This window comes from Populus alba, chromosome 7 (assembly GCF_005239225.2).
Source record: "Populus alba chromosome 7, ASM523922v2, whole genome shotgun sequence".
NCBI classification, from domain to species: Eukaryota; Viridiplantae; Streptophyta; class Magnoliopsida; order Malpighiales; family Salicaceae; genus Populus; species Populus alba.
The window spans coordinates 11,682,527-11,754,615 of NC_133290.1; the positions used below are offsets into that span (position 1 = coordinate 11,682,527).

Consider the following 72,089-nt stretch of genomic DNA (forward strand, 5'->3'; position numbering starts at 1 on the left):
TGAAAATAAAAATAAAAATAAAACAAATTAAGAAATAAATATAACTCAAAATATTTAATTTTTCAAGACAGGATATTTATAAAAATAATAAATTTCACACTTTATTTTAACAATTAAAACTATATAAATGCTTTAAAACATATAAACAAATAAAAAATAAAAAATGCATCAAAATTTAACAATTTATTAACTTAGAACCTTGATTTTTAAAAAAGTTTTTTTTTTGGATATCCTTGATTATTTTCTTACATTATTTTTTCACTCTTTTTACAGAAAATGAATTTCTAAAATTTCTGTTATTTCTTTTTACCATTGTCACTAATATAAAAAAAATCATTTAAAAAAAATGATTCAGAATTTTTTTTGTTAATGCCAATGTTTTTAATTTTTACTCATACAACATATAATTAAAATATATAAAAAATAAAATTATATCAAAATAAAAAATATATATTAAATTGAAACTTGTTTATTTTTTTATAGAGGCACTTTGTTATTTTTTTTTATGTTATCTTTCAATAGGAAATAATTTATATATTTTGATAAATTTTACTATTATTAAAAGGTACTCCATAGTCAAACGGTAGAATATAATTTTTTTATACCTATATCTTTAATATTTGGCTAGTTTATAATAAAAAGTAGCCTTTTAAATAAAGGTATTTTAAAAACTATAATGAAAATATAATTATAAAAAATTATTAATACACATATAACGTATTTGCTAAAAATAATAGTTTTAAAATGAAAATATATAGTCAGCATCAAAGGTTTACTTATTTTATTTATGTTCGCATTTTTTTTATTTAATTTGGTATTCAATCTATTAATGGTCTTAAAAAACTAACTTTTTGTACTTTGATTAATCTTATTTGTAAAACTATAAGTTTAATGGATATTTATTTTTAAAAAATTTTAAATCAAAATAGGCTGGACCTCAATTACTTTCAATGGATCCCCTTGAATCTTAAATCTCGGGATATATGTCGTTTTTATATAGTTGTTAAAAAATATATTTGTAAGAAATCTAAAAAATAATAGCAGTCAGAAGAGGATGTTGGAGCACCTAGAAAATGGTTAAAAATTAGTTGAGGAAGTTAAAAAAACAAAAATTAAAATTTAATAGTATAGTTTTGATTGATTAGAGCCCTATTGAGAATGGAAATTTAATTTGAAGAAGAAAAGTTCAAAATAAGATGTTTATGGACTCAATTAAATTATATATATTGAAGGTTTAATTGAGTTTATGAAGGGTTTAATTGCATGAAAAATTGATTTTTAAGTCAATTTGGACTTTAATTAGAAAAAAAATAAAGTACAAAGGTCAAATTATAATTTTTAAGAGTTGATTTAGTCAATCAAGGACTTAATTGCATAAATATTAAAGTTTGATGGCCAATTAGGGACTTGATTGAAGAAATCTAAAAGCAAGGACAAACTGGAAAAAGTGCATAAATAGAGGAACTGAAATTGTCTGGATTAGGGGGCTAAATTAAAGAAATTATAAGTTTATTGATCAATTGAGGGTCAAATTGCATAAATTAAAGACTAAGGATTAAAATAAAAATAAAAAAGACGGACAACTTTAGGGTTGACATCTAATTTTAGTAAAGACACAATTGAACTAATTCTTAAAATCAAAATTGCAATTGAGGACTTAATTGAACAAATCAAAAATTAAAGACTGATTTGTAAATTAATACTTTTTGGCGCCATTTTTCTTTTGAGTGAAACAACGTGTTTTGTTCAAAACGATGTCATTTCGTGCCCTATTCATTAAAAAAAGATAGCGCAAAGCCCAAGACGGTGCCTCTTTTATAGCGTGCAAAGGCACCTTCTTCCCCTCTTTTATAGCGTTTGTTCCCCCCTCTTCCCCCCCCTTCCCACTTGCTCAAAAACCCTGACACAACCCACACCTCCTCATAGCCTACCACCATGATGAAAACCAAACAAAGAAAGAAAAATAGAGAAATAGAAAAAGGAACAAAAGAGAAGGACTTAAAAAGAGGGGAAAAACAGAGAAAGAAATAGGGAGAGTGAAAGAAAAAGAGACGAAAAACCAAAACAAAAAAGAGAGAAACAAAGAAGGGGAGAACATAAACAGAAAAAAAAAGAAATACAAAAGAGTATAAGCGAAAACAAAAGGAACCACCGTAACGCCACCATCTTTAGCCACATTTTACCACCACCATCACTAGCAGCACCCCACGATACATTGCTTAGTCAATTTTCCCCTGCCCTTCTTCTTCTTCTTCTTCTCCATCATCTGCCTTCTCCACCATTTTGCAAGTAAATAGTGGAGAGTCAATTAATTCACTCTCCATTGTTTCACATGGATAGTGGAAAGCTGCTACATTATTTGCTAGGCCGGACAGCCAACCCAAACCAAAATAGATGTGCCGAGTCCGACTCAATAAAAAAAAAAAACATCTTTAGGTCAAAACTGACCCAACACTATTATAGGCTAATGTGGGCCCAACATCGTTAGGCTGCCCTCGACCTAACACCTTTGGGATGAACTCGACCCAATTTCTTCTAGGCCGATTTCGGCCCTCCCAACCAGGATGGGCCCAGCCTAATATAATTGGGCCAGGCTCATCCTAATATATTAATATAATAATATTATATAATATATTGATAAAAAAAAATTCCAAAGCATTCCAAAAAATCCTTTCAAAAGAATTGTGATTTTCCTGTGTATTTTTTAATTTATTTTTAATATCTTTTTGTATTTTTATAGTATAAAGATACAAAACCGGTATTAAAATATCTAGTTTTCACCGAAATGTTGTAAAAAAATATCTTGTTTTCTTGCATACATCCAAGTCTCTCAAAGATTTAAAAAAATTCATAATGTATGTTTTTACAACAAAGAAAATTTCAAAAATATGTATTAGCATGTATTTTTTTTTTTTTGCTTTAACAATTAGTTTATTAAAATCACAAGCACTAGGCCAATATTTCAAAAATTCCAAAAAATATATTTTTATCTTCTTTTAATATTTAGGATTACGAACTTATACATAAGATATATTCCTCATATTAAAAAGGTAGTTCTCTTTTATTGATGTTAGAATGGTTAAGTTTTACCCAATAAAATAAGAACCTCCTTAATAAGAGGACTTTTCTTAAACTTTAAACAAACCGATAACTAGAAAACATGACCATACCTTAGCTTTTATCAGACAATCAAACAATGCAACTTACCTTAGATAAGGCATATTTAGGGTGCTAATACCTTCCATTTACCCAACTAATCCCCATGTTTGAGCTCTAAGACCATTTAGGGTTTCTAGTGACCAAAATACTAGATGACGACTCTCATTCCCTCTAATAAAAGACAAGAATTCCTTGTTTTTCCTATTTTACCGATTATCCATATCATCAAGAGTAGATGAATTTCGCAGCGACGCCACACACGTACAATAGAGTTAACTTGTCAATCCCGCAACCCATGTTATAAGATGGGAAAAATCTAATAAAAATCAAATTCAAAGTTGGACTCATGACTCAAGTCATGAGACTGAGATAACCTCTTACAAAAAATTGGAAAAACAATATGATTTAACCTAGGTTGAAATATCAAAAACCATAAACTTGATCATGAGTTCAATATATTCTCATATAAATCAAATCAAAATAGATTATAAAGCTCAATTCTCAGCCGACTCAATGTTGAATGATGAAATTGAAAAAAAAATCAATTAAAAAAATGACACAAAAACAACTCGAGCCAACTCGACTTAACCCATTAAGCATTACTTTTAGATATTAATGCCATAATAACCTAATAAAAAGCAAACAAAACAAATCATAAAGCCTAATTCATAATAAACCCAATATTAAATGATGAAATCGGAGGGTGTGAAGTTATTTATAAAAAAGAAAAAGTTGAGTCAACTATGTTAGCCCGCTAAACCCACATCCCGTAAAAAAAAAAGAATGAAATAATGTTTTGTGTGAAGGGGTAGATCAAAAAACCGTGCTCCTTTATTTATTTTTTAATTAATAAAATGTCACAGGATTATTATTGATTAGATTGTTAGAAATGCAGCTTGTATTCAACCAAAAAAAAAATCAACTCTTAGGTGCTTTTATTTGAATTGTCGTGTTAGGCTTGATGCTATAAATATCAGATTTGCAGGGGTAATCCTACAATTTCCATGTTTTCTTGGAATTTAATTTATAGGTCTTATATATATTCGACTAGTCTTTTAAATATTAACTTTCTTGAAGTTGGTTTTTCTACTATGAAAATGAAAATTGTAGCATATACTTTTTTAAGAGCCAAATCCTTTTTGAATTAAAAATTTAACTACCTAAAGCTTCGAGAGTGTGTTGAGTCTTCAAATATAAATGTTTGTAATGGTTTTTTCAAGATTGGAGTTTATGGATTGATTTTTCGGCAATCATGCTTGAAGATTATGTGTGTCAAATAACTATTTCAATCTAAAAACTTAAATTGTGAGGTGAAATTTTAAAATATAATTTATATTATTCTCTAACATACCTCATCAATTGAAAGCCATTTGGCCTTGAAACTTATACAAATTTAGATTATCTTGTACTTAATTTTTTTATCAAATAAATAGAGATAATGAGATTCGAACTTGTGACTGCTTAGTTATCAAAGACTCTAATACTATGTCAAAGAACTATCTTAACCCAATAACTTAAATGATGTTTCAGGATATAATTTATATTATTTTCTAATATGATAAGGACAATGTTCAAACTTCAAACCTTTTAAGTTTGGTATGAATATTAATATTTTCACAACAAAAATAATTTGACCTTCTAGTTTTCAGATCTTTGTCACACCATCTCCATCTCAATAGGACAATCTTCACCATTACAAGTTTGTCTTGTCCACCTGCTCTCCAAGCACGCTTTAAGGTTTGTTTGGTGAGCAGAAGGGACTGGATGCGCGTTAAGGTTGTCCTATTTGGGGGAGAAATAGAAATTTGGGTATGAGACGGGACAAAAACTTGTCCTAACCCATGTGTGTTCTCACTCCAGTCCATGCACGTTAAGTTTTCCTTTTTGAAGATTGTGTTTCAATAATATTTTTTTTAAAATTAAATATTTTATTTAAAATTAATATTTTTTATATTTTTAGATCATTTTAATATATTAAAATTAAAAAATTTTAAAAATAAAAAATATTATTTTAATATATTTTCAAGTAAAAAATATTTTAAAAGATAATCATTACCATACTATCATATACTATTTTATTTATGTTCAGTCCTATGTGAAAAATGCTCATAGGAAGGCATCCTGCTAGACATGTATAAAACAAATCTAGGGTTATTGTCCGTTCTTGTGAGAAATAAACCCTACGTATATAAATATATTTAGCTAGCAATAAAAATAATGTTTTTTTTTTTTTTTAAATCCTAGAACATTTCCTGTTGATACTTTGCCGCCAACTCTGAACTCTGTGAAACAAAAACTAACAAAAAGCATCCCATTTATTTTGCCTATTTTTACTCTTTTAGGTTATCATTCTTGCTAAGAGCATGAACAAATAAAAAACTGAGAATGAGATTTTACATTTCAATGGTTTTGATGCTTTTCTATGTGAGATGCAGCACAAATCTAATTAAGATTGCAGATTATATAACCTCTCTAGAAATAACTTAACTAGTTAGGTTATGAGTTTGTTTTTTAATAATTATGAATTTGAATTTTTTCAAGGTTATTGGAGATTTACATAGTTATTAATTTTAGAATATATAAAAATAAAAATATATATAAATTGATCCGAATATCCGTATTAATAAAAAAAAAAAGATTGCAGATTATATAATCTTGATCATCGTCGTCCCGGTGTGCTATTGGCTGAGTAATATATACGGGGAGACTGTGAAAAGTGGCTGAACCTTAGCATATGATAAGTCGACAAGATGGCACCAAAATTATATTTAGGTTGAAAATCGTGAGTAGTTTCATTGACGATAAGTCAACAAGAGGGCACCAAAACTTCTATGATTACTAAAATATTAATATCTTTTTCATGACTTCGATAAATTGAAATTATCAAATAACTAATATTAAGTTCATTTAAAGTTATTTCATGATAATGATTATATTTTTATAATTATAAACATTCAATGATTTAATACAATGCAAATATTCAATGTATTTTTTTTAATTATATTTGTGTGTTGAATTCACTGAAATAATGTTTTATATGATTTTTATAATTGCTTAAAAAATATGCAAGTTATATAAAAAAGAAATGGAGAAGAGGCTTTAAGTAAATAAATACTTTGAAAAAATATCTAAAGGATTTGAAATTATATTAAAAATAAAAATAAAAATAAAAATAAAAATAAGGGCGTGGGCCAACATTGCTCACCCACACAAAACAGTGAATTTTCCTCTTTTCTTGTATTCTGGTCTCTTTTTTTATTGTAACATTTTTTTTAATGTGATCCTTAAAAGTTTAGTTTTGATTGGGATTGCGATCAATGATTTGCTTCAATTGAGTTCACAAGGATTTCTTGTGATGTTAAATCAATGCTTGATTTTATAAAATCAATTCAATTTTTTTAATTAAACATAATTAAAAGTTTAAGGATAAAAAATTAACACCCATATAAATTCTAAGACTTTTTAAAAATAAAATACTATAGCATAAGCATGTTTTTAGTTTTTTTAGTCATTAAGTTTTTTTTAAAAAAATATTCATTTATAATTCCTATTTAATGAAGTTATACATTTTGGCCTCGTAATTCATTTCTTTGTATTTAAATTCTTGATAAAAAGAGAAGAGAAGGGGTCACTAGAAAAGACGTGAGAGAAAATGCCATTTTGCCCGATTTTGACCATGAAAAAAGTTGGTTTTTGTATCAATGAATCTTATTTAATTAGAGAAATTTTATTGAGGTGTTCATTGACCTTTATCATGCTTGGGCTCAGGAAGTATTTAAGCCTCGGGTTGATTTTTGAGCTTTTTAACTTTTTTTTGCTAATTTGAAGCCGTAAATGGGTTTAGTTAGGTCATTAGGGTGTTTTATTTTATTTGTTTTTTGGTTTTTGTGGGTTGAAAATAGTTGAGAATATGGTTTTTTGAGTTCAAAAAGTTGGTGACCTGACTTTTCCGGACACCTAAGATAGTTGAAGGTAAAATTAAAGGATAAGTGACATCTACTTACCTTTCCAGATGACATGTTGCCTGATTCATTAAAAAAAAGTTGGGCAAACCATATATTGCCCTCAGCCAAGCCAAAAAAATATAAAAAGAAGGGAATAAGTGAGTGAGGTTGGCATTGGAAACCCCCTCACTTATCTTACCTGAGCTCCGGAAATATTTGAGGTTCAAGTTGATTTTAAGTGTTTTAACTATTTTTTAGATTTTGAAGCCATAAGTGGGTTTAGTTAGGTTACTATTGTGTGTGTGTGTGTGTGTTTTTTTTTTAATGGGTTTAAAATGGTTGGGAATGGGGTTTTTTGGGTTCAAAAAGTCAGTGACTAGACTTTTTAGGGCTCCTAAGGTGGTTGATGGTATAACCAGAGGATAAGCGACATCGTCTGGTTGATTAAAAATAAAAAAAAATGAGCTGATCATACATTGCCCCCTCAACCAAGAGGGGAAAAAAAAAGAGGACTAAGTGAGTGAGTTTCGCCTTGAAACCCACACCTCTCTACCCTAGATTTTTGGCTCGAAGTTGTCAATGAGACCCAGTTTCTTGAAAAAAAATTTAAGAGCTTTGTTGTTGTTGTTAATAAATTTTATTTAAATATAATAAATATTTTTTTAAAAAACTTATTCCATTAAATACCCTTCGCTTCTCACACCTTGTTTATATTATCTAACATTCTTTTTATATGTCAATATGTGATTTTTTTTCTTTGATTTTAAGCTAAATTAATTATATCTAAATAAATAACATTATGTTTGAGATATTATTTCATTAGGTATCAATCACTTTAATTTTTATTTTCAAATGAGATTCTTGCTATTTTTTCCAATTTCTATTTTCAAAATAGTTGAGATAATTGCTTTTCTTACGGGACATAATTTTATTCATTTGTAATTAAATAAAACATTTGTTTAGCTCATTATGTGTCATGATCAGATATTTTAATATGCATCTTTATTTTATTTTACTGACTCAATATTTGGTTAGTTTTATAATTTTTCTTAACATTTATTAATACATGTTATTCTCAGTTTATTTTATTAAACACACATATTGTTTGCAATTTTTTTTTTTAATGGTGTTAAACAAGTTGTCAATGCTTATATTATTTTAGCATTGCTAAGGGAAATTGATCTCGACCCGCCCATGGGCAAGTGACTAGTTTTGATCTAAGAAATTTGTTGTCATTTATACTAGTTAGTTGCATGCTCATAGCCATGAGAAAAGTTTTGACAATTGATTAGTATTTAAAAGTGCATGTTTATCAAGGTTTTATATCATCATTTTGCACTTAAAGTATCAATAACTCCTTAACTAAAGCATGTTTTATAATAACAAGTTTGATGCTATAAGATACCTTAATTTATGGTAAATGCTCATCTTAAATGCAGGCTTATCACATAAATAAAAGGATTGATTGATGAGTTTAAGTATTGAAAGTGAAAGGACAAAGAGATGGCCAAACGTAGAAAAGAGATGCTGGTGCAGTCCAAACCGGAACATTGCTCGGTAATTGGATCATATCTGGAGCTCTAGATCTCGGATTTAGGTCCATTTTATATGGATGGAAAGGTAAGACATAGGCCTATAACTTTCATAGGAGCCCAAGATTTAAAAAGGCCGTTTTGAAGTCCAAATTGTAGGAACAACGAAGAAGTCCGAATCTATCCTGCAGCCCAGACACTGTTCAGTGTTCAGCCCATATCTTGAGTTCTAGAAGTCCAAATGACCTCATCTTTTTTTTGTTGGAAAGCTGAGACAATTTCCTAGAACTTTCCTGAGGATTCTATGCAAATTATGATGTTATCAATGACGTCTTGTTCAGACAAGAAGATAAGAATTATCACAAAGTCAAGATGTGGCCACCCACTCATCAATTAGTCAACAAATCAATAGTTTCAAATTTTGCCTATAAAAGGAGGCATTTACCATGTATTGAGGCATCTTGGTGTTCAAATCAAGATCATGCTCTTGCTTTCTCTCTTTGTATTGCTTATGTTTTGTTTTTATTAATATCAAGTTTATGCACTTCATTTCCTTTCTTTTATTTAGTTAACTTCTTTCTCATTTTATGTTCTATTCTTATTCATTTATGTTTCTTTCTTTCATTATGTTTAGCTAAGTGAATTATGTCAAGGTAAAAAGGGTACACTAATGGTGTAAGAATAAGTATAATATAAACTCAACATGGACCTTAGTGTTGGATACTAACATGTTTTATATTTGTTATCTTGTTCACTTTTAATACTTTGCCTGTTAAATGGTTAATCTAGATTTATATTGTATAACACTTGGTACAACAAATACTTGGCACTTTCATAGCCCATACTATATGGTATAACCGACACCTGAGCTATGAAAGGAACTTGATTTGTTGTTAACATAAGTTATAATCATGAATGCCTGACAACATTTACAGTATTAGCATTATTTGAATAAGATAATTAATGTAATCATGTTAACAATTTATAATCTGATTGGAACCTCCTTTATATGTGGTCTCTAATTGAGTAATAAGAGTTTATATTATACTTGTGTGAACTACCATTAGTGGATTCTCTAACCTTGACATTTGTTTTTATTATTGTTTAATCCTTACATCAATCTTACCTCTCAAAGCTCTCTTTATTATTACTACTACTACTATTATTATTTACATTCTTGTTATATTATATGTACGTTAAGTATGCTCTGTGTTTGATCAAGGATCCTGACATTGTTGGTCTTGCCTTGTTCATTCGCATCAGAAATCTGTTTATATTATACAATATATCTCTTTGATCTTTTTATAAACTCAGTATATAGGCTGAAAACCTGTGACCCAATCTTTTAGACCATTCTCAGGTATAACAATGCCACGTACTGAGTATTATTATTATTACTTTTAATATTACTATTATTATTGTTGTTGTTGTTGTAGTATTGTTATTTATAATTTATACAATTAATCTCTCTGTGGTTCGATCCCGGTCTTGTCGGGTTATTTATTACTTCGACACTCCTGCACTTGGGAGAAGACATCAAGCTTTTAATCGTGTCAATAATGTTATAAAACCCAACCTGATGGGTTAACATAGCATTTTGCAACCTAGGCTTTGGACCATGTCATGTTACAAAATAAATTAAGTGAGAGTTACTAGATTCGAATGTGTCGATTTAGGGAATAACCTACAACTCAGTCAACCTTGTAAAAATCTGATTTGATTAAAAAAGTAAAAAATAACGTTGATTTAACAATTTAATTTTTTAAAAATATTAAAACAATAATTATTTGGATTGATTCAAGTTAATCTACCTAACTTGTATTCCAAGTCATAAGCTTGATCGAGTTTAATAAATGAGCTTTTTAAAATTTATTTTTTATTTAATTATACTATAAAAAAGGAATTCACAGGAAAGAAACACAAATAAAAATATAGAAGATCTATTTTTTCTCATTGAAATTATATATTTTTTTCTTATCAATGTAATTTTATTTATTTATTTTGACAACATAAGAATTTTGTTTTTTTTAAGAAATTATAGCATAGTTCATTGAATAGAAACAAATTAAAGAAAGTCCGGAAAAAGTATAATGATTTGAATAAAAAAAGAAAAAAAGGTGTACACTTTTAATAAAAATATAATTTTTTATTACACGTTTTTTTTTTGTATTTTTGATGAAAACATGTTTTATTTATAAGAAACATTATTTTTTTAAGAAAACAATAGTAAAAGAAAGTTTCAATTAACAAATTATGAATAAATCATCTCTCCCCAATGAGATGAAAAAATATGAGTACAATAAATTTGAAAAAATTATATAAGAAAATATAATAAAAAAGATTAATACGAAAGAATAAAAATTTATTCATATTTAATTTTAATTAGCAAATTATTTTAAAAATTATACATATCATACTAATATATAATTATCCATAAAGCAATCAATAATGTTATCATAAAAAAAAAAACTAATTTTCTTATGAACAATTACATATTTTTTATTAGCAACATGTTTTTTTTGCATAAAAAACCACGGAAGACTAAAATAAAATTTTGTTAAGAATTCTAATAATGGAAAATGTATATCTTCAATTTAAACTACATTTCTTTATCAAAGCATATCTTTAATGTTTTAATGAAAGCATGTTTTTTTTAATATTAAACACCATTTTTTAAATAAAAACCTATCATAATCTCAAAATTAAGATTTGATAAAAAAAAAATATTAAAATAATTTTTTGATAATTTGTACTTAGTCACATGAAAAATAATAATAATTAAAGTGATAAAATCATGTCAAAAAGTATATTAAAAATAAAATTTGGATAAGATTGGTGATTTAAAAATATAAAAAAATTACACAATAAGAAAAATAAAATTATAATGATCCCAACTTTGTATCTAGTTTCTATAAAAGAAAGTCTTTTCACGATAACAATTATTTCTAGCCAGGAAAGGAAGAAAAAAAAAGATTCTTACTTAATTTTGTCAAGGTAATCTCAAGGTTAATTTTTATTTATTTTTATTTTTTTTATATAAATTTTCATTTATAGAACCGATAAATTAATTTCCTTCAAATTTTGATGAGAAATTGAATTGAACTTATGTAGTAGGTGGGGGAGGTGGTTAAAGCTAGGTCCAAAGCCCCCGTATTGCGCTCTAAACATGTATCGAGTAGAATTTTTTTTTTTTAATTAATAATATTTTCATATTTTTAAATTATTTTAATATATTTTTGATAAAAAAAACCATTTTAAATAACAACAACTACAACACTTTTAAATACCCCTTAAACCTATAACTAACATTCATCAAAGAGAAGCATATGCCCACCCACCTCTCCACTCAAATTCACATTTTTTTTAATTTTTTTACAGTCAACAACATTTCTCAATCAATTTTTATATATCAAGATAAAAATTACTCTTTTTTTTGGGTTCGAAGAAGAAGATTCACAGCAAATTTATTATAAACATATCCTGTTGACCAACATCTTGCATCTTTTTTTCCTATTCGCTCATGCTTCACCAAACCTCTCTTTTCCCACCCAATCAATCAACGAATCACAACCGTCTATTGTGGACCCATAAACAAAGAACGGCCGAGATGGTTTAATGATGTTCCAGATTGGAAACCCATTCAAGACCGCGCTCGTAACCAACCCCCGTCTCTCACCTACCCCGTTTAAGACAATGGACAAGGTTACTATAGTTTTTGAAATTATATTAAAATAATATATTTTTTTTTATTTTTTTAAAATTTATTTATTATAAATTATTTTTTTAATATTTTTATATCATTTTCATATATTAATATTAAAAAAAATTTAAAAATAAAAAATATTACTTCGAATACGTTTTCGAAAACAAAAATATTTTGAAAGAACAACAGCCGGCATGCTACTAAACGGGCCTCTATAAAAAGAATCATTCAGAATCCTCCACTACTAAACGCCTCCTTGAATATTCACTCATGGCTGCTACTTCAACTTCAACCAGTTATCGTCTTGGTTTCCGACTCCACCACCAACCCGCACCCTGTTCAGGTTCTCACCCTCAAACCTCCGGAGCCGTGTCCTTTCTTTCAGGGTCTCACAATTTCTCCTTCAAGTAAATTTCTTTCACTTTCCAATCAATTCTGCAACTATTTATCATTGTATTACTAATGGGTTTTCTCAAGATTTTCAACCTGAATGTTAACGATAATTGTGTTTTAGCAACTTGCTGATGAAGGGTTTGTTTTGTTTTCGTCATTGGTTGCTATTGATTATTAATAAAGCTAGCTTCTTTCTACAAGGCAATGTGTACTGTTCTGATATGAAATTTCAAAGCTTGCCATTTTTGTTTCTCTGTTTGTGTGTTTCTTATGTTGGCAATAGTATACCACAATTGTTTTCTGACCACTAATAATGTATTATACTTGATAGATCGCTGGAGACTACTAGACGATCACAGTTGTCTAGAATAAGTGTAGTTGTGAAGGCAGAAAGTAGGTCTGAAGAGATGCAACTCGATATTTCTTTGAGTCCAAGGGTGAATGCTGTAAAACCTTCGAAGACAGTGGCCATAACGGACCAGGCTACTGCGCTTGTACAAGCTGGGGTTCCTGTTATTCGTTTGGCTGCTGGAGAGCCTGATTTTGATACACCGGTTGTAATAGCAGAGGTGATTCCTTTTCTTTTCTATTTTCGTTTTCCAGTTGGAGTTCAGTGCATATCTTTTCTATGCCTTAAAGTGTATGCCTGTGCTTAAACCGATGTTAATTGTTTGGTTTTTTTTTTTGGCTGTGGAAACGTTAGGCTGGAATAAATGCAATTCGCGAAGGTTTCACAAGGTATACTCCAAATGCTGGTACACAGGAGCTTCGAGTTGCAATTTGTCATAAGCTGAAGGGTAAATATATATATTTTCAGTAATTTTGTGTTTGCAACCTAGTTGGTATGCTTGGGGCATTTCCAGCATGGAATTTATTACAGTTTTTTGAATAAATTATCTCTTAATTTTTGGCAGAGGAGAACGGTATCTCTTATACACCTGACCAAATTTTAGTTAGCAATGGTGCCAAGCAGAGTATATACCAAGCAATGCTTGCAGTTTGCTCTCCTGGCGATGAGGTAAAGTTTTTTATGTCAAAATAATTAGGATTATGGTGCTATCTGCATTTCTGCTGCCAACTAAATGGTACCAGAATTGTTGCATTCCTACATTTGAGTGTTGGCTTTGTGTAGCATTTAGGAACTGTTTTTGTAACTCTGGATTAAAGTAATGGTTAATTGAATATAGAGCTATGGTTCTCTGCATTTTATACGATTGAGGTAAAAAAACCATCCAGCCAAAGCTAGAGTGCGTATGCAGTGTAAATTCATAGCTAAAAAACACAGATGATAGAAAGCAAGAGAAGAGATCTTGATGTGTAGAAAGAAATAGCTATGTTTATATATTTTGCACAATTGTATATATTTTCATTCAGGCAATCAAAGTCGTGTTCTAATGGAATTCAGTAGGAGATCATTATCATTGAAGTTGTTTAATCTCTGAAGGTAGCTCGTGTTCATAAAAAATACCTTACCCTCAGGTTATTATTCCTGCACCATTTTGGGTGAGTTACCCAGAAATGGCGAGGCTGGCTGATGCAACCCCAGTGATTCTTCCAACATCAATCTCTGAAAATTTTCTCTTGGATCCAAAGCTACTTGAATCAAAACTGAGTGAAAAGTCAAGGCTGTTGATTCTTTGTTCTCCATCTAACCCAACAGGATCAGTTTATTCCAAGAAATTGCTTGAAGAGATTGCACGGATCGTAGCAAAACATCCTAGGCTTCTGGTATGATTAATCAAACCCTAATTTCAAGTTCTATGGTTTCCTGATATTTAAATGCTGAATTTCTTTGGTATTGCACTCAGGTCTTGTCTGATGAGATATACGAACACATAATATATGCACCTGCTACTCACATAAGCTTTGCATCTTTGCCCGGCATGTGGGAAAGGACTTTGACAGTGAACGGATTTTCTAAGGTAACTTAACCTTACATCTGGTTATCAGTCTTAGATATCTACTATCTCAATAATATGATATTTCATGTATAATTTTGATATGGCTGTGATTTTGAATAAAACCCAAAGTAGTTTGTCTCATTGAGTAGATTAACATTTAGAAAGCGCGAAATTTGCAGGCCTTTGCAATGACTGGTTGGAGACTGGGGTATATTGCTGGTCCCAAGCACTTTGTTGCAGCATGTAATAAGATACAGAGTCAGGTATTGTATCACACCACTTTCCAGGATGAATTGAGTCCATCATGCATGCTTTGAAGTTTTCTTTTATCTTAAAGCATCACTGGCTATTCTTGCGAACAGTTTTCCAATATTTTACCTGTTTGTAAATCATGTTTTAAGCTGTTAGATTTCAAAATTTCTTTTGTCGCATTGATTCCTTTACCTTCCAAAGATTATGGTGAATCAAATAGGCTTTTATTGTCAATTGAATAGAGGTGATTTTCTGCAAGGGTGGAAGGAGCCATTCTGAACTTCATTGCACATAGTTTGGAGACTTGAAGGAAAAAAAGTTTTTTAGAATTGAAAGGGGTAAGGTGAAGTTGCGGGTTCTAAAGAATCAGATGCATGGCTAATCTAGACGGACACAGCTTTCACAATTGATTGTGTGATGAAAGCATACAAGATACAGAATGATACTTGGATCTGGTTACCAAACCAAATAGTCAAGAGTTTTCTTTATATTATGCCATTTTATATCTCCTAAAGAACTTAGAGAATCATTATTCATTTGACCTCTACTCACAATCAGCATTACGCATGAAGCACTCATCAACACATAATGAATTGGATATGCACTAATCACATGAATGCTTAACCTGAGAAAGACCCGTAAGGAGATAAGAATCTGGAATTTCCCACTCGCTTACACAGGCCAGTTTGGCCTGGTAAATGAGGGGCTTTGTGCATGGGGCTGCAATTGCAATTCTTGATGATTTTTTATTTTCAGTAATAATGTACGTGCCTTGCATTGTTGATTTGCAATGCATTGATTTACCTATTCCAGTAATGCTTGTTATCTCAACCATGACTTTGTAGAAGCCCCAATTGATCTGTGTGCTCTATTTTCCCAGTTTACATCAGGTGCCAGCAGTGTATCTCAAAAGGCAGGCGTTGCTGCACTAGGACTCGGCTATGCTGGTGGGGAAGCAGTGTCTACCATGGTGAAAGCATTCATGGAGCGGAGAGATTTCTTGATTAAAAGCTTTGGAGAAATGGAAGGTGTTAGGATGTCAGAACCTCAGGTACTGCCTTTTGGTTATTTAGACGGATAACCTCCCATCTCCCTCGCTTCTAATTCTATTTGGATTTACTTGCAGGGAGCATTTTATCTTTTCATTGATGTCAGCTCGTACTATGGAACAGAGGCTGAAGGTTTTGGTAAAATCGGGGACTCTGACTCCCTTTGCCGTTACCTGTTGGATCAAGCCCAGGTACGCGTTGTTACAGCCTCACAGGATACTGTTCTGTTTACTTTTGATTGACAATGTTTCTCCATCTGTCTCACCAACAATGTCAAAGTTGAATATTACTCAGCAACACTTTGATGATGTTGAAACTACAGCTCTAGTAACATGGCATGCAGCATTTATTATACTGCTAAAGATCTTTATAACTTGATAATGGCTGCTTAAATACAGGTTGCGCTAGTCCCAGGGGTTGCATTTGGAGATGACAGCTGCATACGTATCTCATATGCAGCATCTCTGACCACCCTACAGGAGGCTGTAGAGAGAATCAAGAAGGCTCTACTCCCACTCAAGTCTGCTGTCCCTGTTTAATGTAGAAGAATGTTAACTTGCAATTGTACTCTTTTAGGGTTTAAAAATGTGTACTACTTTATTGATTGTTACAAATAAAACGTTTTTCTTTGCAATGATCATTGATTTTTGCACTAGCCGTATTAAGTGGAGATGTGAAACAATTCCAATGTCGATGGACAGTATTTTTCTACCTTCAATTCATATTGTTGTATCTGTAACTGAATTACATTTTACTCTTAATAAGTGAGATTGTTTTTTCATTTTTTGGCAAGTTCCATTCATTTAGTAGAAAACTAGTCATTTAACTCATGATTCGTAGCCGCGAGTTATAAATTTATTTTTCTAAAAGAATATCGGGTATTCAGATTATTTCAATATGTTTTTTATATAAAAAAATTTAAAGTGTAAATAAAAAATCCAATACAAGCATTCAATTAAATACATTAATAACTATTTATATAAATAAGTAGAAAAAATCATTAATAATAATTAAAAGAAAATTTGAAAAAAAAAATAAATGAATATAGATTAAGATATTCAAGATTATATTTATTGAACTTATTTATTTAATTCAATAAAAAATAAATCCATATCCTAAAAAACTCATGACCTAAAAGAAAAATATAAATGAAGCAGATTGAATAAACCCACAACTTTAAAAAAAAAATTATGCAAGGCCAACACATCAACAATATATTATTTAAAAGTAAAAATAATATTTTAAAAAATAAAGTTCATTTGTAATTGAATGATTGAATTACAAAACAAAAAAACTTCTATAAAAAAAATAAAAACAAAAGAAGAAGTGAAAAGAATAAAGATTAAAATTGATAAACAAAAGAGGAGAATGATGTATTTTAGTTGTTAGGAGAGAAAAGAAAGGGGAAAAAAAACAAAAACGATCACCTATAACAATCCAACTACTTCATTTGACTATATACCACTCCATGTAGAAGAGGACATAGTTACGCATTTAGAGAGATGATGAAAGTTCAACTTTGGCAAGCATAATTATTAAACCCGGTCTGGGGGTTGATCGAGCCAAGGGGTTGAGTCCCAAGTTTCATGAGTCAACCCTGGTCATTTAGGGTCAACCCAGATCAACTTGGAAAAATTAAAAAAAATATTAAAGTTTTAATATTTTATATAAAAAAAATTAAAAAAAAAATCATGTAAATATAGGTTATACATATTGTAAATAACGAAGTTTAAAAGAATATTTTAAAAAGTATTTTATCCTACATTAAAAAAATATTATGTTAAGCTTTTAAGTTGAAGTATTTAAATCAAAAGGTTTTTTATCCCACATTGAAAAAATATAACTTTTTTTCTTGAAAACATAAAATATATATACTAATGGGTTTTAAATCTCACACTAAAAAAAGGTAATTTTTTTTTTGGAACATATAGTATATATACTAATGTTATCTTTTTAACTTGAAGTATTCAAACTAAAAGATTTTTTATTCTACATTGAAAAAACATAAATTTTTTTTGGAATATAGAGTATATATAGTAATGGGTTTTAAATCCTACATTTGAAAAAAAAACCTGGTCTCGCCCGGGTCACGGGTTGACTTGCCAGGTTGACCAGTTTTGGCCGAGTCGTTGCAGCAGCCAAGTTTTTGACAAACTCGGCCTGGTCCAGCCCTCGGGTCAATTCACTAGGCCGGTCCAGGTTTTATAACTATGTTAACAAGAAAGTGGTATCGCGCATACCGCTTAAATGATGCGAATGACACCAATAGTTTTTTTATTTAAATATTCAAAAGTCAATATAAAAAATACCAAAACGCTTCTATAACCCTGTTATTTGCATGAAATACCTGTATAAAAGTTTAAAAATACCCCAAATGTAAAGCTTCTTTTTTGTTTTTTGATTTAAATTTGTATTATTTATATTGGACATGGATAATAAAAAACATCGGTAGGCCATTAATTGTTTGATCTTGGAGGAACGAAATATTTTAATTGTTAAGAAATTTATGAAAAGTAAAGAAAATCTTTTTCAATAATTTTAAATCTTGTTAATTCTAAGGGAAAAGAATATCTTTATCATGTAACAAAAAAATACAAATACCCTCAAGAAAAGCTTTAGACATAAAAACATGAAGAGACATAAAAGTATAAAGAGTAAAATAATAATTTCACTGTAACTGAAGACACTTTTCTTTCATCAAGGCTATAGTGGAAAAATCACCCACGGGACCTAGTTTTTTAGTTAATAGAAAGACTTGTGCACGTGCCCTTTAATACAGGAAAGGCCAGCAAACAAGAAACTAGAAGGAAAAGCTTGGACTCAGGCTGAAAGGAAGCCTTCTTGTCGGCTTGGCCCAATAAGGGTGCTACTTGACTGGCATCGTTATTATGTTAGGCTATAGGCTTTAGCTAGAGGTCTTTATTAAGACAAAGAAAAGAGGGTTTTAAAATCTATGTTGTTTTACAATACTGCTATCCTCCAGTTGTCTTCCTTCTTTTGGTCAGAAGATTCGAAACATAAGCGAACAGGGAATCGATTCCTTTCGAGGAAGGAGACTTTGCTTCCAATGTTTCCACACGTTCAATTTGCATGTCCTTGTGGGTGAAGAAAGTTCAGACTTTTTACACAGGTCTCGTCTAAAGGTCTCGGAGAAAGCTATCCTTGTCCTTCTTTACAGCAAGATATACCTGTCTAAAGGGACATGATTTCCTCAAAACATCACCAAGGACACAAAGACGCCTCCATGCAAGGCCTCATCAAGCTCCTAACTTGAACTGCAAGACAATCAATGTCGAATGTGAAGAATTCTTTCTTCATTACCTGCCTTTGGGCTTTCTTGTATTATTACCCCGCTATTTGTAACTCAGTGAAGACAACAGGAATTAGCCAAAAAAATTAAAACCAGTTACCAATACTAAAAACCAGACATGGAGTCGTCTAGTCCTTATCCCGTAGGCTCACCAGAGATTGTGGTCTTCGACTTGGAAACAACGGTGCCCAATAGAGCCGGACAACGGTTCTGGGTACTGGAGTTTGGTGCAATAACAGTTTGTCCACGGAAACTTGTTGAGCTAGATAGCTATAGTACCCTCATAAGACCTAAGGACTTGTCTGCTGTTGCATTGAAGTCTGGTCGATGTGATGGGATAACCCGTGGAGCTGTTTCAAATGCACCTGCATTCGAGGAAGTTGCTGATAAAATTTTTAGTATTTTGAATGGTAGAATCTGGGCAGGACATAACATCCAAAGATTTGACTGTGTCCGGATTAAGGAGGCATTTGCAGAGATTGGTAAGCCGGCGCCAGTTCCTGTCGGAATGATTGATTCCTTAGGAGTCCTGACTGAAAGATTCGGTAGAAGAGCCGGTAACATGAAGGTATGCATCTATGCATCAAATTTGAACCATTTTCTATTCATATATAACATGCATTAATCTGTAAATTTTTGGTGCAATCATATGATCTGAACCTATAAGCACGCGTCAGCTTAGTGACTTCATTTACAAAATTTCATGATGTTTTCTGTATCCTGATACGGTTCTATCATGTTTAGATGGCAACTTTAGCTGCTTATTTTGGGCTCGGCAAGCAAAAACACAGGTATAAATTCTGGTCTAAACCAGACCCGTGTGTGCTTGATATTTTTCTCTGGTATTATATGAAACCTGTAATCATGGTTTTACAACTGCACTAAACAGGAGTCTCGATGACGTTCGTATGAACTTAGAGGTCTTGAAGCATTGCGCTACGGTTTTATTCCTGGTAATCTCTAACATCTATCCATCATCCCATCCGATTTCATCACACATTTCATCATTATTTACGTAAGGTACATGATTGTTTTGAAATCATAATTAATTAACATTTTGGAGTCCTCAATGGATTAAGGAATCATGCCTTCCAAGCGTTTCGAATGCCAAATGGTGCAACCCTTCAACAATAGTAACTCGAAGCAGAAGTAATGGAAAACTGCCGTGTAGGGAAGAAAATAGCCGCAAATCACCTCCATCTACTCTTGGATACCAAAGAGCAGTTCCCTATACACGGGGAAGTCTGGGAAAGGTTCAAGCTGTTCATTAATTGCTTGTAATGTTCAATATTGTCCAATCTATAATGTCAAATACAAGCTACTAATGACAATGAATTGCATTAAAAACGACAGATGGCAGTAGGAGTGAAGGATTTGGTGTGTAAGGCCCAAGAGACCACATCTTTTAACAACTTACTCAAGCATTCTCATTCTCTGCTGAGATGAGCAAAGAAACAAGGCTCCTTCCGCTCATTTTGCATCGCCTTCTTTGTGTTGATAAAGATGGATGCATCAAGAGAGGACAAGATGTTAGCTCACCAATAATGATGGATAGATCTTCATGAATCTACCAATGGACAAAACATGCTGTTAACATATTTGGTTCATCTTGTTTTTCACAGATAACTTGAAATTGGGGGTGTGTAAATTATGTCAAGATGCCTAATGGCGTTAAGATTCAGATTGGAAGAGCATTAATTTAATCTTTGTAACTAAGATTATGTGTTCATCCTTCAATTAATTGATTTATTTATTTTTTAAAAAAGATTTGTTTGTTTTTCAGGCCATACAGTTAATTGTGTCTAGGATACAAACAGGAACATAGAAATGGGAATTTGGTGGCTACATGAAAATCCAAAAGTGTCCACAACAACGTATAGAACGTAGAAATGGACTCACATGATCAATAATCTTGAGCTTTTGGCCTGGATGTGTGTGTAACTCTCAGTCCTAAAATCGTAGGAGAGCTTGATTGATCCTAACTCTCAGACCTCTGGTCATGGCATGTCTGTTTCACCAACTCTGTGTGGCAATATTGAATTCTGAATGGGAAACTACACTTGGATTATAATATAAAAGGACTCGTTCTTCCCCTCATTTTTAAGTGGATACTGGATGGAGTTTTCCAACACAACCAAAGTGGAAAATAAGTGTTATCATTACCTTCAGATCCTCTGGGATACAATGAATCTAGACAATTCTGGGTAAAATAGCATTTTTTTTTTTTATTAGTGTTATGTTACTGTCTCTATAACACACACACCTGTGTGTTATCTTCTCTCTTATTTGATAATACACACACATATATATGTGTGTGAAAAGATAACGATAACAAAAATATATTTATTTAAAGAGATATAAATATAATAAATAAAAATAAATATGTTATTAAAATAATTTTTAATTGAATTATAGTATTTCAAAATAGGAGGTATTGTCTGATAATATGTATTAGTTTTTATCTATAAAATATCAATGTAAAATACTCTTAATTTTAAAATTGTTTAACTAATGGATGAAAGATAAAAATAGTTATTATTATAGTTTTAAAACCCGACCTGATTATAAGTCGAGAGGGTCAACTTATTTTTTTTTAAAAGATAAAAAAATATCATTTAAAAAACAATTCTCAGTAGAAAAATCAATGGGTTCTTAACCCTTGTTTTTACCGAGTTTTATTTTGGGTCGGACAAGTCAAATCGAGTAAATGTTTTTCTCTAATTTTTTCTTAAACCTAGACTAGTCCATGCCCCGAGTCAACTGAGTATCGTGTCAACTCGTCAGATTAATTTGGGTTTTCTAACAAGGGTTATTATACTATTATTTATTTAACACTTCATAAAAAATAAAGGAAATTAATATTTTATTATTTTTTAAATATATAAGCTTCATAGTAATAAAATAATTTTTATTTTATTTTATTTTATCTTGTTCACAGTCAACTAAACAATATATAAAAATAGTTATTCTATTTTCTATATCACTATCCAACATAAATTTATTTCCATTTTCTATTTTCTTCTTCTTTATTTTTATTATCTTTATTTTTTTATCCAGAATATTATTAACAATCGTTACTTTAAAAGCTTGAGAAGCGAAAATAATTAAATCATATCAAAACTTGCAACGGACTCTGAAGAAAGTGGGTGGGAATCAGAAAAAGGATGTTATCTATTGGCTGCAAAAGAAAATGGTAACAACGCTTTTCAATACATAAAATTAATTATTATTACTAGTAAGCATCAACTGATCACCACTTAAACGTTGAGGTTCCATGAATGTGAACAATTTTGGTAATAAGCAACGTCTTTATTTCAATTAACACGCAGAGTTGACATAATTAGTTAATAATTAATTATCAATGCTTTTAGCTTCACTGAAAATAAAAATAAAAATAAAAATAAAAATAAAAATAAAGATGTGTGCCTTTAGCTTTCTAAATTTATAAAACTTTATGGAAATATATAGTATTTACTTACTATTCTAAGACTGAAAGAAAAAGAACAATGAAAAAAAAAATATTCAATTGAAGAAAAAAAAAATAAATGAATATATTCCTTGAACAATTTAGAGTGAATTTTTGTATTGTCAAAACATGAGATATATAAAAGACATGTTTCGAGATATAATATATATTATTATATTTTTTCTAAAATATCATCATAAAAAAATTTTAATTTTAAAATTGTCCAATTAAGACGTGAAGAAAAAAATACTTATTATCATAATTTTAATACCCAACTCAGGAGTTGATCCGAGACAAGACTCAGGTCATAGATCAACTAGGGTTGGCCCTAGTCAATATAAAAATAAAAGTGATTATTATCATAGTTTTAAGACGTAACTAGGAGGTCTACCCTAGGTAAGGCTTTGGTCATGGATCGGGTTACTGTTGACTTGGGTACCTGACTTGTGACTTAGTTTAACACAAGGATCAACGTGATTATTATCATAATTTTAAAACCCAACTTGAAAGTGAACCCAGACCAAGGCTTTGATCATGGGTTGAGAGGGTCAAACTAGATTGACTTGTTTAATGTAAAAATAAAAGTGGTTATTAGTATAATTTTTAAATTTAACTAAAAGGTGGATCTAAGGTAAGGCTCAAGTTATGAGTTGAGATGATCAACCCGAGTTAACACAATTTTTTTTTATCAGAAACAATTACAAAGAAAGTCAACGGACTTTTTGACTTGGGGTTTTGGCATCATTCCTCTATTTTTTTAACCCAAACTGGTCTAGCCCTTAACCTGTCAAAGTTTTATAATTAGGTTTATTATTATATTATTAATTTTAACACTTAATATAAACTAAAGTACAAAAATAATATCTAACTATTTTAAAATATATATATATAAAAGGAAAAAGTGGTCAAAGATAGCTAACATAGGCAGATTGTTTGGACTTAACAATCAGGTAATTAAGAACAAATTATGTATAAAATAATTAAAATATCATAGTCTTTTTGTTTTTTTACAAATGCAGCAACATTTAAATACTATCAAAAACACTAAATGAAATAAATACTTGCTCTTAAAAATAACTAAATCTTAGAAGCATTACTTAATTAAACTATTAAAACAACCTTAATTATATAAAATCTACTGCAATTCTAGCTTCTAGATCATTCTTCAATTGGAAGAAACTTATTCTCAATTTACGACCAATTAAAAATTACCAATCTTTCTTTTTTTTCTCTTTAAATACACACACACACGTGTGTGTGTGTGTATATATATGTTTGATAAATGTATGCCAATCATTTTCCTTAGAGAAGATTCTGTGTTTTTGAATAAGTCATGAGAATTGTATTAAAAATAAAAGCGAGTAAAACCCATTAAGCACCACACCAAATAAAGGCTAAAACAAAATAATAAATAGTGGGAAGCCCACCACTACACTACACTGCACTCGAAACAGCCCGAGAAAAAAAAGAAACAATAAACTACAGCGATGATCCCCCAGGACAGCAGCATGTTACATAAACAATAAAACTCAAACTCTTGTGTTGTGGGATAACGCGTTAATTAATTAATTAATTATAAAATTCCTTTCCGCACTAATTTGAAGAACATTGAACAAAAAGGAAAACTAAATCAAATGATTTCATTGAAGCACAATCGATCAGACACCACTTCCTCCAAGAATCCGAATTAATTGTAATGGTGGGACAAATAGAGAAATTATCAGCCATTAATCACAAGAATCAAAAACTTCTGCCTGCCGGATTTTATGCCATCAGAAGCATCGTTTCGTTATTATATGTGTTATCTCTACGGCTCACCGATCAAGCCGGCCTGGAGCTGTCCGATACCTGTCCTCAAGCACCTATAATTAATATTCAGGAAGACCAGTCCTTACTTTTCCTTAATGAAGCTGGCAATTGCGAATCACGGATTATCAAGAAAGGAGGAGCCTTAAGAGCCACAGGACCAATTGATTAAGATATTTGATTAATATCACACAACATATCTTACAATAACTTGTGCATGGCTTAGTTGAGATTATTTTTATCCTCACAAAGATAGGATACCATCATCTAATTTTGAATGATGTAGCTCAACTAGTTAGGTTTTGAGTTTACTCCTTAAAGATCATTAGTTTGAATTCTATAAATTTTAGAGCCATTAAAAGCTTGCATGGTCGTTAATTTCAGGGTCATTGAAATTAATCAGTCGAGATGCATGCAAGCTGATCCGAACACTATGTTAATAAAAAAAAAAAGAAGAAGAAGAAGAAGAAGTTGGAATCAAGCTACATTTCTTCCTTCCTCTTTTGTTGATTCACATATTAATAAAAGAAGAAAAGATAAATGGTTAAGTGGTCTAGAGTGTAGCTGACTTAGCTCCATCCCTAAAAGTGAAATCCATCTACAATACGATTGATGCCAGGCGCCACAAAAACTGTATCCCTTGACTGTTTTCGCCACACGCAGTGTCATGATATGTGACATTAATTAATGTGGTAGGGTATATGTTATGGCAATGATCAGAGTGACTCTAATTTTTCTTGAGAAATTAATCTCTTTGTGTGAGGATGATCAAGGCATGAAATTAATCCACTCCTCAGTTTCAATGCAATATTGTCCACAAAGGTTGGATATAGATGCTCCATTGATTAATAAATGTTTCAGAAGCAGGCACAGGAAATTCTTGATGTGATCCTTCAAGTACTGCATGTGTGTGTGTGTGAGAGAGAGAGAGAGTCCTCATCTTTCCTTGTTTGTTCTTATCGGTAGTAAGAGAATTAGCTACAGTGTTAATATATACAAGTATGGAATACTTAACTTTGTTAATTATTTTAATCGATGTTAAGTTTTCAGAAGAATTTAATAAATCTTCCTAAATATTAATTTCAAGATTTGAACCCGTAAAATCAAGGAATGGAGGATAACTTCTTAAATATTCTAGATGTGATTATCAATTAATATTCATGGTTCAATTTAAATAGATGGAGTATATATAGATTGACAGGTATACTTCTACAATATATATATATATTACTTTTTGTACCACCATTCACTTAAATTAATTTGCATATATACACACACCAAGATTGATTGATTTTTAGTGATTTTTGTTTTTTGAATAATAGTGAAAGATGAATCTAAAATAATATATGAAAATAAAAATATAATCAGATTTAAGTAAATTGAGTATGCACATAATTAATTACTATATTTTGCTTTAGTAAATTGATTGTAAATAATAATAATAAATTCTAACACACCATCTTAACTGCATTTGCACGAGGTATATCATTACTTTGTACGTAACAAAATACACGTAGCTATTACTTTTAGCTTTAGTGAAGGAAAGAAAAAGAGACTTGTGCCTTTTATCTTTTTAAATCAATTTATACATTGATTGACATACAAAGAACAAATCTTAAAAAAAAAAAAAAAAACAAAATCAGCAATCGCCATATTATTCTTAATGTTTTTGTAAAGGGTACGGATATAGAATCTTATTATATATATATATATATATATATATATATATATTGATTGACAATTGCCATATTCTTTATGTGTTTGTAAAGGGTACGGCTACACAACATTATCAGCAACCTAGGATTTTTTATTTTTAAAGTATAATTATGTTATTTTTTAAAGTATTTTTCACTTGAAAATATATTAAAATAATATATTTTTATTTTTTAAATTATTTTTTATATTAGTATATCAAAATAATCTAAAAAAAACCAGAAAATATTAATTTAAAAAAATATAAAAAAATAAAAATATTTTAATTTTTTTCAAAAACATTTTTAAAACGCAAAAACAAACAGGACCTAGACAATTAATAATGATTTCATGTAAATACAATGAATAATATATAGAGTTTCTGCGCTTCAAAAATATTTTTTATAATTTTTTTTGTTTTAAATTATTTTTTTATATTTTTTAAATTATTTTAATATACTGATATCAAAAATAATTTTTAAAAAATAAAAAAAAAATTATTTTAATATATTTTTAAATAAAAAAAAACACTTTAAAAAACAATCAATACAACACTCAAAATTAATTCTCTTGAAAAACCCATAACAAATAAAGGCTTTAATGGTGAAAAAGAGAACTCGAGCCGTTATAAGAGTCGGAGTTTAAAATTATTGATAAAAACATATTATACAAAGGTTATGGTTTATATTACATTTCTTTCTTACATAAAATCACCACTTAACGACCGCTACCTCCGCCGTGGACTTCCACTTTTGAGCCCTGGCTAGGATTAGGTAGAGGAGATGAAAGCTTCGTTTTATTACATGTCCCAGTAACACAGACACTGGGGACTAGATCACACTCACACAAGATAAAAGAAAGCATAATTAGAAGCCATATGCTTAAACAGCAGCCATTTTGGCGCCCAGACATGCGTCCACAGCGTCTCCGATTGTCAAGAAGACCCTTCCTCCTACTTTGGTCACAAAGTTGGCTACCCTTAGCTTATGAATCACTTGCCACTTAGGGTTTGTTATGGCTAGCTGAGAGACAACAAACCGTTCATGATAAGAGAATTTGCATCGCCAAAATACAGATAAATTCATAGTATATAGGACACAGTCACTGTATTACCTCCATTCCACTCGAGGCAAGATTCTTGTGCAATTCCACCAGAGAAGTGATTCCAGATACATCAATGTTCATTAAATCTGCAACACGGAAAACGATTTTGAAAAAAAGAGGAAAAACTTTGATATAGTCCTGAAAAAAAGAGGAAAAACTTTGATATAGTCCATAACTAGCACGAACCCGTCCTTGATTTTCCCGTAAAAACTTACTGGACATGTCAAGAATCACAGCTTGAGGAGTCCTTTTCCCTTTACTGCCCTCTTCCTCTTCAGTTGCCAATTTCATTATCCTTCAACAGCAGATTAGAAAATGAAAAGGAATAGAGCTTAGTTCATTATTGTACGTATACTGTATATGTTATGTATAATTAATGAACATTATAGCATATCATCAAGTCCTTACTTTTCTTTGACAAAGTTTGCATTCGCAAAACAAAGCAAACCAGACTTAACACGGATTACGAGGACCTGAGGGTTCTTAGCAGCCATGGGGTATTGATCAACATCACAGAATATATCAGTTTCGGGGAGTCTTCCAAGTACTTCCGCGCCTGGTCTGATTGAGATTATAAGAATCTTCACAAAAGATATTGTCACCTGAAACTCAACATAACCGTTCAAATTATGTGAAAACTTATCTCATCAAATATAAAATCAGAATTCTTTTTTTAAAAAAAAATAACAAAACGATGGTTCAGGCACGGCGGACCCTTGCTTCATACATACGCACTGTACACAGTCACTGTTTTCGCCACACATCCACTGGCATGATACATGACACTTAGTCAACTTGGTGGGGTATATGTAATTGTAATGCCAATGAATCAGTCGAATTTTGGTACTTTATTGGCCTGAGATCGTTTGGCCTTTCCACAAATTTCTTTTGTTAATTATGAGCTCCACGAAATCCACTTCAGTTTCCATCAAGTTTCTAATGTTGTCCGCGAAGGTTGGATATATGATCCATTCATTTATAATTGTTGAAGATCTTCTTGTATGAGGAAGCACGAAAATTCTAGATATGATCCTTCAAGTGCATAAACTATACGAAGTTGACATACACAGTACTCAGGCCTAATACTACAACTTGCAGTAAATTACCAGAAAAAAAAAAAAAAAAAAAAGACTTTTGCCAATAAAATCTAATATTTCTAAGCTTTCCATGCATTCTTAGTTTCATGAAACAAAAAAAAATGAATTTATTGAAACAATATTTATTGTATATCATTATCTTTATGTATATGTATGCCCGGGAAGTAAAAAGCAGAAACTAATGTTACCGCAGCTAGGAGACCGATCTCCACGGAAGCAAATAAGACCCCAACGAAGGCCCCAGCGCAAGCAAGGAAATCCAGCTTATCAATTTTCCAGATATTGTATGCTTCATGAAGGTCAACGAGTCCAGGTAAAGCAGAAAGAATGATTGCAGCAAGGATTGCAATGGGAGTGTAATACAGTAGCCTTGTGAACAATTCCAAGGATATGATCACTGTAATGGCCATCACAATATTTGACATGGCTGTTTCACAACCAGCACTAAAATTGACAGCACTGCGCGAGAACGAACCTACATAATTTGATGGTTAATACTTCCATGAAAATTAATATATTTAAGCAAATGGATTGTTAGATATATCCTACATAAAGTCTTGGAAGAATCTCTCACCGGTTGCAACATAGCAAGAAGTGAAAGATCCCAAAATGTTCATAAATCCCATGGCAACCATTTCTTGGTTTCCATTGATGTGGTATCCTTTTATGGATGCAAAAGACCTGCCTACTGCAATTGCTTCCTGCATTTGACATAACAGCAGAGTGGAATGGAAAGTGAGTAATGTTGATTGATTTAGTACTTCTCATGAAAATTGTTGTTGAATTGTTTGACACCTACAGTGAGTGCGACGACAGCGACTATGAGTCCAATTTTAGCCACCTCTCCGATGTGTGGGTTGTTGAACTGTAACTGATGGACTGAGCTTGGGTTTAAGCCCCTTTTAATGTGTTTTATAATCATTACCCCATGTTTATCTGCTCTTGTCAGATAAACTAGAAGAGTTGATAAAACAACAGATATCAAAGGAGCAATTGCTGGCAGCCAGAAGAGCTTCCTGTTCCTTCTACCCTGAGAGAATCACGAATCTATCATCCTTAATTAAATGACTTTAATAACGGCAGAAAGAAATTTCTCATATTCGTAATCAGGTTTAAGTTTTTGCTACTAGGACTTACCACAAATCTGGTTACTAGAATAAAAGTTAAGAATGAGCATCCGAGTATAAAATTATGGGGATTCCACTGTGATCAAGATAGGAAAACGAAGGATAAGTTGGCATTTCTACGGCAATATATGTAATCGAGTGAATTAATAGGCTGACTGAGGAGGAAATCTAGGGACAGTAACATACAGAATGATGAACTGCTCTCCAAATAGCTTCCATTACAGAGATAACATCAGTCTTATTTGTGAAATGAGTAATCCCAAGTAGCCCTTTCATTTGTTGAAGACCGATGACAACGGCTGCCCCTGCTACAAACCCAACAATTGCAGCATGGGAGAGAAAATCCACAAGGAAACCCAACCTGCGAATTCCAACAAGGAAAACAAAGCAGCTTAAGTACTATGAAGGTTGAAATAACACTAACCAGCAAAAAATACACTTGTGAAGGAACCACCTGAATAGTCCAAATGCTGCTTGGAAAATTCCTGCAAAAAAGGTTGTGGTAAGAACAAGATTTCTGTAAGGAATTGGATTAGCCTCAGGATCTACTAGTTTCGAAATCATCGAAGACAAGAGCAGCGAAACCACAGCCACTGGCCCAATTGCTATGTCTCTTGAAGTTCCCATTACAGCATAAATGAGAGGCGGGATAACACTTGTATCTGAAAACGAAAAACAAATTCACACACACATAGTTTAACTATATCAAAGATAGCTAGCTAGCCTCAACAGAAGTTCAGTAAGATAACTTACAGAGGCCATATTGAGGATCAAGCTTTGCTAGAGTTGCATATCCAATACTCTGCATGAAATTTTTGTAGTATTTTCAGACAAACTAAGAAATTAGTTACTACAAAGAAATAGCAGTGTCGACTGTTTTTGTGACCATTGTAAACTTCCATGATTGCTTGTGTTTTTACCTGAGGAATGCAGAGACTAGCGAGAGTCAGACCCGCCAACAGATCGTTCTTGAAATTTGTTGCCTTGTAGCTCCGGCACCAGCAAAATATGGGAAAAATAGCGTGCAGGAATGAAATTACAGTCTTGGAAAGGCTACCCTTGTCCTTGAAAGTTGGGAATCTCCTGGCATGAGGCAAAACTGTTTCCCTGACGGAACCCGTGAGCTCTTGCCACAGGCTAGGTGGCTCAGGAGCATTGAGCACCCACTGAGCCTTTTCAGCGTGCCCATTCCTCTCAACGTCATGGATTTCTTGATGACCTGTTTCTACTGCCAGAGAAGCCATGGTTGATTTGAAGTGTTTGGGAAAACTCAAAGAGTCTCTGTCTCCGATAAGTCTCTCAACCTATGGAGATGAAAACATTCAGGCTACAGAATGGTTCGCACTGCACCAAGCTTAGAGAATGGTGTGATGCTAAAGTGCGTATATATGTTACCTTTATACCAGTCTTTGTCTTTATATACACAGAAAAGGCAACTTCAAAGGTCGAGGAATTTTTACAAGGAGACCATCCAAGACCTGTGATTTGCGAATTTAGGTCGCATAAGTGGTGGGATGCAAATTCCTTCGTACACATGGAGAGTCAAATATGAGGGTGCCAAGGGAGATTTTAAAGAAGCTGTTGATACGCAGGTAGATATGGTTTTTTTAAAAAAATGTTTTTTATTTAAAAATATATTAAAATAATATATATATTTTTATTTTTAAAAATTATTTTTTATATCATGGCATATGATTCAAAAAATATTTTAAAAATAAATTTTAAAAAAAAATTCAAATTTTGCACAACCCCATTGAAACATGTCAGTCTCCAGACAGTCTATTACAATTTAATTGACTATTTATGAAACACAGCTGCCGTCTAAATTTGTTGTAAATGGAATTTCTGACTTTGAAATTAAACTGTTTTATAAAATATATATTATCTCAAGAAAGACTGTTTCATAGAAAACAAAATTATTTGAGAAGAAGTAACTGCAAGACAAATGCAATGGTACTATGGTAGAGCCCAGTAGAGACTAGCACCTCCAAGATCATGGGAAATTCCTGATGAATTCCTTATTTGCCGTTGTTTTGTATGAACATTAACTCATCAATGTCTTTGGTGTTTTTGAGGAGAGTTTATCCTTGCGCTAAGAGAAAATCACAAGAAATTCTTTTCTTTTCTTTTTTAATGCATCTATCTAAGAGTTTTTAGTTCTTTTTAAAAAAAATTGAATTCTTTTTTAAAATTAATTTTTTTATCATTTTATATGCTGATGTTAAATATAAATTTTAAAAAATAAAAAATATATTATTTTAATATATTTTTAAAAGAATATTTTAAATAAAATCATTATTATAACTTAAAACAGTACCTAACTAAGTTTATTTTAATAATCTAAGTTGTTCGAACAATCCAAGCTTGTATCAGGACATGTTCAAGGCTGGATGCTAAGTAAAGACAGACACGGACGTATGCACGGTTGTTTCCTTAAATAAACTAAAGTCCAGAGCACGATGTACTTTTTTAACTACTGTCTTTTCTTTTTCTTTTTCTTTTTTTAACAAATTGAAAAGGGGGCAGAGGACTATCCCTGCTCAGTAACTTGAGCCACTTTTGGAATCATATTGAATTTAATTTAATTTTTAAGCATGTTTAAATTCAATTAATAATATATTACAATCTTTATTTTTAAAATAAAATACTAAATTACATAATTGAATTGAATTTTATAGAACACATTTAAAAATAAATTAAATTACCAATTTGACTATTAGAAATCGTTTTTGTTTGTTATAAGGACCCTTATGCTTATTTAAAATGACATAAGATTTAAGTATTTTAAAGAAGTTATAAATAAATATATCTCATATTAATTATTCATTAAATATTTATTGAAAAATATATTTTTTTGTAAAAAATCTTGATTTCTTATTAATGATTTTGACAGAAAAACCTTCAATAAAAAAAAAAAAAAAAGCATATATGAATGTATATCTTCTTTTAATATAGTTTTACAGAAAAACTTAATATTTTTAAATTTTAATTTTTTTATAAAAAAAATAACCCGTAGCATTACACAATATATAACTAATAAATTATTCAAAAGACGTGATAAAACATCAAAAGCCAAAGTTATATCTTTCATAATTTTTGTTGGTTGGTATAATTGTTAATCCGTTGGCGATGATGACAGGAATTAAGCTATTCGTTAGTTCAAGATGATGGGGGGGAGTGGCGACACTAGTGCCATTTTGTAAAGTTATGTCTAGATTCAATGTACCTCTTTCTCTTTGTTGCATGTTCTGTTCGCCATGGTTTCTTAGTGCTAAGCTCCATATGTAGTAGCTTCATTGGTTGATAGTGCTACAGACTGACTGTAAACTAACATGTGTTACTCTTTATTAGATGTAGTGTTTGAAAATGTGGTAAGTTTTGTTTTTGAATGTTTTTCAAAAGTAATTTTTATTTGAAAAAAATATTAAATTGATATTTTAATTTTTAGTATTTTTTATTATTTTGATGTTCTAATGTTATAAATGAAAAAATTTTCTTAAAAAATAACATGCATTGTAATATCAAACACATTTAATTTAACTTTTTACACCTCCCTAAACAATGAACCTATAAAAATCAAAGCTATACTCATGATATAGATTATAAAAACATGTGTTTTTGTTTTGGAAATAAAAAAAAAAATCTTCATCAATCTATTATTTTTCTCATACAAATAAGTTTTATAGAATATATTCATCATTCATTTTATGGACTCGGATTTAGAAAATTAGGACTTTGAATTTATTATAAAGCAGGATAATGTGCTTGCAAGAAGATTAATTTTAACACCGATTCTAAAAGGAAACTTAGATAGAGTTCGATTAGTATTTTGGGATAGAAATAATAAAGATAATAGATATAAAAACATGTTTGATTAAAAAAATAAAGATTAAAAAAAAAACTAAACTTGCCTCTAAAATAATTTTAAAGTGGAAAAGGCTTGAATCACTGATTAAAAGGGTCAACTTGGGTTGATCCAAAGGATAAAAATTATTATTATCATAAATTTAAAACTTGACTTGAAGATCAATCAGGGTAAGATCCAGGTTATGGTTCATGAGGATCAACACAGGTTGACCTGAGTTAATGTACAAATAAAAAATAATTATTATTATAGTTTACAACATGAGCCGATCCAAGACAAATTTCAAATTATAGGTCGGGAGGGTCAATCAAGCTTTTTTTCTTAAACTCTGATTAATCTTGGTTATTATAATCTAGAAATGAGAATTTGGAGTTTTCATCTCATTTATCAAAAATTAAAAGAAGATCCCATTAACGTATATAAATTACCTTACAAACAAGAATTTGAACTCGGTTGGTGGGTTGCTTAGCAAAATTCCCCCAATTCTTACTCCAATTGAATATTTGTTTCTCTCTCTACTCCAAACCCTCATTAAGAATTAAGAAACGAAACACATGGGGTTGTGTCCTAGTGGTTGAAGGGACTTGTTCCTTTCCTCTACACCAGGGTTCAAGCCCCACTTGTGTACGCCTGTTACCCCCGCGATGCCTTACATGCTCACTGAGCTTGCAGGATATTCAGTGAGCCCGGGGATTAGTTGTGATGCGCGCAAGCTGGTCCGGACACCTCGGGTTACCAAAAAAAAAAAGAATTAAGAAATGAAGACGAAGTGAAGAACAAGTTTTCAACCTTTTTTTTTAATCTCCCAAACTTTCGGCCAACTTTTAAAAGAAAAGGAAGAATTGTTTTTCCCTAATGTAATTTTCCTTCATACACTTTACAAGCCTCAATTTCTTAGAGAGCACACCATATTTTGAATAAAAGAATAGAAGAATCAAGCTTTCTTCTCTCTTAATTAACTGAAAGGAGAAGAAGAGATTTTGGTCTTATTTATAAAAATACCATTACTACTATTCCATGTATTATTTCATGTAAATTACTCGGCCACTCGTACTTTTACAAACTGCTTAATTACTTAATTTATCGATATTTCATGCATATTTGTTATTATTTTTCCATCAAGAAGTTCACTGATTATACAATTTTTTAAAACTAGGGGTTTACACGGTATTATCTACCCACAAATCCTATATTACTTTATTCGGAGTTCCATTCAAATATTCTAAAGACTTTCGCCCCTTTTCACATACATTTTTCTTCCAGCTAATTGTTTCATCCGGTTGGAATTCTCTCAATTTACTCAACATTATGCACCTTCCAATTCAACCTTCAATGTTAAATTTATTAAAAATAAAACTTTGTAATTTTTTTTTTGTTTTTTATAAAATTATTATAATATCATAATTTAGATGACAGGTTTAACAAGTTAGCTCAAGTTAACTCATGATTTTTTTATTTTTGCTTTAATTAATTTTTTTTATTTCAATATTTATTGGAAATTGGGCTATTTTTTCTTTATATATGGGGTTATTTAGATCTTATAATCTGACTTGCATGTTTCACAGGTTAATCAAATCAATTGTTTTGTCATTTATTTTTTTTTTTTTCAATCTAATCCTTTAATATTAGATTGATTAGAAATTGATCTTTATCATTTATTTTGATTTTTTTTCTATAAGATTATTACTATCTCATGATCGCTTGTAGATTTAACATCGGATCGATCTAATATATTGTTATCTTAATATTTGAAAAAAAACTATTATTCAATATATTTGTCATCTTAATATTTGAAAAACAAATATCATTCAATACATTATTGTATCAATATTTAAAAAAGACATAGTACAATATTTATTATATTTTGAGTTAATGATTAAAAAATTTATTAAAAAAACATATTAATAATACATAAATATTTTTTTATATGAAAATAATATTTATCTGACTTACAGCACAAAATGACATCGTATGTATATGGGTTTCATAGTTGCACGGGTTAAAAAAAAACAGTAATGAATGTGTCAAGTGTGAGGCATGTGACCAGTCCACATAAATTCAATTAATTGCAGTGCCATAATCTCTTGATGAAAATGCAGTTAACTATAACTTTCTCCTACCACATTCAATATTTTTTAATAAAAAAAAAAGTAGAAAAATTATCAATATTCACATAATTCCCATCACTAAACTCACAAAATCCATAGCAAAACAATTTTGCCATGAAACAATCTGGTAGGAAAAACCTTGGCCAATAAATTAGTTAAGATGGAAAATTCTGTCCCGGGAATATTTTATAAATTTGGTTTCATATTTCATAAATAAAAATAAGAAAAGCTTGGAAAAAGAAAATGGAAACTTCGATTATCTGCCGCAATTCCATCGCAACAAAGAAAATAGTGGTAATTCATCGTAAATTAAATAACAAAAAAAAAGTTACAAAAAAAAGAATAGAGTATAGGAAAACAGCAGTAGGGAAAAATTAAATCAGCTGGCCAGAATGAGAGCAAATCACTTGCACGAAGCAATACGTGTTTGGAATGAAATGTTGGGCCACTTGGATCGTCCGTGGCCCTTAGGCTTATGTAAGGCCCATTGTGTGTGGACATGAATTAAACTTGTCAACATCTGACTAATCTGTTGGGTTTTTTTTTATTATTATTTAATAGATCTATTTTTAATTTTTTTTTCATATTTTCATTCAAAGTTCATTATTTATTATTTTTAAAATATATATATATATATATATATATATATATAATTCAAAGAAAATTAACATCTACTAAGAATTTTAACAAAAAAACATTAATGGAGAAATCGAAATGGTTTACTAATAAAATTAACACAAAATATAATTAAGATGCAAACTTGAGAAAGCTACAATAATTTAGTAATATATTTGATACTTATCCAATGATATATGGACTCCCCACAACCATTAGATGCAGTAATCGAACAATTCAACACTTCAACTATGTCGGTAGAGAGAAAAAAATAATGAGGTGGACTATATTTTTTACTTTTTAAAAAACAAATTTGGGAAAACGAGGCGTACTAAAACATGAATTTTGATTGCATATATAGATCATAGTTACAAAATTATAATATAAACAAAAAAAAAAATCATTAATCTCATTTCAAATTTGAATATACACTACATATAAAAAAAGTGTAAATTATATTTACTATCATGGATGCAAAAAATGAAACTAATTCCGTAAATACATATTGCCTTAAATAAATAAAAAAAGGTTTTGCAAAAGAAGAATATTGAGAGAGAACAGACAAATTAAGAGGAAAATGATGTATAATATCAAGCACAAAAACACAGAAGTACACTATTCCTTTCTCTGCATTCAAGATTAAGGTTAAGGAGACTTCGGTATTTTTGTAGAGCAAGCCAATCGTTATTAGTGAAAACAAAACACAAACACCCACACCCACCAACAGGGAAGTGATGATAATATTGCATCTCCTTAAGCAAAATCAATAAGAAATGGAGATGGCTATGCATGGAAATCACTAAAATATACATAACATTAAAAAAAGAAAAAAAGAGGAGAGAAATATCAAGAAGATATTAAATGGTTATTGCCCTTTGAGGGAGTAGTGGTGGATGATGCTTCTGCAGGAGCACTTGACTTCTCTTGTTGCTTCTTCCATCTCTCAATCTCCTTCAACAGCAAGCCCTTGCATTCCTCCTCTCCATCATCACGATCACTCTCCTTCATGAAACGAACAAGCTTTCCATTCTTAAAATTGTAACCTAGGTTAAAACACATCCTTTTAATTAATCTTGCTCTCTCAAAGTTTTTCTTCTTCTTTTTCTGGGCGAGGGGGCTAAGAATCTAAGAGAAACAATGGGAGCTTTATCCTGACAGTTTCCTTAAGGTTCTCCTTAATTTATATTGAAATCTCGAGAGTGTTTTGGGTTTGTCGCTGAGAAACGACGTCCGGTGAATACAAGAAAACGATTGATCACCTCAAGAACAAGTTAGGTCGCAAGCAAACAAGTGATGGGAAAAAGTAAATGAAGCCTAAATATCAGGATCATCTATGTGAAACGTTGCTTTTATGAAGCTTTTCATGCCCGGCAAACTCCCACGTACGGCGGTTCTCTCCATCCCTTGCTTGGTTTTTAAGGCAGCAATTTCTACATTAATGTTGACATATTTATGCATGGAGACATTTCCTCTCCTGAAAAGTGTAGAAAGATTTTCCAACGCCACCATGATGCAGTGATTAATGTTCGATAATTAATGATAATAATATGTTAATTTAAATAAATATATGAAAGAGACTCCTTGTTCTATTTCTTTAATTTCCCCATAATTAGATTCATCCTAAGCTAACGGTTTTGTACCTCAAGTGAGATAAATCTCCAATCATTTCCCCATCATTTTTTTTTTTAATTTATTTCCTTTTTTCACTTAACCAAAAAAGGTGCCATGTGGAACTCAATGACAAGTACTTGCGATAATTACAAAAGTGTGTGTTATATCTAAAGAAATTTTAAAAAAATAATTTAATTTTTTATAAAAACACTTTCCAACCACGAAAATAAACGGGGCTAAGAAAACTCGGTGACGAGTTATTGGTAGATTGAAATAGAATATCCTAGCATTGTTGCAAGAATCCATTTTACTTCATTCAAACCTCTGCCTGTATACTTTTACTCTGTTAAGTTTTGGAGCTTTCAGATTCAGGGTTTCAGACAAAAACAAAAACACTTTGTTTTATTTATTGTTCTTCATGTTCAAACAATGGTTGCTTCTCGCGATTGCTGAGTTCCTCACGGCAAGAAACGTAGAGCTATAAATCCTCATGACTCGAAGAAGAGCCATGCAATTTTAATGTGTAAAATGGAAACTTGTTTCAATAGAGCTGGAGGTCTCTTCGGTTATAAGAAATAGCTGTGAAATTCATTTCAACATATGGGCCGTGTGTACATGGAGCCTATGACCAGTCCATTATTAGAGTCCGATATATTGATTAGGGCTTCTAGCTCAACGTATACATGTTGGGCCCAATAAACAATCCATTTAACAATCACCCTGGGCCTGGGCTGGATGGAGGTCCTTAATTCGTCAAGAAAATAAAGAGTAGAGATATTAATGGATCCTTCATCGCTATAATTCTTTTTTGTTTTTTCAATTTTTTTAGAAACAAAACAGAGAGATTAATTTTTTATTAGAAAGTGTAAAAACTAATGATTATATCAAGATTTTAGAAAAGCAATTTGTTTTGGATTTACAATATTTAAATTTAATTTTTTTATATATTTTCAAATTATTTTAACATGCTAATATAAAATATAACTTTAAAAAAATAAAAAATATATATTATTTTAATATATTTTAAAAAAAAAAACACATTTAAAAAAAAAAACGTTATCATACTCTAAACATCCTTTAAAAAAAAAAAATCGAGATAGCCTTGGCTTAGGAGTTGGATTCGGCAGCAGCTGCCATCTACAACGAATTTTCTTATACAAGTTCTTGTTAGAGAACAATCTACATATTACAGTAAGAATAAAGTAATTAATATGAACCATAAATAAATAAATAAAAAGTTAAATAACTTTTAAATGAGTAAATCCATTGTTCCTCCTCTCCACTCGGGCATATGATCGTTGATATAATCCATGCAGCTGCCTTTCCCACACTTCCCTTGGAAAACTGTTCTTCGTATCCTCTCCGATGGAAGCCCTTCAAACGCAAATCCTACAGAATTAACCATACGCAACTCGAGATCATACATTCTACGGTGCTATTGCAGAGCCATGCTTCTATAAGCTTTCTTTATCTCATCAAACCCTAAATTCTGAGATCCAAGAGAAAGAACTTCTTGGAAGTTCATCTTTCTACCTCGTTAGTCGTCGTCTTCCATAAAATTGTCCAGTGCTTGTAGGATTTTTGCCTTGACCATTTCTTCATCATAATTTGCTGTCTTAGGACTTACTTGCAAGGACATCTCCATTTGAATTTCGGAGCCCTAGCGCTCGTAAATAGTTTGTAAGCTGTGAGTGAAAGAAGTGAAGGGCTTGTGTGCGCGCGCTTAAAACACGTTTGTATTTTCAAATAATTTTAATGTACTAATGTCAAAAATAATTTTTAAAAAATAAAAAATATCATTGACATGTATTTTAATATAGAAAATTATTTGAAAAGAACCATAATTCCACTGGTAAATAAATTTTAGTGCCGTTGACTGCAATTTTGGCCTTGAGTCGTCGTCGTCGTTTTCCCCTATGTATTCTTGCTTGTTTATATTAATTAATAATCATATTTCTTGATGGCCTTACCGTGCTCTGCAAGTTTTTTGTTTTTAGACTGACCTTGTACAAGCTAATTTGTCCATGGAAATTAAGCAGATTCCTGGGATGACTATTCCAACACGAGTCCATCAACCACAAGAAATAACAGGAACGACAACATTTTGCATGAATATTATAAATGTTAACGACATTAGAGATCCTAAAAGATATGTGGGTCCATCAAATAATATATACACACGCGCGCGAAGATGGCAACACTAATTTTCTATGTTATTTACAAGGTGGTCAAATTCCATCCGGGCTCCCCAATATCTAAATATCTATATTTTTTTATTTAAAAATGTTTTAAAACAATATTTTTTTATTTTTTTAAATTTATTTTTTACATTAAAATATTAAAAAAAATTAAAATATTTTTTAACTCCAAAGTAGTTTAATTTTAAAAGGTGTAGTTTAATTTCAGGGGTCACCAGTTCAAGTTCCACAAACTTCGGAGCTACTGGAGGCTTACATGATCGTTAATTTCAGGGCCTGTAATATTAATTGAGGTGCGTACAAACTAGCCTAAACACTCATGTTAATAAAAAAAAAAATATGTAGAACATTATTACAATATAATCTAAAAAATAATTTTCTATGTTTTAAGTTATGGTTAAAATCTCGGTTATAAAGGTTCAAAATTGTTTAAATCCATAAGTTTACAAGTAAGATGGATCTACAGCATACAAGAATTAGCACAAAGGTCAAGACTTAGCTCAGGATATATGAAAGTCCTAAGTACGAAGTTGGGTTTTTCATCATCAACCAATTCTAATATGCAAGCGTGAAAAACATTCAGGGCTTATAGACCCACTAGGTTTCTTCTCGTGCGTCAAACTAAATATTCTTTCAAGATAAAAAAGAAAATATATTGATCATAAGAAATTATTTAGTATTGTTCTGGTGGATTAAATTTTTAAAGACATATTGAATTAATTCAAATCAATTATAGATAACCCATCAAATTTATAGTTTGAATCATGGACTCCACTTGATTCAATAAATTTTTTATATTTAATTATATAATAAAAAAATATAAAGAATAATTAAAATTCAAATAAAACTGATATGGCTGACGCATCTAGGCCTTAAAAAAATCCTAGAGTCATTGAGCTGAGGCAAGCTTTTTAGAGACCTTAAACCAACTGTTGTGGTTGAAAAATTAATAGAAAGGACTTTGAGATCAAAATTCAATTTTTAAAACCATTTTCATTTAAAAACATTTCAAACCACTATAAAACAGCTCTTTAAATCACTTATCAATCTCAAAACACACAAAAAAACTTATAAAAACCAACATCAACCAACAAAAATTCAGAGGTGGCTTTTTAAAAAAAAAAAAAATTCATAGGTAAAACCTATCATCATTAAATTCTTCGCACTGAATATAACTAATTGACATCAAAAGTAGTAAGTTTTGTTATCAAGAAAAGACTAGTCCGACTTTTTTTCTCTTTTTTTATTGTTTTTAGATAAATTTCTCTCTCGTCTTTTTAATTTAAGGACTTGAATGTTTTTAGATACTTCGTTATAGGTTAAATAATGCTTTCATATTAGTCCCGTGTCTTTTAATTTTGTCATTCCTTTATAAAATAGAAACAAGTGACCTTTATTTAGCCACAGAAAAATGTAATTGAAAAAGAAAAAATAACTAAAATAAAGGAAATTACTATTGTGAAATACGAGCGTTTTGTTATGTAATGGTGGAAATTGTAGACCTAATGATTTAAGATACAGGCTGGGCCTCCATTGATGTAAACAAATGACCATGCAAATGGATTAAGGCCGAATAATGATCTGCGGCTACAAACTCATGACGGAGTTAGAAGGCCCTTTGATAGAAACAAGTAATTCCTGTTTTTGCTGACAGGATTCCACCAAATCCATGAGATGTGCAAGGTCATCAGGCTTCAATTATTGCTACTCGTTACTTGGTTGCTTGAAAATCCTCGCAAAATAATAAGAATTTGTTAAGATCTGATATTTCCAGTTAGAAGTTTTAAGTTCAAACTTTTGAAAAGATAACGAGAGATGATTATGGGTGCTGTGTAATTCAAAATCTGTTAAATCTTTAGATAAAAATAATAATTCAGAAATGAATAAGTTTCATTTTCCAAAATGCCCAAGTTTTGTAAAATAAAATAACGAGTAGCGAAATTTAATTCAAACAAATAAAATTGAAAGACTTCGAAGATCAAATGATATATATATATATATATATATATATATAATATATATATATATATATATATATATATTCTAGAAGCGCCGTTTGGTTATCACATGAAAACCAATGATACAGGGAACGACTTATAAAGGAAGGGCGTGGAGAAATACAACTCCATCTCTTTAATAGACTAGTCAAGACGATAGCAACGTGTCAGTGACAGAGTGGTACCACGAGGAAACGTAAATAAGATGTGATCAACTTTTCCACAGCAAAATGTACAATCTTTGATGTTGTTCTTTTTTGTAATGACCCATGATGGTGAAATTTGTTTAATTGTGATGCTTATCAATCTTTAATTTTTTAAAAAAACTAATTTAAATATCTAGAATAATTTGTGAATATCTCGATTAATTTCACGATTTCTAAAATTAATAATTATATAAATTTACAGTAGTTCTGAGATTAATCTTTAATTTTTAAATTTTATAAGTATAATTTAGGTTGTTTTTTTAAAAAAAATTATTTAAAAATATATTAAAATAATATTTTTTTAAAAAAATCATTTCTAACATAGTAAATTAAAACAATTTGAAAAAAGAAAAAAAAAAACAGGTTGATAGTCAAACAAACACTTTATTTTCTTTCATAACTATTGCTTTCAATTAAATAGTTAGGTCCAACGAAACTTCTCATTTGACTAACTTGATAATTGATGAGAGTGAAAGGACTTTGCTATTTATTTTTAGAGTTTTTTTTTTTTTAATGTTGAAATGGTTATGTCGGATAGGTTTAATTTCTTAATTTATAATATCAAATCTTGATGAGTGGAGTTTTAATTGAGAGACACGATCCATCAAATAATTGATATTATTACAAGAAATAATTCAAAATGAAAAGCATTGCTCTAAATAGAATATTTAATAATTGATATATTTTTTGTACGTACAGGAAAAAGAAGAAGAAGAAAGAATTGTCGATAAAGTAAATTGAAGCATCAAGGATGTTAGAATCTTGGGCATGTAGGGCCATGGGACAGTTCAATCACAGAATAAAATAATTTGGAATCAAAACGTGCTTCGTGCAATCAAATCATGGTAGAAACCACTGGAACTAAAGTTTGTGGAAAATTAGGCAAAACATACAAAAAGTAGATTTAAAAAATAAAAAAGAGACCAAATTATTTTCCAAACTAGTATAGTTGAGAATTGTTCTGGCACAAAATATAAGTCATGCATATACTATTAACTTAATAAGACGTATATGTATCACATGTATGCCTATTCATAGATGGCGCATATATTATTAGCCTGTTTGAAAATGTAGTTGCAGTTGTTTTTTAAAGTATTTTTTATATTAAAATATATTTAAATGATATTTTTTTTTATTTTTTTAAAAAATTATTTTTAAAATCAGTATATAAAACAATCTAAAAATAAATTGAATTTTTTGAAAACCCTCCATGTTACCATTGGTCATTAATTATTTCAAGACCAATTCTTTCTTTTCCTCTCCTTTTATTTGTTTCTTCAGTTACCTTCTCTCTCCTCCCAACATCATTCTTAACTCGAGCCACCTTATCTCTTTCTCCACTATAAAAACCCCTCTCTCTCCTTTCATGGCGATAAATCACACCTCTCTCTCTTTATTGATTTCCTCTCTAGCCATCTACTTATGGCAACAACATGTCCATTGCCACCACCATACCACAACACACAAGAGCCTCATTTAATCAATTCGAGGTATATTTACCTTCACATTTTAATAATTTGTTATTTTGCTTGGCTAAATTGTAGATTTTGTAGGGTTTAGTTTAATTTTTCTAAATTAACTATAATTTGATATTAATTAATATAGAATTAGTTTAGTGTATGTAATTTCTTACTTCATAAGAAAAATCAATGAATGATATTGCATTGATTATGTTAGTGTTAGAGTTTAGTTTATGGTTTTCGTTATTTTTAAATTTTTTTAATATAGCTTGAATAATTTGCTATATTGATAAATTAAAATTGAGTTTTATTGTGATTTTCAAATAACATATCTTCTATAGTGAAAAAAATAATGTTATTATAATGGTAAAATATTTAATGTAGAAAATGTATCCAATGGTATGGCTTATGGAGAATGGTTTTCTACTTTAAATTATAATTCAAAATGTATTTTTTAAAAATAACTTGTGAAAGAAATATATTTAGTAAAACATAGTTTTTCAAACAAAAAAAAGTTAACACGAGTTAAAATTTAAAAGATAGAATCTTTAATACAATCAATTTTATTTAAAATTGAAAAATCATTTCACATCAAACCTGTTTATAATCTTTTTCTAAGTAAAAAATTGAAAAAAACAACTTAAATTAATTTAAAAATCAAAATCATACAAAATATAGTTTTATTTAATTGCTTATAATCAACTTTTTTTTTTTTTCATAAGGAGGTGGGAAAACTATTAAGAGAAAAGAAAAACAGCTACAGCCATAAAGTAAACTAAAAAAATTGAGAAACACGTTTTTTAATTTGATATTCTGTTGAGTTTAAATTTTATTATTTTTATTTTTTTAAGTATAAATTAAATATAAAATAAGATAAATTTGCCAAAAGCTTTAAGTTTAAAGTCATATTTGGAGTTTTAATTAGAAGCTATTTAGTGAAATTACATTGGTATCCCCTTGTCTGGTGAAAAGCTATGTGGCCAATTAAGCTGCAAGAATGTGGGGGTCTGACTAACATGGGTTACTGGTTTTCCTTGATGCATTTATGCTGAGAGGAGCCACTCATGCTTGCAGAGCTCACGTCCACCACAGACCAATTTTAGTGGTCGTTGATTGATGATTGTCCTCTGGATAACATCACATGATCATTCCTGACCCTCCTATTGTTTTAATCCATACCCTTTATCACGGCAATTATTTTTGGTTTGATTTGAGTTTTATTTATAAAAACAATTAAATCAAAACTTTATTTTTTAGGTTTTTTTAGACTTTTTAATGAAATTTTTTGGGTTCGGTTTTTTTTTTTTTCTTCACTTCCGTTTGGTTTATTTTTTAACTAAACCGGTTCGGTTCAGTTTGATTTTTTTATTTAAAGCTTATAAAATCAGAATTGAACTGAACCAAAATTTTTTAAAAATTTTTAATTAATTTTTTTTTATTTTAATCAGTTTATCCTCTTTTTTTTTTTAACATGAATCTTATATTTGTTGAAATAATAAAAGAGTCTTAATCAAGGAAAGGTAGCCCGGCCCAAAAGGTAAATGACTTGAAAAACAAGCTTAAATCTTAGGGCCCAATACAGCTCATTACCAACCCTTATTATTTATTTTTTTCCATTTAAAATAACGAAACAAAATCTAGAGAGAGAAATAGCTAAAACCTCGCCAATATATCTACATGGCAGTTGCGAAAATTCTATCCTCAAACGTCTAACAGGCGCGTCGTTTCAACGCCCCAGTTAGGATACGACCAGCTAGATACTTTGCGTCACACTACCATCTATATCCGTGCGTGGCATAATATTGATAACAAAACAAAATCTAGAGGGCCTTTTTTTTTTTGGACCCCACCAAGAAAGAAAATCTGGCACCCAGAGGATGATGCCACGTTGAAAGTGCAGCCACTTGTCTCTGAATTTCGCACGTGTCACTCTCATACGTGCGGTCCCATCACTCTTCTTTTGTCTTCTGTCACCAATTTTCGCAGTTTGTGTCGTTTCATGAAACTTTGAAAGATAATATTTTATTTTAAATTTATTTTTTATATTTTCAGATTATTTATAAATATAAAAAATAATTTTATATATATATATATAAAATAACCACTAACAAACAATCATAACCCTTATTTTCATTGATAGTAGAGAGTTGAGACCACTGTGCAAACAAAAACAAAAGTAATGTCGGGTCCCTAGGCCCACATCCACTAGCGTGACGCCACGTGTCGGGAAGCGGTCTCATTTTCCCCTTGTTTCCCTTATTTATAGACCGCTCGGGGTGGCTCTTGATGGAGCACAAGAAAGAAAGGGTCAGAGGCTAGTTAAGATTAGTGGCATCGCAGTCTTGGTTTCCATTTTTGTTTTCTCATTCTTTGATCTCGTGATATTTTTTTTTTTTTGTTTTCTATAGCAAAGAAGGCAAAAATGTTTATTGAGAAGTTTAAGGTTGAGAGTCCTAACGTTAAGTACATAGAGGATGAGATTCATTCCGTTTACAACTACGAAACCACTGAACTTGTTCATGAGAACAGAAATGGTTCTTATCAATGGACTGTCAAGCCCAAAACTGTCAAATATGAATTCAAGACTGACACTCGTGTCCCCAAACTAGGGTTCGCATCTATATACCAAACCCCTTTCTTTCTTTCTTTTGTTTTTTTTTTTTTTTTTTTTTTTTCACTTTTTTGTGTGCGCGCGAGCTAATCTTTTGTGGGCTGATCTTAAAATCTTGAAATGTTGTTTTAATTTTTTCTCCTGGCAGTGTTATGCTTGTGGGGTGGGGAGGAAACAATGGTTCAACTCTCACTGGAGGTGTTATTGCCAACAAAGAGTGAGTTCATGTTTTTCTTTGTTGTTTTTTATTCAAGTTTGGCTATGAATTAAGGACGTAAAGTTGGGTTCTTTTGGATGGTAGGATTTTTAATTAATTTTATGATGTGGGTTGTTGAATGCCTTGCAGAGGAATCTCCTGGGCAACTAAGGACAAGGTGCAGCAAGCCAATTACTTTGGATCACTTACCCAGGCATCAAGCATCAGGCTTGGGTCTTTCAATGGAGAGGAGATTTATGCTCCATTCAAGAGCTTGCTCCCCATGGTATACACATGTCTAACATTTATTATGTACCGTGCTTTGCTTTCCAATTTTTAAGTATATCTTGAGTAAATTCATGAATAATTCTAAACTATTATGATAATCAACAATGATTTTTTTAAGCAAAAAAAAAAAGAGAGAGAGAAAAGAATTATTGTGATATTAATATTGAAACGTTAAAAAACAATACAGGTGAACCCAGATGACATTGTATTTGGGGGATGGGACATAAGTGACATGAACTTAGCAGATGCCATGGCGAGGGCCAAGGTTTTCGATATTGACTTGCAAAAGCAATTGAGGCCCTACATGGAATCCATGGTACCACTCCCTGGAATTTACGACCCTGATTTCATTGCTGCCAATCAAGGCTCACGTGCTAACAATGTCATCAAAGGCACCAAGAAAGAACAAGTTCAGAAAATTATGGAAGACATCAGGTAGCATTTTAATTACCGGGACCTTTTCTGGTTCTGTGATTGGATAAAAAAAAAAAAAAAGGCTTCTTCTTCCTTATATGGAAAAATAATTGTTGCGATCATGCATTTTTATAATTAACTAGGGAATTTAAGGAGAAAAACAAGGTGGACAAGGTTGTTGTGTTGTGGACTGCCAACACAGAGAGGTACAGTAATATTGTTGTGGGGCTAAATGACACCATGGAGAACCTCCTGGCTGCTGTAGAGAAGGATGAATCAGAGATATCTCCATCAACCTTGTTTGCTCTGGCTTGTATTAATGAAAATATACCTTTCATCAATGGAAGCCCACAAAACACTTTTGTTCCAGGTTCTTAACCGTAAAATCCCATCATTTGTTTGGAAGGCCTAGTATTGTTGGCTATTAAGAAAGTTTAGAAATTTTAACCTTGTTTCGTTCCTGATAACTACAGGACTTATTGATCTGGCTATTAAGAGGAACAGTTTGATTGGTGGAGATGACTTTAAGAGTGGTCAGACCAAGATGAAATCTGTGCTGGTTGATTTCCTTGTCGGTGCCGGTATTAAGGTATATAATATATTAACAAAGCGGAATTATGTAACTTTTTGTGCTAATCGTGTTGAAACTGATGGGGGTGTTTGTGATTGTGATGATTCAGCCAACATCAATAGTGAGTTACAACCATCTGGGAAACAATGATGGCATGAACCTCTCAGCACCTCAAACCTTCCGCTCCAAAGAAATCTCCAAGAGCAATGTTGTTGATGACATGGTCTCTAGCAATGGAATCCTGTATGAGCCTGGTGAACACCCTGACCATGTTGTAGTCATCAAGGTAATTAATTTCACTTTTGTTATACCGTTACCTTTGGTTTTAATTTTCAGTTCTTACTCTTGCAATGCTAATCTATTTTTTTTGCTCTTTTCTGTGTGCGTGTCACTTGTATAGTATGTGCCATATGTTGGAGATAGCAAGAGAGCTATGGATGAGTACACCTCAGAGATATTCATGGGTGGCCAAAACACCATTGTGATGCACAACACCTGTGAAGACTCCCTCTTGGCTGCACCAATCATCCTGGATTTGGTTCTTCTTGCAGAGCTTAGCACCAGGATCCAGCTCAAAGGTGAAGCAGAGGTGTGTTTTCTTGAACTGAACTCTTAATCCTGTTCGATTTTGTTGAGCAAACTAAGTAGATTCTTTGTGGATTGACTTGTACTGATATGAAATTCCTTCTATGTAGGGCAAGTTCCACTCATTCCACCCTGTTGCTACTATTCTCAGTTACCTTACAAAGGCTCCTCTTGTAAGTTCTACTCTTTCAAATTACTGGTTTTTTTGGGTTTTGTTTATAACTCTGTGAAATGAAGGAAGATGTGGATTTGGGTATGGTTTTTTTGACCGGACAAAAAAACCACCAACTTCATTTATGTTGTTCATGCCAATGTACTCGCTCTGACGCAAGTTGTTGGATTACTTTAGTCTTTAGTAACTAGTTGTAAATGAAATCATGGGAATCTAGACTTGGTTAAGAGGATTCTCTCTGTCTCTGTCAGATTATCTTAATACCATCAGATTTATTGTCTTTATCACTGGCGGCTCATGACTAACTTGTATGTAACGTGGAAAAAATAAATAAACAGGTTCCACCAGGCACACCAGTGGTGAATGCACTGTCAAAGCAGCGTGCAATGCTTGAGAACATAATGAGAGCGTGTGTTGGGTTAGCTCCTGAGAACAACATGATTTTGGAATACAAGTGAGCTAGTGGAAGAAGATAACAGTGGACGTAGTTTGGTTCAGGAACAAAAAACAACCACCCCGTTTCCCTTTCTCTTTCACTAATCCTGTGGTTAAGTGCTGCCCTTTTTTCTGTAATGTAATATTTGTGTTATATTTTCATTAATGTTTTATGTATGGATTTTGCTGTTTATTTTACGGAGCTCATGTAGCCCGATTGCTTTGGCTCTTGATGACCAAGCACCTTTTTCTATGGGAAATAGATGATCTATATATATATATATATATATATATATATATATGAAAACAGTCCATGAGCTGTGTTTGTTGGAGCAAAATCAAGTAATTTCTTTCTATACTTTACGAAAGTTGTTCTCTTCCTTTCGGACCTTTTCTCTTCAAATTACCTTGTTAAGGATCCATGTTTATGCGTTTTTTACTCGACTTTACCAAGAACCGACGAGGGTATAGCGTTTTCTGAGAAATACTGTGTGCATTCTCCTTTCTTGACTGTGGGACTTGTTCAAATCTGTGGTGCATGGACCAGTTTCTTGTGTTGATCACCTTAAATTCTATGATAGGTCACTTGATATTCGATAAACACATTGATTGATGCCCGCCTTACGGAGTGCCATGGTAAAGGGCAAAAATATTTCAATGGTCCCAGCTCTCCTCTCCATTGCCATACATATGGAGTCCCCATTATATGAACCCTTCAGGGTTATATCTATAAGGTCCACAATTTTTTCGGTGGACCAGTCAACGTATACGTGGACAGCTCATGCTTTGTGGGGCTAATCCTGGGAAGCGGGTGGGTGGCCATGGCTTTGGAGATAATGCTGTGGACCTGGAGAAATTTTCTGCACCAGATCATGAGATTCTTACAGAACGAAGGACCATTTCAGTTCTCTAGTTTTCTTTCGTTTCTTTTTCATTTTTTATTCAACTTCTGAAAATATAATAGTGTTTCTTTCCATTTCTTGAGCTCAGTTTTGTTTAGGATGAGTCTAACGTTGATTATTTTTGGTTCATTTAGTTTTGTAATAAAATCGGTTTCAACCGACCATTTTCATTTTGTTTTGATTTAGTTTTTTTTTTTTTTTTTTTTTTTTTTTTTCAAAACCGGCTGGTCCTATTTCCATTTAATTGGACCTTTTTTAATTGGGCTTGAAATTTTCTTAGCATGTTTTGGGTTTTTTGAACAATGACCTTAAAATATGTTTTGGTCTTTTTTGTTTTTGCTTTTTTTTGTTATGGGCCATTTTACTTACGTGAATTTAAGATTGCTTATCAAAGATATGTTTGCAGCTTCCTCCATATCAAAAGATATAGACCCGTGTATAATAATTTACACTTTTGCACCTCCTGCTGTATGGTTGGTAACCTACTAATTCAAAAACCCACAAAGAATTACAACATTAAATACAAGTATAGAATGGAAAATCAATTGTCTCCTCTCAATTGTTTATCCTATTAAACATAATTAACATATAATAAATTTTCCACAAAAAAATATATATTCCACTTGAGATTCAAGCCAACTTAAAAAATCATAAAACAAATCACATTTGCTAGCTCTAATAAACACATATAAATAAATTAGAAGACAACAACCACCCTTATATGCACCAAATATAAATAAATTATATATATATACAATAAACTTCTTTTTAACAAAAAATAAAAAAAACAACCTTTTTCCCCCTCTATATTCAGTTTTTTTTATTTTTATTTCAGGCTGGTTTTCTCTCATTTTCTTCCTCTTATTCCTCCCCTTTCTTTTCTTTCATTTTCTGACTCACTTTTCTCATCTAAAACTTTACTTTCTTTCTTATTTTTTTCTCTCTATTTTAACATTTTCTCTTTCTAGATTCATTCTATTTTTCTATTGCCTTTCCCCTCCATTTACAGGAAAGAATGAAAATCTTAAAATCTCTTTAGGTGGAATGACCTTGTTGGTAGCTATCCTTAAGTCAATCTCCACCTTTCATCATTGCTATATTGCATTCAAAATGGTCATTTAGTATTGTCGTCTTTTATAGTTTAGTCCTTAACTTTTCAATTTACAAATCTTAACAATTCTATCTATTTTCTCTTAGTTTCTTTACAATTTCACCCTTGATTGCATTAAAATAACCTTTAATTTTAACACTTTTTTCAATGTAGTCCTTTATTATTTTTTGTCCTCTTTCTTCATTTTCTTTTCAATTAAGCCTTTAATTGAACTCTAAACTCTTTTTTAGTATTTTGTTTCTACCCCAAATTAACCGTTGACCTATTAAATTACAATTATCTGTCCAATTTTATCCCAAATTGAAAAATCTTGTGCTTGAACTAGTATTTTTATTTGGATAACATTGTTTTGGAAAATTTTGATTGCATAATATTTATGACAGTTCTAATTTGTAAACAAAAAATATCTTAACAAGAAAGTCCATTTGATGTAGTAATAGTAATCTAATTAACGAAAAAGATAAAAAGTCAATTGCTTACCTGAAACACAAACTAAAAGATCCTTAAAATGATTCAAAACTCTCCAAACACCTTAAAAATTATGATTATAATAAATCATAGGTTCACTTAAATCAAAATCAAGGTAGATGCTTCTTTTATATTCTTAACCTATTATTAAAGATTGTTTGTTTTTGTGGTGAAAAGTGTGGTGTGGTGTGATGTGACCACAATCAATGACTGTTTGGAAAACATTAAAATGCCGGTTGAAAAATATAGGACTCATATAATAATAGTGGCCTAACCATACGTTCATCAAAAGCATGCCATACTTGCCTTTCATGTTCTTATTGACCTGTTTCTTATCGTTCCCTTGTTTCCATCAGCAGTTCACATTTTTTTCCATCAACTTTTTCCCTTCTTGAAACTTGTCATTGTTTTATGATTATCATCTTTATACAACATGCTGACAATGTTTAATGCCCATTGAACTTGTTATTGTTTTTTTTTTCTTATTTAATTCTCTAATACCTAAGAAATACTAGAAATAATTTCTTAGGTATTGTGTTTTATTTGAAAAATTAGTGTTTAACATTATTTAATAACATTATATATTTTATTTTATGATATAATAACAATAGTTAAATTAACAATATTTCAATTAAAAACTATCAAATTAATTTGTTTTTTTTTAGTTATTTTATAACCTCAATTTGAAAAGCATTCTTAACTAAATACATTAAACTATTTTTTGTTTAACCACAATTCCAACCACAGTTTTAATCAAACATATATTTTTCCAAACCAACCTCAACTAAAAGTACTTTTTATAAAATGTTTTTTTTTTCAAACCACAACTATAAAAGCTATCACAATACTAAACACACCCTAAGAATCTAAATAATCAAATATGCATTATTTAGTTAACTTATCATTACTTTAACTACAAAACTCAAAATCTCATTTTGATATCTGGATTAAAATCGAGATTCAAATAAATTTTCATCCATGTTTAATTTATCTAATGGATCCCGACATATAAATCATAATTAATCTTGTAAATACCTTTAAAAATTATTCATATATTTATACTTTTTTAAACCTCTTAACCTGCAAACAAATTCATGAAGAAAACTCTAATCAATATATTACATGATGTGCATACCAAAAACAAATACTTATTACTTACTTTATAAACAAGAAAGTAAACTATGAGCTTCCAATTGTATGTGTCTCTATATAATAAATACTCCAGAGCACTACTATTTGGTCTGGGGCCAATGATTTCCAATACACTTTCTTTAAAAGTTTCAAAATCGGAAACCCAATTTCTATATAGCCCAATACAAAGAAGGGCTAAAGTAAAATGGAACCTATCATCGGTTTTTAGGTTTTTTTAACAAAGAACTGATGGTGAAGGAATAATATAATTTTTTAAATATTTTTGGTAGATAAAAATGAGAGATGTAATTTCAACATTTAATATAAGAAGGCTTAAAATATGATGTGCCTGAAGCCAAGCCAATATATAGAGGATCAGGCCACCTTTTTATTTTTGGTTCCAGCAATTGATTAAACCAACTTTTCTGGTTCTGCTAACTAATTTCCATTCAAATTTTTATCAGGCCACCATCTTATGCTTTGGTTAAACTATAATTTGCTAGAACATAATTGAGACATAACTGATTGAATATAATGAAAAATACTACATATTATTCTTTAAATATAATGCCTACATCACCTATTCTTCTATTTTGGGTCATCGATTTTAATTCTTCCAATTTCAGTTTTGTATTTTATCACGAAGTTTCATTATAGTATAAAGTAGATAGAAATCTCCTCAGAGAAAGGGGATGTAGCTCAGATGGTAGAGCGCTCGCTTAGCATGCGAGAGGTACGGGGATCGATACCCCGCATCTCCAATATATTTTTTTCCGTTAATACAAAAGGCCACCTCACCGAACTTTGGGCCACCAAATGGACGGTTCCTTTTCCTATCGAAAGGCCGAAGCTATGATTCTATGCCCTCTCCGTTTTTTGGGCTTTGCCTAACAGGGTAAAAGTCCTATTTTCTTAAATCTCACCTCTCACGAGTAGGATTTGGTGGTAATAATTGTTTTTAAAGTGTTTTTTATTTGAAAATTTATTAAAATATATTTTTTAAAAATTTATTTTTAATATTATCATGTTAAAACAATCTAAAAACAGAAAGAACAAATAATTTGAAATAAAAAAAATTATTTTTTTTTAAATATGTTTGTAGAAAAGATGTAAGAAGAAAGATGACTAGAGTTTGAAGAAGAAGAGATCAAAGAAAACTAGTGTTCTAGATCATTAAAGTACCGGAGAGAAGAGATCAAAGCTATTTGCATGACCCTTCATAAACGGCTTCAAGATCTTTTAAGACATTCTCCAAATTTCTATAAAAAAAAAAAACTAAGGGATTAGCTTGCATATCACAAGCATGACTTTGCTCTATATGTGTACTATTTGTACTATATATATATATATATATATATATATATATATTAATTCTCAATGACATCAAATGTTGAGTTGTTTATTGAGTATAAGCAATCAAAAAGTTCTCATTGCATAAAGTTGTTTTAAAAAAAGCTAGAGTATGCCTCATGTGAAATAATTGATTAGCTGATATATTAGATATTGTTGATATTTTTGGATAACAATGTTCTTTAACCACGTTATATATGCTCGATTTGTTTGATCAATTTTAGTATTTAAATGACAAGAAAATATTTCTCCATTTAGTTGAGAAATAAAAGAACATACAAGGCATTGTTTCCAAGAAAAATAAACATTTATGTGTCATCAAAATAAAAAAAGTGTTTCTTCACAACCAAACTAGAAAAGAAAAGTTGAATCGATCTTGAACATTGAAAATGGCCATGGATCATGATCAACTAGGAGTCAAAATCAAAGGGAACGTGATCTTTTTTTTTTTTTTTTTTACAACTTCCTCATATTATATTTGATTTTGCAAGATTGCTACTTATTTTATCTTAGAATCAAGTTTTTGTTGTGTAGTGTCTCCTCTCAAAACCTAAAAAGGGTTAATGTATAACATGTTGATAAAGAATATTTGACTAATCAAAATATTTATTTTTAATAATGAACTACAATGAATTTACAATTGGCTTATTTTTTTTCCTGTCCAAAAACATTTTTATCGGAATTTCTAGTTGTCATTAGCTTTTATTCAATAAATCATGGTATTAATAAAAAAAAATGTTATTGTCCAAAAAGAATTACATCAATGAAAAAAGATATTTTTCTTAAAAAATCACATTTTTTCTACATAATTCTAAACATTGCATTTCCTATGAGTATCCATTTTAATAATTGTGTAATTGAATAAAAATGAATTTTAAAAAAGCACAGACACCATACTAGTGCTATTTTATGGCAAACATATTTCAGCTTCTCCAGCCATCATAAGTAGACATGTTTAATTGTTTTATAAGCATTAGTTAATGAAAACCATTATTTTTAATAATATTTTTAAAATAAAAATGTCTTGTTTTTTTATATATTATATACAAACTATTTTGATTCTAAAAAAAGCTAGAAAATTATTTCTCAAATACCAAGAATTTAATGAGTAGGTAAATATACCTACTCATCCAATACATTGCAACTTATTGAGACCTACAAATTAGAAGTACAAAATCTTGACTACTCTAAACCATCTTTCCGTGACTTAATGTAACCTGGTAGCTAGGCATTTGAAAAATATTTATTCTTGTTGGCCCACAGCACGCATTCATTAATTTGATATATATATTTATATATATATATATAAAAGCATACGTACATGGATCAACTGTGACCGTTAAATATAAAATCAATTGTAAATTAACAAGAGTCCTGAGGTACGAACACTTGGGAGAGAGCAATTTTAAAATGTATAGAGAGGTAGTGGTAATGGATAATTGGTTATAATTTTTAAGTGTGATTTGTGGCAAGTTCTCCCAATCCGAGGCAGGAAACCTGGAACTGAGTTGACGCCCTAAACCCCGACAATTGGGTCCTTAAGAAATGTCTTTTACCCCCCAAATCTCCATTAATTACCAATGCTAACAACAATTTTATGCTAATACACTCTTGTTCTTTAAGAAAAGTTCGGAAGTGGAAGTCCTATTTTACGTTTTGTTTGCTGTTAAAAATTGAAGGTCAAGTACTTCATGTTAAGTATACAGAATGTTTGATTCAAATCTATATATATAATTAATGACGAGGTTTATAAATTAAATATAACTGAAAAAGAATAAATAATGTATAGCGATAGAGTAATTCCATATTTGGTATAAGGAAAGGAGAAGAAAAATTAACGAGGAGTTTTGGAAAATGAAATCATAACACAAAAGAGCATAAATCTCCAGAATCTTTCCCCTCAAGGATTTCTTATACCCCACCCTCCACTGCAAGATGCTATTGATAAGGGGCGGAGTAAGAATAAAAAATTAGAGGGGTAAATTAAAAAAATTCAATTATTTATATTAAAATTATAAATATTTATAAGGAAGGGCCTAAGAAAAACATTTCCTTACAGGGGCTAGGATCCCTACTAGCCCCCTACCTCCGCCACTGCTGTTGATGGTTCTTTTATTTGTAAATTGTGTTATTTGTTGGATATTTTTTTGATTGATATATTTTTTTGTTAATTATCCTGATCGGTTATTTTTGAGTTAGTTATCTCCCTATATTTTTATGAATAAGAGTATTTTTTTCTTTTTGATTTATTCATGTGTATATATAACTTGTCAATCTCATGACCTGTTTTATTTTGATCTATTTTATTTTAATATTTGATAAAAAAAAAAAAGATCAAGGAGGGTTAGAAGTTAATTACTCATGGGTTAATCTTAAGTCCTTTTGTCTTAAAATCAAACTCCATAATTAATAATAGGTGGGATGGAAAATTTGGCAAGAGTTTTCTATTGTGTAGTTCAAGATATATATATATATATCTATATATATATATATTGCATTATTGGGTAGCCAACCAACCAATTAGAGAGGCATTGACTCCTAGTAGAAAATCCACATCAAATCTTTCCAACTTTGCTGTGAAAGATTCAGTTGCATTTTAAAATTAGCCGAAAGGGAAATCATCTAATAATATATTAACTTTGGAGCGTGATATGACCTATGAGGAAAGTTGATGAGAATGAGATAATACATATTAAAATAAAAGCTTAGTTGATAAACTATAATACAAGTAGTAGTTAATTGATTATTGAATGAGTCCATAGGCTTTAAAAAAACATGATTTGAAACCGGTCTGTGATGTTTTTTCTTCTAGCTGTTTTACATTACTAGCTTCTTTTCCAAGCATGTCTAGTGTCTACAATAATGGGTGACGATCCTACGGGCATTGGCTGCGTCTGATGGGGCCGGAGATGTGATTTTTATTTTAAAAAAAAAAACCCTAATCAAGAGGACACCTGAAATCCAACGGAGGTTGATGGAGAATCTTGAACTACAAGTTTTTGCTTAGCCTTATGACAAATGACCTCTTCTATTGTTTCCCTTCAAATTCAAATGACTTTTATTTTATACTTACATTTTTCAACATTTTAAGAAGCTCTGCCGAAAGTTTAATTAGAGATAAACGTTCCTTAATCGAACACAAGAATATAATTCTCATCAGTTTATTTTTTTTTTCTCAATAACCCAATAGAATGATTCTACCAGATGGAATGGTCCCAAAAGTAATCATGGTTTATTTTTATTCATAAAAAAAAAACAAAAAACAAAAAGCATGGATCTAAAGCTAGCCAAGTTAGAAATGTGACGGGACTTGAGGAATATTATAGATTATTTGAATTGAATTTCAAGGGCTTAATAATAAATTTTAAGGGCTAGTTAATCTCAAAACGAGGCTCAACTTTATGGATAATCGCGATTTCTTTTTGAAATTTCTTGGAGGGACACAAGCCCCTCATCAACCGTGCATTATATATATTTGAAGAGATTAATTTTATTAAATTAAATAAGGATTGAGGTTGAAGGTAGCTTCGTAAATAGGGTTAATGGGCATAGAAATCATCATCTCATATCAAAAGGAGTACAATTTGATACTTAAATATGAAATTTCGAACCGAATGAATATTTCGGTTGCCACCTAAATCAACCGTTTGAGGAAATGATAATTTATTGACCATGAGTTCTTTGCAATCATTTTTATTAACTTTGGATTCATATTTATTATTTGATTACAAATTACCCTATTGAATTAACAACTCTTAATCACTCAAGTTTGAAATTGTTTTAGTATCCAGCATCACTTTTCTTGCGATCTTCTTTTTCCTTTTTCGTTCCTGCGTCGTTGAACACTCATTTATCTAAACCCCATCCGATCTATCGCAAGATTTAATTTTTAACCTATGCCATTTATGCCCGGATCACAAAATGGAACTGAAGCACTCGAGATCTCTGCTGCACAAAATGGATGTTTCCATTGAAGCAAAAATCTAATTTCAAAGACATCTTTATTTAGTTTCAAACATATGTTACATATACCAATGAAGTGTTAATCTAACAGTTAAGACACCGCTATATTTCTACAAGGATAAATATACAAGTTCGATCACTAGAAAGCGTATTTGTTGGGAGGAGTAGCCACGAACTCCGGATAAGGTTAGTCTCACCCTTTAAAACCAGTGTGAACATATCTGAGTTAGCAAAAAAAAATATATGTTAGACATAATTTTGAAACCAAAATCAAAACCATTTAAACTGAGTGGGTAACTAATAAAGATGTCTAAAAATCCATTTAAAAAAGATCAGACATTATTTACTGTTTTCTTGTCCTTATATGCACATAAAAATGGGTTCGGTTGAGTAACATCATCGTCAAATTATAGAAATAAATTTTATCTTATTAGCTCACTCTCACCTCTCTAAGTGTTACTGGGAGGAAACTTTCAGACCACTACTTATATATTAATCGTTTACGTACCAAAACTTTACAAAATCAATCTCTCTTTGAGAACGCAATAAATAAATAAAAACTAATTACAGTTTTATGCCTATCTTTAGTTGTGCTTACTGGCCTAACTTACTTATATATAACGAATGCTTGGTTCGTCCATATTATAGAATGTAACTATATAGGAAATATTGTAGTCATATTCTTATGTGGTAATCTTTACTATTGTATATTGCCCTACTCATATATATAGAAAGGGTTGGCTAACTATTAGGTTAAACCTCCTAATTATTCTCAACTTGGTATCAGAGCCTTTGGCCGTCAAAACTCTTTTCTTCCTTTGCAGCCGGCCCTAATCTTATTCTCCCCCATGGACTCTTATACTGCTGCCGCCGTTGCCATCTCTCCTTCCACCGGTGATGCAACATCACCGGCTAGCCATCCTTCTGCTGCTGGCCAAGAACAACTTCCACATGTAGAGCATGTGTCTGATTCTTCTTCTCATGATTCTGCCGTTCTTTTGCCTCTCATGGGAACACACACCTCAACAATGGTTCCTCTATCAAACACCCACCAAATTGTGTCGTTGAAACTTACGAACACAAACTATCTCTATTGGAGAATGCAGATGAAGCCATATCTCCTTGGTCAAGGTGTTTTTCACTTTGTTGACGCCTCCTTGCCGTGTCCTCCATCTCATATGATTGATGCTTCGGCTGGTTCTTCCTCTGCCATCAGCCCTTCTTTTCTTTGTTGGAAGCAATAAGATCAACTTATTTTGAGTGCTCTACTCTCCTTTCTCTCCGTGGATGTGTTGCATCTTGTAGTAGATTGTTCTACTTCACATTATGTTTGGTGCACGCTTGAGAAGGCAATTGCCTCTCCATCTAATTCCAGGATCATGCAACTACATGGCTCATTTCAAGACCTTCGACAAGGTGATGCATCAGTTAGTATGTATATGCAGCAAGCCAAATCGTTATTTGACGAATTGGTTGTTGCTGGTCGCCCAATGTCTCTTGAAGATTTCAATCTCTATGTGTTTCGTGGCCTTCACGGTGAGTTCAAAGACTTGGTAACTAGCCTCATAACCAAGGCCGAACCGCTATCGTATGCTGATCTTCATAGCCATCTCCTTACCCATGAGTTTCTGCATAAGAATTCCTTTCACTCCATGGCTGTCGATTCATCCTCTTCGCCTCTACTGTCTTCTTCTTCTCTGCCACAGCAGCCACCATTGCTGCCAACATCTCAGATTTTTGCTCATCATGCCATGACTAATCACAGCCAAAACAGGGGACGTTATAAGGGTAATTGGTGTCCCAACAACAATCGATTTCAGGCCCAAAACAGAGGCCACTCTGCTGCAGATTGGAGGCAGAATCAGTGGCAGAATAGGCGCACCTCTGCTGCAGATTTCAGGCCGAATCAGGGGCAGTGGTCTGGACATGTACGCTGCCAATTATGTTCCAATCTTGGCCATTCAGCTCTTCAATGCTCTCAGTTATGCAGCAACACACAGCAACCCTCTACTCACCTTGCTGTTGCGAATGACTCTGCTGCAACGACTTGGTTTCCCGACACCGGCACGAATCAACATGTGACGCTTGACCTTGCAACTCTAACTGATTCTGCTCCTTATCTTGGTAATAATTTTTTTGCATGTTGGTGATAGTAAGGCCCTTGACATATCCCATGTTGGACATTCTACTTTATATTCCCCAAAATGCTTGTTTACATTAACTAATGTTCTTCGTGTGCCTCACATTACCAAACCGTTGTTATCTGTTCAGAAATTTTGTTATGATAATCATGTTTATTTTGAATTTCATGATTCTGTGTTTTATATGAAGGATCTTGTCACCAAGAAAGTTCTTCTTTCAGGTCGGAGTCATGATGGTCTTTATGTTCTCTCCGAGTCTTCGGCTATGTCAGTTCCTCAAGCTTTTTGGTCTTCTTGCATTTCCACGACTGCCGACCTGTGGCATCGTCGTTTAGGTCATCCAACTCCTCGGATTCTAAATTTGTTAGTTTTCGATAATAAAATTATTTGTACGTCTAGACGATCTTTTACTCAATGTCAAGCATGTCCTTTAGGCAAGTCATCCTGTTTGTCATTACGATTGACGGGTCACAAAACTTCTACCCCACTTGAATTAATTTTTAGTGATGTTTGGGGCCCTGTTCCAATGTAGATGGTTTTTTTTATTTTGTTATCTTTGTTGATACGCACACTAAATATATCTAGTATTATCCGCTTGTTGTGAAATCTAATGTATTTTCCATGTTTCAATGTTTTCAGACACTTGTTGAGTGTCAGTTTTCTCTTAACATTAAATCTGTTCAAACTGATTGGGGTGGTGAATATCAAAAATTAAATAAATTTTTTCAAACCATTGGTATTCATCATCGATTAATTTGTCCTCATACTCATGAACAAAATGGCACAATTGAACGTCGTCATAGACATATTGTCAAAACTGGCCTAACCCTTTTAGGCCAGTGTAATGCCCCATTGCATTTTTGGAACTATGCTATGGAATCATCGATATATCTTATTAATCGCATGCCTAATCATGTTCTTCAAAATAAATCTCCTTTTGCGTGTCTGTTTCATTACACTCCTGATTATAACTTCCTACGTACATTTGAGTGTCTTTGTTTTCCATTTTTACGTCCATATCATGCTCATAAATTAGATTTTCAGTCTTCTCCTTGTGTGTTTTTAGGCTATAGCTCGTTTCATCTTGGTTATCGATGTCTTGATTTAGAGTCTGGTCATGTTTATGTCTCCCGTCATGTTCGTTTTCATGAATGTGTCTTTCCTTTTAAAAATTCTGAACAGGTAACAACACCTCCGGTTCCCCCCACTCCACCTACCTATCATCCATCCTTGCATCCCCCTTCCTATTTTCAGCCTATTCCTTCCCAAATCGGCAGAAAACACAACCCACCTTTGCCCCTTGCCGCACCTACCAAGCTTGCCCCCTTGCCCATTGATTCAGGTGACCCTGCCTCACCACCCCACACAGCCATACTGTCACCACATGCTTGTCTTTCCAATGATTATTGTGCAAGAACAGGTTCTGAATTGCAGGATTCAGTAGCGACACAACCCAGTACCTCCCCGGCTTCACCTCTTGGTTTGCAATTTTATGTTGACCTCTCCTCTTATCCCCTTCAGCACATTCCAGGTACAAGTACTGCTATTCCATGTCCAGCTGCTCCCAAACACCCCATGGTTTTTCGTCCGAGACAGCCTAAGACAGCGCTGACCACCACCACGGTAGCCACATCTGCTGCCTCCTTCAGTCGGGTAGCTTCTCCTTCCTCGCATGAGCCATTTATTTTTCCTGATGCTAACAGATATGAGGCGTGGCATAATGCTATGCGTGAGGAAATTCAGGCCTTACGCGCAAACAGAACATGGACTTTAATGTCGTTTCATCCGTCCATGAATGTTGTTGGTAACTGATGGGTCTACAAAATTAAACATAGATCTGATGGTAGCATTGAGAGGTATAAGGCGCGCCTGGTTGCTAGCGGCTTCACTCAGCAAGAAGGTATTGATTACTTAGAAACTTTTAGTCCTGTTATCAAACAGGCAACGATACGTTTAGTGTTCTCCATTGCAGTTTCGAGTGGTTGGAAAATTCATCAGCTTGACATTCATAATGCATTTCTAAATGGAGTCTTTGATGAAGAGGTTTACATGAAACAACCTCCAGGTTTTGTTGATTCTGCTCTCCCAGGTCATGTATGTCGATTGCATAAATCTCTATATGGGTTAAAATAGGCTCCGCGGGCTTCGACGAAAGCTGAGTACAAAGCCTTAGCCGATGGCACGACTGAAGTTATCTGGCTTCAGTACTTGTTAACGGATCTTCAGATTCCGACTGCTTCTGCCCCTATTATCTGGTGTGACAACCTTGGTGCCACGTATTTATCCGCAAACCCTGTATTTCATGCTCGCATAAAACATATTGAGATTGATTATCATTTTGTCCGAGATAGAGTTGCGAAGAAGGAGATTCAGATTCGTTTTATTTCCTCTCAGGATCAACTTGCCGATGTCTTCACTAAGCCACTTCCTGCTTCTTTGTTTACTGCTTTTAGATTCAAGCTTCGGGTTGATCCTCCACCCTCAGCTTGAGGGAGCGTATTATAGAATGTAACTATATAGGAAATATTGTAGTCATATTCTTATGTGGTAATTTCCACCTTTACTATTGTATATTGACCTACTCATATATATAGAAAGGGTTGGCTAACTATTAGGTTAAGCCTCTTAATTATTCTCAACTGTCCATAAATAAAATTACAATAAACGCTGGACTCTTTGCCAACTAGATATTTAGAATGCTTTCCTTCATACGTACAGACCTCCAAGAAGAAGTGCATATACAACAGCCCCAAGGTTTCAAACATCTGACAACGATGATCGTATGTTAAAGAGTTATAAAAAGGATCCTATGTTATCTCAAACACATAATTTCCTTCAGCTTTTTTTTAGCAACTCAAATCATTCATTACAATATGGTTTCAGTGATGTCAACTGGGCGGCAGACAATGATGATCGTAAAAGCATTGGAGTTCACTGTAGTTTTCATGGTCACAATCACATTTCATGGAGTTGTAAGAAGCAGAAAAAAATTGCATGTAGTAGTATGGAATCCGAGTATAAATCTCTATCCAACAGTGCTGCTGAGATTCAATGGTTACATTCTATACTTATACAATATGATCTTCTAACTGTCCCCAGCTATGATGTGATAATATTAGAGAAACATATCTGTCTTCGAATCCCATGTTCCATGCCAAAACTAAACATATTGAAATATATTTCATTTTGTTCCAGATCAGGTTTTACAGAAGGAACTTCATATCTTTCTTTTTTTGTCCGCAGAAGACCAATTTGTTGATCTGCTCACAAGACGACTCGATATTTCTCATAAATTCATTCTATTACAAACCAACCTACATGTGCAAGAGCTGCCCATTTGGTTGAGGAAACGAAACGAAATCTTGAAACCTATGACATTTGAATTTTTATTCACTTCCTTTGCTTATCCAATGAATCTTACACTGTGATGATAATTGACTTATATTTGAGAACTATTAGTATTAATTTTTTAAATGGATAATATTCAGGGATGGAGCTAGGAAATGTTTTTAGGAGAGCGAAGATTAGGAAAGATAAAGATTTACAGAGGGTCAAAATTTAAATCTTACTAGTTTGACTAAATTATAAATTCTTCGAGGGGGAGCTAGGGTTTTATTTTCTTCCCCTTACCAGCCTCCCCACCTGATAATATCCCTGCACTTGAATATTCTACAAGGCAGTTTAGATCCCCATAAATCAATCAGAATAGAGTAGAGAACACATCGCAACCAACCAATAAATAATAATTAATACTCATAAGATCAACTATATAAATGGGACTTTATGTTGCTGTATGAGCACAAAAGTCTCCAATTTCGTGCAGGTCCCTCCAAGGTGACAAAACAGAATGGGACTTTATGTAATTTTTGTGAAGGACCCCATAGCAACATTACAACCCATATCTATCAATCATTAATCAATATTTTTTTTTATAAAAAAAAAGCCCTATCTCTTTCAATTTTCATTAAAATAAAACCACCAGATGATGGTGCTTCTGATTCTTTAAGCTCTTTATTGTAACAGATTTCCAATTGAAATAAACTGAAATTTAAATGCGAAGATGACAGCAATCTTAGCTAGTCGTTGGCATGTTTTCCTTTTCCTTTTGTATTTTGACCTCTTTTTTTATATTTTTTTCTTCCAACATCTTTGTGCATAGTTAGCACTAAAAAAACAAATTCAACATAAAAATTTAAGTTATTAGGTAAGATTTCAAGATATAATTTATATTATTTTTTAACATATTTCCTCAAGTAAATACCTTTTGGGCTTAAAACTTATACAAACTCACATTATCTCATGGTTAATTTTTATCAAATAAATAGAAATAGTGAAATTCAAACTTATGACCGTTTGATAATCAAGGCTATGATACCATATCATATAATTAATTCAATCTAAAAACTTTGAGTTATCATAATATAATTTATATTATTCTCTAACAAAGACTTGAATAAAGTTAGTTGTTGAATTAACTAGAAAAACTTAGAGAAAAAATGGTTAATTGAACAAATTCAAATAATATAAGAGTTAATTAATTAACTAAATTAGAAATACATGGATAAGAACGAATAATTGAGACAAAATAATAATACGAACTATTAAAGAGAGAGGAAATGTTTAAGCCTTAAGCTAGTGTATGGTGTAGTAAAGTGGACCGTCAAATTAATCAAATTGGCCTTTTCCTACAAGTTAAACGTATACGAGTTAAAAGGGAGAGTAGAATCTATTAGAATATTTGTAGTGGCGATGGCATCACTGCTAACAAACGTGTAAAAGTATATTTGTGGAAAAAAAGGTTCAGGCCGGAGGGTGTTGGTGAGGGACCATCACAGATGTAATTAGCATTTTTCATGGTTGATGATGATATAAATTAACAGTGATGCATGCTAGCTAGATCCACTATCACTAGCTAGACGACATCACCAAATAAAGCTCACCTTTCTTTAGCTAGCTAGGCTCCTGTGCTTCGATCTAAAAGGCCTTCTAATTTGGTGTAGCATTTTTCTTAGGAATATTATGTATCGTCCAAAAAGTTGACGAGGAGCAAGTTCTCAGGAGACATAAAGGACGAGTCACTTGATCGGTGAGGATTATTTCTCTGGACAGCGGGGACAAGAACAAAATTTCATAATTCGATGTCTTGGCATCAAACCTCACATTCCACCACCAAAAAGAAAATTATTGAAAGACAATAGAATTATTCACCTTCCCAATTTTGGTTTTTGTCCTTTTCATTTTCTTTATATATCTGACTAAATTATAAAAATTTTTTCACATGTATGCGGTATTGTGATAATTATTTTTCTAGATTAAAAATAATATTAGAAAAAATGATAATGAACTCTTATTTTTTTTTAGTAAAAGAAAAAAATGAGAGTTGTTGTCTGATATTTTAATTATTAAAAATTCCAACTTGATTTCAAAATTTGGGTAAAGAAACTGATTATAGAAGATATTTTTTAAAAAAAAAGTAACAACAAACATCTCTCCCTCCCTCTTTTTTAATTGAATGAAAACTACTTTTCTTTTGGATTCAAAAATTGATTTAGACTCGTCTCTATTTAACTTGGAATAATGAATTAACTGATCTCCATTGTTCATAATAGAATGCATTAATTATTAGATTGAGTGATCTTTGATTAAAGACGATAACGGAGAGAAATTGAACAAGGTGTACCTCTTAAAATCTCAGCTTGCAAATTTATCACGTACATCTTGATGCTTGCATGCATACATGTCAAGTAAATTAAAGTTCTTGCAGGATACATACGTACCCATATGAAAATAGCATAATGATGTTTTAAGGTTAGTTTATCTTAATAAATTGAGCGTTGAATTCCAAAATAGTGCTCAAATTTAATTTGAGCATGTTTATGGATATAAACAAAAATCAAATAAATGAAGTAAGTGATAGTATCAATCATGGAAGCATTAAAAATACTCTGAAACCAGTTTGTATATTAACCAAGACTATATCATTTTTAAATAATTTTAAGAATGTATTTTCACATAGAAATGATGCATTTAAAGGAATCAAAATAGATTAATATTTGATAGAAAAAACGTATATATATTCAGATTAGATTATTGTCCAAAGTTGGTTCTCGTAAGAACTCCAGTAAAAATAAATAATTTATTCTATCAGGATATATTCAGGAGCTCTTCATTAATTTAAATAGCTTTTCTTTCCCCATATAATAACAACACTAAAGATAATATCATATATAATTTCCTATGCAGTAGAACGACCCTGCTAATTGTATACAAATGATCCACAGTGAAAGTAAAAGGGAAATAAAGCATGAGAATTATGGAAAACCTGGGAAAGGTGCGGGAAAAAGACTCGATCAAGAGGGAAAAAGACCAGATCCATTGGCATCTCAATACATAATTGCACCCACATTCATTTTCTGCCATTTTTTACATGATAATTAGCTGTAATATTGTTTTCCACATGTTGTGGTGCAGGGAATCATGTAAATATATGTGGACTGATCATCAATAGTAGAGGAGATTGATTGGCTAATATGCAATTACATTTTTTGCCATTAAATTCTACAATAACGTTATGCGTTACCGTTTATCACACTTGATCTTGTCTCTCTTAAAGAGCAGCAGTAGTGTCTGGCTTTATTCAAGCAGCAGCCAGAGTTTCACTTTTACGAGAAGACTTGGATCTTGTTGTGGATGCTGATGCATGACGATCTTCGTTCTTTGATGCTATCATAACATTGCCCTTTTCTTTTCTCGCATCTTGTTTCATCTGCTGTTCTCTGCACTCTTGACTACAAAATGCCATATCTCCCCTGCAATATCATCACACACTCACAAAAAAAGAACATATATTAGACACACTAATGCAAGCAAGCTAGCAGTACTCCATAAAATAAAGTCATCGCCTTATAATATAGCACTAGGAGAATAGCTAATATAGTAAATTTTAAGAATTGAATTTGCAAAACGGTACTTGAGACTAAGAAGGGAAGAAAAGAAAAGAAAAGAAAAGAGAAAGCTGAGATTCGATGCACGAGCAGATTAGTTTCTTCAGATTTTTTTTTTTTTAAAAAAAAACAAAGAATCTCACACAAACTTCTGCATTTAGTTCATGACTGAACATAATAGGATGTAATAATTTACTTCATTATATAACTTTATTTTTTGTAAAATTATACCAATTTTTCATAAGATTAAAGTGCAATATACAGTAATAGGCAGATCTTTACATGTCCACCAAACTTCCAAGCAGAAAATCCTTCAGAATTCATGAAAATAAAAGAAAAGTACGACAGGAAGAACAAAAAAAAATCCAACAAATAACTCGAAAGAAAAGTTATATATAATACAAATTAATGAACATACCTATACATGAATAAGTCTTTCCCAGGACCCAACCGGCGTTTACAAAGTCCACAAATCCTCAGGAAATGAGCAGCCTCCACAAAATGATCACTAGAGTCACTGCTCCTGTAGTGGTTTCTTGGTGACACCATGGTGTCCAATAAACGTTGATCATGTAATAAGAATCCACTAGTATTGCCACCATCAAAAGCATCCACCATGTTGTTGTTGTGATGATAATCAAGAGACCCTTCTTCTGGTCCCGCAGTTACATGAAGGGTATCATTATTATCGGAATTAGGCTCTGATAAGCCCGCGTCCACGTTGCTAGGAAGATCAACGGTGATACCAGTCATGCTTGCCGTTCTTCTCATGGGTCCCCTTGGACGCTTCCCTAGTAACATCCTTCCCCTCCCTTTTCTTCCTTTCGTTCTTTGACACCAGAGAGAGAGAGAGAGAGGGAGAGAGAGGGGGAGAGAGAGAGAGCGAGTGAGAGAGTGAGTGATAATGGAAGGAAAAGGTTGAGAAGGAGAGAAGATAACAGGAGGAGTGGGATGGGGGGGACTTAGAGCGAATCTTGGCCGTTGCTTGCGGGCACAGGGTTCAAAGAACTCCACGTCACGCTTCTTTTCTCTCCTTGCTTTTATGAGTATGAATGCTGTCTCCACTCCTCTACTCTCTTGGTGTTTTTATAATGTTTTTTTTTTCTTTATTTGTGATTTTTTTATGCCTGCTGTCACGTCAAGTGTTAAAAAAAAAAAAACAATAATGCTACTAAAATACGTACAATCTGTTGGATAATCCATAAAACTAATTTTCTATGTAAATTAAATGTATCTATCTAGTTCAAATGTTTTAAGAATAGTTATTTAATTCCTGCTTTGATATATTCTAATTTAGAGTTTCTTAAATAATTGATGATGATTTCCAGACTTCTATTTAGCTTCCTTCTTTCTGACTGATCAATAATAATATCTATATATTATGATGGAATCATGATCAAGATGTGTAGACTAATTAATCATGTAACATCTAAGCCTTTGATTAATTGAATTATTCCACAATCAGGGAATATTGCGAGATATTCTCCTTCAAAGCCAAAGATTGTTATTATTATTATTATTATTATTTATTTTCTTGTGCATATATGCCTTACTTTATGCCTAGACTTTCTCATGTAAATCTTGTTGTAAAAGGAAACATTTTCTACCAATCAAATTCTATTATGTATCATTTTTATTTTATTTTTACATTAGAAAATAAAGTAAAATTGAAATACATAATATGAAATATTTATTGGAAAACAAAAGACTGACATGTGAGATGCAATATCTAAGATAGTTTTATTATAAATACAATTATAGATAATAATCAATTAATAAAATAATATCATGTGACATTATCAAAAGACCTTACTGCATATCTCTATAAAGAAGGGGTCTCACCCTAGACAAGGAGGATTCTGCTTGGAGATACAAAATTTTCTTCAAGACAATATTTTCAAGCAAAAATACTATTTTAAAAGCTCTCAAGCATCTTTTATTTATGCTTGAAGTCTAAAAAAAACAAAGCTCTACTGAATTAAGGTTAAACACCTCATAAGAGTTTTTCAATAACACTTTGAAGATAAATCAAAGGTATTCTTCAAATAATCAAATTATCAAATCATAAAATCTCGCTTTGAAACACATTTTTAAATTCGTGTTCTAGAAAAGTACAAATCTTGACTTGATTTAATAAAAATAATCAAGTCGTAATAAATCAAGTTTAAGGAAAGAATCTGAGGATTGTTATATTATTTTTTACAAATAAATCTTTCAAGGATTAAGTGGGTAACTTAACAACACTCATCGAGAGGCTATCGGTTTCACTCAAGCCAAACGATCATAAAATAATGAAGTTGATGAACAAGCTCATGAGCATGTATGATGGAGGCTAGACTTTGGCTACCAAGACTTTGCAAAAAGATTATTTGGATATTATTGAGAATTCTGCATTCAGAGCTACAAGGAATATTTATGGTATTACTAATAACATCTTTAACACAAATCAATTGAAAGAACTTACCAAGGAGGCTATTGTAGACCATGTAGAAATTTTAGTTCAACCTTTATATTCTTACACGAAGATAGTACATATAAAGGATCATCCTACTAAAGATGCCCCCAAGCTATCAATAATTAAAGTTCAAGTAATTTGATGATAAAAGGAATCTAAAACAATTTGTGGCTCAATTTATGCAGACTTGAAATAATGTCAAAATTGATGGTGATATTATGGTAAAATAACTTGTTTGTTCCTTGAAAGATAATGCCTTTCAATAGTACATTGACTTGGAGGTTAGCTTAATCCATAATTAGGAGCAATTATAACTTGAGTTTTTTAAATGCTTCTACAAAACTCATCATATGATTACCATGATCGAACTCACTAGTACATGTCAATAAACAAAAGAGCCTGTCATCAACTGCATTAATCGAAATAAAACCTTAGCCTTAATTGTAAGGATTAACTCACCAATATTTCTGTTATAGATATGTACATTTAAGAGATATATTGAGGGCTATGTTATATTCTACAAGGCATTAAACCTAAGTCTTTTAAAGAATTGACTACTCTAGCACATGAAACTTAGAATTGTTGTAGTTGAAAACTTATAGTTACCTATGCATAAGCCTAAAACAACAAGTCTAAAGGTTGTAAATTTGGAAATATCACTCCAAAATCCAAGGGAAAATAATCTTTAACAATTAACTTTGTTGTTATAAAGGTACCAACTAGAGTTAAAAAAAAAGAAGATTAAATAACACCAATTGTTTTTCAAAAGAGCGAAAGGAAAAGGCCATCCTTGAAAGAGCGATAAAAAAAAGAGTATTCATTCCTTAAATCAAACATATCAAGGATGTTAGATGATTTGCTCAATGAAAATCTCATCGAGTTGCCAAGGGTGAAACGTCCTGAATAAGCAAACCAAATAGACAGCCTAAATTATTGAAAATACCTCCACCTAATCAACCATCTTATAGAGAAGTATGTTATGTTAAAAGACAAGATCATAAAGCTACATAACAATGAAGACATTGTTTTCAATGATGAAATAACAACTTTCAACACCACGACTATGGTGAGTTTAAGTTTGCACCAAATACTCATTATAATAAGTTTTGGCTCATTTGAACCAATAAAACTTCATATCCTTTTGCCTATGAGCTTTACCATGTTTTCAAGTCAAGCTTTGTGTATAACCTTTATACCTCAAGGTAGCGACTTAAAGCCTAATTCATGTGAGGATCAAGATAACAAATGATGGACTTTTATGACCTCTAGAAAATGAAGGGAAAACATGTGTAAATGACAAATCCAACTCCAATAAGAATCTTAATAGTAAAGAAGGTGATTGATAAGCTGATTCACTAAAGGATATGAAAAATAATCCATATCAGTTAGAAAAGAGGTTTTGCTAGCTTAAGTTTTAAGGAAGCCATTACTCTTAATGAGTACATGCCAAAAAAGCTAAGAGGGTTAGAAATTGTATACATTGCTTGTTATCAAGTTGGTGGTGAGTAAATTCTTACAAAAAAAAAATCATGAAGAAAAGTCATAATGACTTTTCAAACCTATCTCATGATGTATGTACCATATATATCCTTTAGTACTAGAGACTTGTTGCTCAAATCAAAACTCCATAATCTCTCTCTCTCTCTCTCTCTCTCATCAAAGGTTATGTTGTTGAAAAGATGGTGAATTGTATTTTGGTGGATAATGGTTCAGTTGTTAATATACTACCTCTTAAAACCATAAAAGAACTTAAGACTTCTATGGATAAGCTCTCCCCAAGTCATCTTATGATTTAAGGCCTTAATTAAGAAGGGAAAAAAACCATGGAAAAGATAAGACATGCAATTAACATGGAAGATATGGAGTTTAATGCACTTTTTCACGTTATAAATGATAAAGCTACCTACAACATTCTACTTGAATGGTCATGGATATATGAAAATAGTTTTGTCTTTTTAACACTTATCCAATGCTTTAAGTACTATTAAAATGGATAAGTGAGAAAGATAATGATGGATACCGATCCTTTTATAATAGTCCTAATTTATTTTATCGATGCAAAGTTTTAAGTCTTTATAATAGAAGAACTATATCTCATACTTGACTACAAAAAAAGAGGAAAAGTCAACTTTAATAGCTCAAAAGAGCATAAATCATCTATAAAAGAAGAAATAACTCATCTCATAAATGACAAAGAAAAAGGAAAGGTAGAAGAAAAGCCAGTCATCAATAAGGTATCATGTGAGATCATGGTACTATGTTATATCCTAGAGTCAGCAAGAAAAGAGGGTCAATCTTTTTTGGCTAAGGATAAAAAAAAACATCACCATGGGATTTAAAAACCTTGATCTGGTTAGCCACTAATCTTACATTGACCAAAATCTCAAAACTTTTATTGAAAGGGTTTACTCCTTAATCTGAATTGGTGGTCGTAAATATCACAAGACTCCTTAATAAATGAGCAAATAACTTTGATCTAAATGTTTATAAGCTTCTACCTAAGGATAGTTATAGAAATGATAAATTAGCCAATGATGGAAATATGACTTAAATCGAAGGCAAACAAGTTTTTAAAATGAATAAAAAGGCTTGAAAAGAGAAAAGAACCTCTAAAATGGTATGAGTTAATCTTTCATTAATTGCTACAATCCCATTATAATAATTTTCAATTATATTCATCTTGATTTTATATCTCTTCAATTTCTTTAGTAAAATGTTTATAACTCTCTTTGAGTATCTTATTAGCCTATTCCTCTC

General features: G+C 31.5%; 5 protein-coding genes and 1 non-coding gene across 7 annotated transcripts; 4 read left to right on the top strand and 2 right to left on the bottom strand.

The window, feature by feature from the left end:
- The first annotated feature begins 12,559 nt into the window (after positions 1-12,559).
- On the top strand, positions 12,560-16,717 carry LOC118043552 (bifunctional aspartate aminotransferase and glutamate/aspartate-prephenate aminotransferase). Its single transcript, XM_035051568.2, has 10 exons — positions 12,560-12,745; positions 13,063-13,300; positions 13,435-13,528; positions 13,646-13,749; positions 14,211-14,459; positions 14,540-14,653; positions 14,812-14,895; positions 15,765-15,935; positions 16,011-16,124; positions 16,332-16,717. Exons 1-10 carry the CDS (start codon positions 12,609-12,611, stop codon positions 16,470-16,472), a joined length of 1,446 nt encoding a protein of 481 aa, XP_034907459.1. The 5' UTR covers positions 12,560-12,608; the 3' UTR covers positions 16,473-16,717.
- A 2,493-nt stretch (positions 16,718-19,210) lies between these two features.
- Positions 19,211-21,015, top strand: LOC118043553 (protein NEN4). Its single transcript, XM_035051569.2, has 5 exons — positions 19,211-19,811; positions 19,988-20,034; positions 20,133-20,196; positions 20,323-20,496; positions 20,597-21,015. Exons 1-5 carry the CDS (start codon positions 19,362-19,364, stop codon positions 20,687-20,689), a joined length of 828 nt encoding a protein of 275 aa, XP_034907460.1. The 5' UTR covers positions 19,211-19,361; the 3' UTR covers positions 20,690-21,015.
- Positions 21,016-26,832: 5,817 nt separating this feature from the next.
- Positions 26,833-31,054, bottom strand: LOC118043554 (sulfate transporter 2.1). The gene is made up of 12 exons (XM_035051570.2): positions 30,456-31,054; positions 30,289-30,337; positions 29,990-30,197; positions 29,722-29,896; positions 29,546-29,611; positions 29,208-29,438; positions 28,983-29,109; positions 28,597-28,883; positions 27,720-27,913; positions 27,527-27,606; positions 27,321-27,397; positions 26,833-27,229 (listed from the first exon to the last, which is right to left on the bottom strand). The coding sequence occupies exons 1-12, from the start codon at positions 30,777-30,779 to the stop codon at positions 27,089-27,091; spliced, it is 1,959 nt and encodes a 652-aa protein (XP_034907461.1). The 5' UTR covers positions 30,780-31,054; the 3' UTR covers positions 26,833-27,088.
- Positions 31,055-43,527: 12,473 nt separating this feature from the next.
- Positions 43,528-49,120, top strand: LOC118043556 (inositol-3-phosphate synthase 1). Of its 2 annotated transcripts, none has more exons than XM_035051572.2 (10): positions 43,528-43,625; positions 46,355-46,423; positions 46,553-46,688; positions 46,878-47,125; positions 47,248-47,474; positions 47,578-47,693; positions 47,785-47,961; positions 48,076-48,264; positions 48,371-48,433; positions 48,771-49,120. In XM_035051572.2, exons 1-10 carry the CDS (start codon positions 43,558-43,560, stop codon positions 48,888-48,890), a joined length of 1,413 nt encoding a protein of 470 aa, XP_034907463.1. In that variant the 5' UTR covers positions 43,528-43,557; the 3' UTR covers positions 48,891-49,120. The 2 variants fall into 2 exon arrangements, with proteins under 2 accessions (XP_034907463.1, XP_034907462.1); XM_035051571.2 differs by lacking the exon at positions 43,528-43,625 and adding an exon at positions 45,880-46,205.
- A 4,047-nt stretch (positions 49,121-53,167) lies between these two features.
- TRNAA-AGC (transfer RNA alanine (anticodon AGC)) lies at positions 53,168-53,240 on the top strand. The gene has a single exon. It is a non-coding gene; the product is annotated as a tRNA-Ala (tRNA).
- Positions 53,241-66,285: 13,045 nt separating this feature from the next.
- LOC118043557 (FCS-Like Zinc finger 6) lies at positions 66,286-67,882 on the bottom strand. The gene is made up of 2 exons (XM_035051573.2): positions 67,296-67,882; positions 66,286-66,742 (listed from the first exon to the last, which is right to left on the bottom strand). The coding sequence occupies exons 1-2, from the start codon at positions 67,676-67,678 to the stop codon at positions 66,571-66,573; spliced, it is 555 nt and encodes a 184-aa protein (XP_034907464.1). The 5' UTR covers positions 67,679-67,882; the 3' UTR covers positions 66,286-66,570.
- Between the last annotated feature and the right edge of the window lie 4,207 nt (positions 67,883-72,089).

What these genes read in the sequence shown, in the direction of transcription:
- LOC118043552 (XM_035051568.2), top strand. Translation starts at nt 12,609, where the DNA reads ATGGCTGCTACTTCAACTTCAACCAGTTATCGTCTTGGTTTCCGACTC. An exon ending in AATTTGTCATAAGCTGAAGG is followed by an intron (nt 13,529 to 13,645) that starts GTAAATATATAT and finishes AATTTTTGGCAG; the next exon opens with AGGAGAACGGTATCTCTTAT. An exon ending in TTAGGATGTCAGAACCTCAG is followed by an intron (nt 15,936 to 16,010) that starts GTACTGCCTTTT and finishes ATTTACTTGCAG; the next exon opens with GGAGCATTTTATCTTTTCAT.
- LOC118043553 (XM_035051569.2), top strand. Translation starts at nt 19,362, where the DNA reads ATGGAGTCGTCTAGTCCTTATCCCGTAGGCTCACCAGAGATTGTGGTC. An exon ending in CTCGGCAAGCAAAAACACAG is followed by an intron (nt 20,035 to 20,132) that starts GTATAAATTCTG and finishes TGCACTAAACAG; the next exon opens with GAGTCTCGATGACGTTCGTA. An exon ending in CACGGGGAAGTCTGGGAAAG is followed by an intron (nt 20,497 to 20,596) that starts GTTCAAGCTGTT and finishes TAAAAACGACAG; the next exon opens with ATGGCAGTAGGAGTGAAGGA.
- LOC118043554 (XM_035051570.2), bottom strand. Translation starts at nt 30,779, where the DNA reads ATGGCTTCTCTGGCAGTAGAAACAGGTCATCAAGAAATCCATGACGTT. An exon ending in GCAGCATTTGGACTATTCAG is followed by an intron (nt 29,897 to 29,989) that starts GTGGTTCCTTCA and finishes TGGAATTCGCAG; the next exon opens with GTTGGGTTTCCTTGTGGATT. An exon ending in TGTGATTCTTGACATGTCCA is followed by an intron (nt 27,398 to 27,526) that starts GTAAGTTTTTAC and finishes TCCGTGTTGCAG; the next exon opens with ATTTAATGAACATTGATGTA.
- LOC118043556 (XM_035051571.2), top strand. Translation starts at nt 46,018, where the DNA reads ATGTTTATTGAGAAGTTTAAGGTTGAGAGTCCTAACGTTAAGTACATA. An exon ending in ACAAAACACTTTTGTTCCAG is followed by an intron (nt 47,475 to 47,577) that starts GTTCTTAACCGT and finishes TGATAACTACAG; the next exon opens with GACTTATTGATCTGGCTATT. An exon ending in TTGTCGGTGCCGGTATTAAG is followed by an intron (nt 47,694 to 47,784) that starts GTATATAATATA and finishes GTGATGATTCAG; the next exon opens with CCAACATCAATAGTGAGTTA.
- LOC118043557 (XM_035051573.2), bottom strand. Translation starts at nt 67,678, where the DNA reads ATGTTACTAGGGAAGCGTCCAAGGGGACCCATGAGAAGAACGGCAAGC. An exon ending in AAAGACTTATTCATGTATAG is followed by an intron (nt 66,743 to 67,295) that starts GTATGTTCATTA and finishes ATGATATTGCAG; the next exon opens with GGGAGATATGGCATTTTGTA.